At 39.7% G+C, this 56,032-nt stretch overlaps 2 protein-coding genes and 1 long non-coding RNA gene across 4 annotated transcripts in view; 2 read left to right on the top strand and 1 right to left on the bottom strand.

Moving 5' to 3' along the window:
- The window catches only part of RAB39A (RAB39A, member RAS oncogene family), a 16,692-nt gene extending 13,166 nt beyond the window's left edge, over nucleotides 1-3,526 (top strand). The window contains exon 2 of the mRNA XM_020803135.3: nucleotides 1,952-3,526. Within this exon, the coding sequence (XP_020658794.1) occupies nucleotides 1,952-2,378 (427 nt within the window). The 3' untranslated portion in view covers nucleotides 2,379-3,526. The remainder of the gene's footprint in view (nucleotides 1-1,951) is intronic.
- Nucleotides 3,527-10,000: 6,474 nt separating this feature from the next.
- On the top strand, nucleotides 10,001-55,798 carry CUL5 (cullin 5). Of its 2 annotated transcripts, XM_020803133.3 has the most exons (19): nucleotides 10,001-10,165; nucleotides 15,925-16,034; nucleotides 17,207-17,306; nucleotides 18,454-18,630; nucleotides 21,086-21,227; nucleotides 21,964-22,109; nucleotides 22,190-22,270; nucleotides 26,121-26,214; nucleotides 29,873-30,003; nucleotides 36,655-36,762; nucleotides 38,122-38,186; nucleotides 41,199-41,331; nucleotides 42,944-43,075; nucleotides 44,035-44,158; nucleotides 44,380-44,555; nucleotides 44,681-44,842; nucleotides 48,386-48,504; nucleotides 50,248-50,371; nucleotides 51,776-55,798. In XM_020803133.3, the coding sequence occupies exons 1-19, from the start codon at nucleotides 10,142-10,144 to the stop codon at nucleotides 51,968-51,970; spliced, it is 2,343 nt and encodes a 780-aa protein (XP_020658792.1). In that variant the 5' UTR covers nucleotides 10,001-10,141; the 3' UTR covers nucleotides 51,971-55,798. The 2 variants fall into 2 exon arrangements, with proteins under 2 accessions (XP_020658792.1, XP_020658793.1); XM_020803134.3 differs by lacking the exon at nucleotides 18,454-18,630.
- LOC144588068 (uncharacterized) lies at nucleotides 25,063-25,681 on the bottom strand. The gene is made up of 2 exons (XR_013543403.1): nucleotides 25,581-25,681; nucleotides 25,063-25,333 (listed from the first exon to the last, which is right to left on the bottom strand). It is a non-coding gene; the product is annotated as an uncharacterized LOC144588068 (long non-coding RNA).
- Nucleotides 55,799-56,032: the final 234 nt, after the last annotated feature.

Raw genomic sequence — 56,032 nt, 5'->3', positions numbered from 1 at the left:
TATAAGGGCTCTGAGGGCCCTTTGCTCAATATTGCTTAAAGTGAGGGTCTCATGGACCAGGAGAGCAAGGCTGACAGGAAAAGCATGCCTTCCGTCTCCCAGGGAGCACATCCAATGGACAGAGAAGAATTATAAAGAATTATGTAAGGAAATTCCTTTTTCCTGTCAGAAATAATATTTAGCTTCAACTACAGGTTTTTCTGAGTCTGCAGAACAGAAGCAAAAATACCTTGGTTCCTTTTTCCAGCATTCCTCTGAATCTAATGCATTCATGTGCCATCTGTTGTTCATATCAGGTTGTGTTTTTAATTCTCACTTAGAAGTATTTGTGCATGTTCCATAAAGTATGTATTTATTTACATATGTTTCTGAATGAGCACACAGTCTACATATTTCCCACAGTGAGTGTGTCAGTATGTATACTCCAGTTATACACATTTTTGGCCATTCATTCTTTTACAAAAGGTACTCATGGTTTTACATTTTATATTTCATTTCCTCAAAATGTACTGCAACCCTCACAAACGTGCACATTACTGAGGGAACGAGCACTTAGGGAAGAGTGAAGTACTGTATGTAATTTTGGTGATAATTGCGAAAACACCCAAATTCTCTTTCACCACTGCTACATGCTTTCAGGCAGGGTGAGAGGGTCAACCCAAGCAGGAGATACAGGGACCAGAAAGTACCCATTATATCGTTTGAGGCTTCCCTTCTCTCGGGAGACAACTCTGTGAACAACTCTGTGACCTGACATGCACACCCCTAACCTACCCTGCTACCTTTAGATATGGTGGAGGTTCACTTAAAATGATTTAACACAATTTCTATAAGCTGCAGTCTAGTGAAGGGGGCCTACATCTTGTCCTTAGGCTTCAAAATGGCTTAGGCTGGTCTGGTGAAGAGTTGAAGGGAAGCATGCTCTGGACAGAGGGAGTCATGAGCTCTTGGACTTCGTGAATTTAAGGTTTAAGTTTATGTGTGTTTGTATGAATTATTAGGACTTACGGGAAGCCATCTTAAGGATCATTTGATTGAAATATCAGATTAAAATAAGTATTTGCAATTTTGTATTGGCTGTAGCATACCACCCTAGGATTGTAGAGTTGGAAGGGTGCCCAGGGTTCATTTAGTCCAATTTCCTGCTAATGGCTTGTGATCTTTCCTTCCTGTGCGGTTACCTCCTTATAGATCAGGAGGCTAGAACTAAATAACACAAAGGTGTCAAGATTGACTTCAGGTAATAGAAGTCTACCCATGCTCTGGGTATTTTTTATTGAAAAAAAAAATAAAATCCCACCGACATTCTTTCAATTAGGGTATAACTATCTTGCTGGATAGTTCGGTAGCTTAGGCATTTGGCTGCAGAGCCAGAGGTTGACAGTTTGATTCCCCACTGTGCCTCCTGGGGAAAAGCCAACCTGTGTAGCCATGGGCAAGCTGCACAGTCCCAGGATGCCCCCAGAAGAAGGAGAAGGGAATGGTAAACCATTTTTGTGTATTCTCTACCTAGAAAACTCTGGGCACGGCTGCCGTAAGTCAGAATTGACTTGACAGCATGCAATTAATATTATTATTAGATTGCTCACCACTGAAGTTGGTCAATTTTTCCTCTAAAAAAAGGACTCAATGTTGTTCCAATGCAACCTCTATTCAATTCCCCATTCAGCCATGGAAACACATGGGCCTGCACAACTGGTAAAACCACTCCTTGAATATTGCCCTTACTTTTTAGGTTCACTGTAATTCAGTTCTGACTTGATGGCACATTTGGTTCCAAAGAGCTCTTCATTTTCTGGCATTGGGAGCAGTCATGGGAAATTACTAGTTTTGGACGATAGTTCCTAGAATTCTGGGAGCTGTGGTGCAGAGAAGTTAACTTTTTACAATCTGAAAAAAATGTAACAAACTCTATTCCTGTTGAGCTTCTCTTTCCTTTTTCAATTGGCAGGTCCATAACACGCTCCTATTACCGAAATTCAGTGGGAGGTTTGCTGGTATTTGACATCACCAACCGGTCTTCTTTTGAAAATGTGTACAATTGGCTGGATGAAGGCAAAATGCACGTAGAGCCCTTCCAAATCGTGTTCATCTTGGTGGGTCACAAGTGCGACTTGGAGGCAGAGCGTCAGGTGGGAAGAGAAGAAGCCGAAGAACTGGCCTCCAACTGTGGCATGAAATACATAGAAACCTCCGCCAAGGATGCCACCAATGTTGAAGAGACCTTTACCATCCTCACCAAAGATATCTACGAACTTGTGAAGAAAGGAGAGATTTCGATGCGGGATGGATGGGAAGGGGTGAAAAGTGGTTTCGTTCCAAATGTTGTCCATTCCTCAGAAGAGGCTGCCTCCCTTGGAGACCACTGCCCCTGCTAAACCGCTTGCAAAAAAGCCATGGAAGGTAACTGGGTGTTTGGAGATTAAGGCCAATACATACAAAAGGGTGTTTATGAAGGTGAATCATAGATCATGGATAAAGTGATGTATGACTTTTAAGCTGTCTGTTGCTCCTGTGTCGGCCACACAGCTCCTCGAAGGATCTTGAGAATCACAGCTTTCCATTTAAAAGCAAAGAAAGCTTCTACTGCTTAAACATGGGATGGCAAAGATAGTGAAAACAAGGAGGCAGATTCAAACAGAAGTCTGAATTCTTTGTTTCTCAACTTTTAAGGGATTTTTAAAATTACATTCAGATTTTGTAAAGGCTGACTCAGGTTTATTCAACCTTTGTTGTAAATAACTTTTGAGAATGCTGAAACTACGAATGTTATGTGACAAGCAGTGTGTCCACCACCTATGCTTTGCATGAAAATATTATGCAAATTACAGGAATTGCATGCAGCAGAGACCATGCAGTTCTGTGAAGATTCCCGGGCTTTGTTATATTTTCAGTGAGGTCCTCAGCACTAATCATGTTACATAGGCCTACATGGAACACTGACTATGAGATCATAATGATCCACTAATATCACAAAATGGTAACTAAATGTTGTATTTTGCTTATTTGTCCCACATTTTTATTGATTTAATTTAATTTAATTTCTCCAGTGTTCCAGTTAATCCCCTTGCTGTAAAAAGAATGTTCCCTTTCATTACTCCAAATGGAGTCTCACAGTGCTGTCCAAGTTTGGATGGTGAATAACTTTCAGGGTTGTTGACTGGAAAAAGAAAATTTTCCTCACACTGCTGCCCAGGGGACTTTTCTGTTGTACTATATAGCTCCAGCTACAAATCTAAGACTTTGATGGTAAATCTCTGAGTCCCAACAGGCAGAGATCTATTCAATCAGTGGGATGTTGTTAATCAACACTTATGTAAGATGCATTGATTCAAGAGGTCTACTGAATTTGGGACCAGCAATTTCATAAATTATAATTCTGGATGACTGGAAATGCATTCCACCTTAATTGTAAGTACAGGATCCCTAATATCAAGTCTGAATAATCAATCCTATCCTCCTCTGCCTTCTGTTTTCTCTCATTCTAAAGTTTTCCAAACAACTGATGAGTGTATTTCAAAACTGTTCCCCACAGACTTGACCAGTAAACTCCCAGTCTGCCTGATTTCTAGTTTTGGACAGACCAGATTTCTAGAACCTAGCCCCACTGGCTGGGGATGATGGGAGCTGAACTCCAGTACATCTGGAGCACACCAGCTTGGGAAGGCTGCTTTAGACACTCTCCCCTCTCCTCTGAGTTTGGAAATATTATTTTGTTGGATTGCAGCTCCCAGAACCCCCATCTAGCATAGCCAGTGGTAATGATGATGATAATAAGATGACAGAGGTATGAGGTTTAAAAAAAAAAGTAATATTTAAGAACTCTGCCTTTATCTTTATGGGATCTGATACCATCCACATTCTGTAAGCTCCCCATGTCCTTCAACATAGCTTTTGTTGTGTCAGTTTTTAAATATCTTTTTTTTTCAATTCACCAGTTTGCATACTTATAACTATATAGGCTACATACCCTCTAATTTGTTATTCCTCTCGCACGTGTTACTCTGCCCCCCGAGTGGCAATCCATCACAACCGGAACTGAACGGGCTGCGTGGCAGAGGAGGAAAGCTTTGCGGAGGGGGGTGGAGTCGCACCCATGCCTTAGAGGGAACCTTGTGTTCAGGAGATCTTCCAGTTTATTTATTTATTTATTTAATTTATACCCCGCCTATCTGGTCGGTGAGGACCACTCTAGGCAGCTATGTAAAACCACTTTCTTTTCTTTTTTGTTTGAGGAGGGGAGCCCTGTTTCACTTCTAAAACATCACATCCATTCACTGTTAGATGAAATTACATACACTATATGCGTATGCTGTGGTGGGTTGTGAACCACATGGAGGGAAATGCCTCATCCCAAAATGGTGGGAGAGATCTCTCTTGACCCACAATCCACTTATATGTCTATTATCAGCAAAAAAAAATGTTAAGCTGCAAGATATTTTCTGTACTGCTCCTATTACATTTTTTATTATATGCTTTTTAGACTTCACATGGGGGGAATTAAAACTATAGTACAGAATACGTACTCTGCATGATCCCCCACTTTGATACAGTTGACTTTGCTTCTGAGAAACTGGAACATGTTGGGATTGAGACCCCCATTGATTCAGTGGGCCTACGCTCATCCAGTTTAATATGCTAAGCAACAGGATTTTGGTCACTGAATTCAAGGATTCCCCTTTAAGCCAGACTCAGTCAGAATCCAACTCACTGAAGAGTACTGCCATGTTCCTTCATCTCTTGTGGGGATCGACAGCATGTGCAGAGATCTCCCATCTATAAAAGCCTTTTCCTACTTGTAGTGCAGAGGTGACTCCATACACGTATTGAAACACTCAGACATCCACACCGATGAGCCCTATTTACACTGTAGCATATATAGGACTCATAATCTGTGCCAAGTTCTCTTCTTACTCTTTTTCTCTCTCTCCTATTTTGCTCACTTTGAAATAAAGAATATTGCAAGCAAACGGGAAGCATTTGCTCCATTGGTAAATATTTTTGATATTTTCTGTATCAAGAAGCTTTATTAAAGATGAACAAAATGTGATAAACCTTATATTTCTGAATCTTTAAAAGTACATGGAAGAAACGCAGCTAGGAGAACGCTCCTGGGCTCAGTACTCTGTACACTGTTGATGGTTTCAATACAAAATAGATTTCCTTGTTGCCGGTGGTGTAAGTAAAGTATTTGATTTGTATAATAAGTAAAAATGTAAAGCCAAATCCTTCTTGGATGCACACTATAATGCAGTAAGGGCGTCTGAGTGTGTCAGACTGAAAGCAATGTCGTCAGGAGACTAAACTCCCATTATGATCCTGCACTCCTTCCAGGGTCACAGCTGAGGTAGCAGATTTAGTGGCATCCACCCTCTCCATGAGTAACAGCCACATCAGTAAAAGAGAATGAATTGTTCCGGCGGTGATGGGGTGGAGAGGTTTCTGGAGGACAGTTATTGGGCAACAGCAGTACCTGGCAGAGGATCTTTGATGGAAAATGGAAGTGTCACACTAACTTTTGTTAGTATTGCACAGAAGAAGGCAATGGCAAACCACCACTGAACCGTTCTTACCTTGAGAAATCTATGATGAGACAGTCCAAAATGAAACAATATTGCTGGAACATGAGACTCCCAGGTCAGAAAGCAGTAAACCAGCAACTAAGGAAGAGCAAAGGACAAGTACAAATAGCACTGTTGCTAATGATGCAACTAGATTAAAGCTGAAATTAAGTCTATTGGTTGATGCGCATAGGGGTGAAAGGAAAGTCCAGTGCTGCACAACACAACTGGAACATGGAATGTGAGAAGTATGAATCAAAGTAAAGTGTAAACTGTAAAGCAAGGAATGGAATGTTTAAATGTAGCAGTGTTTAGTGTCAGTAAACTAAAGTAGACTGGAACAGGATATTTTCAGTCAGACAACTACGAAGTCCTGCTCTGAAAATGACAAATTCAGAAGAAATGGAATGGCTCTAATATTGAGGCAAGATGTAGCACAGGTATTTAGGGACTATAAAGTAATGTCTGACTGAATGTCTGACTCATCAGACTCCTCCATCAACATAACAATCATTCAAGTCTATGCTCCAGCTACATATGCTGAAAGCTTTTATGTAGCATTCAGGAAGGAATTGATAACATCAAAGCAAGACATGCTTATAAACATAGGTGACTGGAGCACAAAAGTAGAAAAAATAGATCCAAAAGTCGCTGGAAAACTTGGCTTAGGGGACAGAAATGAAGCAGAAGAATGACTCAGAGTTCTGTGAAGCCAACAATCTGTTTATCATAAATGCATGTTTCAAGCAACCAAACAAATAACTGTATATGTGGACATCACCAGATGGCCAATATAGAAATCAAAGAGACTACATAATTGTAGTAGGTGGAAAAGCTGTATGCTCTCTGTCAAAACAAGACCAGGAGCAGATTGTGTTTCTGATCATGAACTGTTGATATCAAACATTAAAGTAATGCTGAAGAAGAGCACTAAAAGATTCTTAGTGCCAAAATATAACTCAACATTCCTGATAAAGTTAAAGTACACATAAAGAACAGATTTGTATTATTAAACTCAGTTGACTGAGAACCAGAAGAATTATGGATTGAAACCAGGTACTGTATATTATTATGGAAGAATGCTAAAAGATAATTCCTGAAGCAAAAAGAAAAAACCCTAGATGGATGACAGAAGAAACTTACATTATTAAGGGCAGGCAAGAAGCAAAAGTAAAAGGTGACAAAGGTAGAGTGAGAATCCTGAATGTTGTCAGTAATTGTCATCTAGAAACACACTGAACTATTATAATGGCCAGTGCAAAGAAATAGAAGAGAACAACAGAAGATGAAAAACAAGAAATTTCTTCTAGAAGATCCAAGTGAAATTTAAACCTAGATTAGCAATGCTGACAGACTAACAGGGAAGCACACTATCTGACTAGAGGAAAATAAAGAAAAGGTGGGAACAGTATACTGAAGACCTATACAGAATAGATAAAAGGTATGAAAGCTGGACAGTGAAGAAATCTGACAGGAAACAATGATTATTGGAAATATGGTGCTGGGGAAGAGATTTGTGGATACTCTGGAACACCAGGAAGACAAACAAGTGGATCCTACAACAACTCAAGCCTGAAATATCTCTAGAAGCACAAATGACTAAACTAAGGCTGTCATACTTTGGGCACATCATGAGAAGGTAAGACTCTCTGGAAAAAGCAATAAAGCTAGGAAAAGTTGAGGGCATGAGAAAGAGAGAAAGACCAAATAGTAGATGGACAGCCGCTGTATCCATGATGAGGAAGCAAATTCTGGTGTTCAGTTAAGCTTTATTGGACTTAGCATACAAAAGAAAGGAAAGAAAAACGGTGTCTCTGTAGCCCTTTGCAGGACGGGGCTTCTAGCTCCAAGCAGCAGGGATGGAATTGGTAGCTTTCAGTCCTTCCGGGAAATATTCTGTCTCTGCCCACAGCTCTGAGGGAGTTACTCCACTCCCGTGGCAGCTCGTCTTGGCTGAAAAGTCCTGGCTGTTAAACAGTCTGCTAACCAAGTCCCTCAGCACGGCGTCCAGCAAGCGGAGGAGGCTGTGCAGCACCGGCTGTCCCTGGGAGCTTCTTTCCTTCAGCCTTCAGTTGAGCCCACCATCCTCTGGAGATACCAGCCTCTTAAAAGCTTCTTTCTGCGTCTCCCCTGGCAGATTATTTTCTCTCTTCTCCAAAGGTGGCAGAAACTCCCAGGCATCCTCCCAAATGTCCGGCTCCCCCTCTCCTTGCTCACTCGCCTCTATATCTACAACAGCTACAGCTGTTTTCCTGGGGGAGGGTTGGGGCCTCCACCCTTCTCTGCATCAGGTGTTTCCTTCAAGGCCAACAACCCTTTTGCCATTGCTGAGGGGGCCTGCCCGTGCTGGCACTTAGCTCCTTTCCCCCCAGCCAGCTGTAGCTGGCTCATACACTCCATCAAGAAACTTGAGTTTACAGTGGACCCTCTACTTAAGGAATTAATCCGTATTGGAATGGTGGCTGCAAGTCGAAAAGTCTGTAAATCGAATCTCCATTGACCTACAATGCACTGAAAACCGATTAATCCCATAACCAGTGGTTTTTATTCTATTTTTATTCCATTTTGGTTTTTTTCTGGTCTGTAAGTCGATTCTCCGGCTGCAAGTCGAATCTAAATTTTGCATCCAGAGAAGTCTGTAACTTGAAAAGTCTGTAAGTCGAGCAGTCTGTAAGTCGAGGGTCCACTGTACAAAAGCTGAGCAGGGATGTTGAGGACAGAACATTTTAGAGATCTGTTCTCAAAGGCTTTCACGGCCGGGATCCAATGGTTGTTCTATGTTTTTCAGGCTGTTTGGCTGTGTTCTGGACGTTTTTCTTCCTAACAAGAAAACCAACCAACCAAAAAAAAAAACCCTGATCACAGGAAACATCAACTCTCCTGAGAAGAACAAAAACCCTGATCCCAGTTACAAATATTCAACAATCCCATACACGATACCAGAACACAGACAGAATTCTAGCTCCTGTCCTCTGAAGATGCCCGGCCACAGAGAATGGCGAAACGTTAGCAAGAAAAACCTGTAGAACACGGCCAAACAGCCCGGAAAACCGACAACAACCATTTTGGAGATACTTATTCATAGGGTCACCATAAGTCAAAAGGTCTACTTTAGATGTGGCAAACAACTGGATTTCATCTAATTTATATATATGTTTAAGGTAAAGGTTCCCCTTGACATTTAGTCGAGTCATGTGCGACTCTAGGGAACAGTGCTCATTTTCATTTCCAGACCGTAGAGCCAGCATTTGTCCATAGACAGTTTCCGTGGTCACACGGCCAATGTGACTAGGCACGGACCAACATTACCTTCCCACCCTGGTGGTACCTATTTATCTACATTGTTACATGCTTTTGAACTGCTAGGTTGGCAGGAGCTAGGACAAGCGACGGGATACAATCTTACAACTGCTGGTCTTCTCTCTCTCTCAAGAGAGAGAGAGAGAGAGAGAGAGAGAGCGAGAGAGAGAGAGCAACCTATATAGAGAGAGGGGTTGCAATGCAGTACAGTATGTCCAGGAGGGAGATCATGTAAAATGGCTTGAAAGGAGAAAGACCACAGGCAATACATACATGCTGTCCTAGCAGCAATCTTGACAAGTTTCATGAATACATAGCTCAATTGCAGCAGAGCAACTGGTATTTGGGAATAGGTCCTTATCCAGCACCAAGGTGTGTTATTTAACTGCTCTGGTTTCCCTTCCAAAGAAATTTGGAAACTGTAGTTCAACAAATGAACTAAGAGTCAAGAAATGCCCTTGTCTCCCCTTGCATCACAGCCCTCCGGGTTCCCTGAAAAAAAGGGGGGGATAAGAACAGTACTGTAGGATAGAGACTCCACCTGCCAGTCCCTCCTACCCTTGTGGTAGAATGCCAAGGGTGGCCCTTTATTTGTGGTGGACTACAATTCCCATGATCCCTCGCCCCACGGGTCCTGCGGGCTCGGCCTCATGGGGATTGTAGTCCTCCCCCACACCTGGAAAGCTACAATTGCCCATCCCTTGCCCCTGCACAGAAGGTTATCGGCCCATTGTTACAGTACCCTCTGGCCGGGTCGGGTGGCTAGGATGCTGCTGTGGGAGGACATGAGCAACGCGGCCTCCGCTCGGCAGAGGCCGCTGTAGGCTGAAGCCGCGCCGCTCTCTTCCTTCAGGCAGCGGGCCATCCGGCTCCTCGGCGCTGTATCATATGGGCTTGCCCAGCCCCCTCGCGCGGAGCCGGGCCGCCACTACTGGTGCCGCCGCCACGACCAGTGCCGGGAGTCTCCTCTGGTGGAGTTGGCGGTGCCATGAGGCGCTAAGAGCGGGGGGGGGGGCAGGAAGGCGAGGCGGAAGAGGCCCAAGGGAGCTGCCGACCGGCGGACGAAAAGACCGGAACGGAGGGTGTCGAGCCGAAGCCGAGCCGGACGGTTCCGTCCCGTGCGTCGCTCCTGAGACCATGTAAAAACGAGGCAGGCTCCATCCCGAGGAGGGGGAAAACAGGCGCCGTCGCCGGCCTGGGAGGGCCCCGCCGTGCCTGGGCTTGTGTGTCCGTGCGCGCCCCAGAGAGAGAGAGTGTGTTGAAGAGGGGAGGGGGGGAACATGGCGACGTCTAATCTGTTAAAGGTGAGAGAGGCCACCCCCACCCACCCCTGGCTGGGCCAGCCCGATTGCCCGAGGAAACCTTGGGGGGGGGGGTTGGGTGATCTGTGGGGAGGAGCTGCCGTGAGGAGGAGGAGGAGAAGCGGGTGGGGGGGAGGAGGGAGAACCGGAGCTAACCGATAGTAGGTGGGAATTATAAGGGGAGGTCGTGTACTGTGTGGTGAGGGAGGCAGGCTGGCTGGCTGGTCGGGTAGGATCTCCCTGCGTTAGGGTTAGGTTATAATAATAAAAAAATGGTTTAGGAAGAGAACTCGAGGTTTCCACACCGAAACCTTAAAGAGTGTTCGGAACTCTTAACAGACTGACTGACCAAAAACAGTTGGCAGTGAGAGAAGGTGTTGTATATGACAGGCAAGAAAAGCAGGGCGTCCTGTGGCAGTATTAGATAAGAAATGGAAAGGCTGGGGATGAGGAAAAATATCTTAAACTGTGCAAAGAGGTCAAAGGGGAGTAGGAACAAGAAATTTGTATTTTTCAGGGAATTGGACATGGTACTTAAACTGTTGGTGTGCATGAAGGAATGTGCATATGTAGCAGTGTGCTGAGGTTTGAGTTGGATAAATCTTTTGAGACAGAAATAAAGAAATCTGAAATTACTAGCAAATGCTATGGAAACATTAAGTTAATACGTTGTGTCTGGGTATTGTGATCTTTTTGTGTTTTAACCTTTCTTCTTTGTAATAGGTTATATATAAGAGGTTCATATCATTATATTAGGAATATTTTACAATGTAAAATGTGTAATAGAAGAAATAAAATTCCTGGACATTGAACTTATACTGAAAATAAACAGTGAGTTTTCATCCAAAAGCATAGAAAGCTGCCTTAAGTCCAACCTTTGAACCAGCTACCTCAATGCTGTCCACACTGGCAGTTCATTAGGGTCTGAAACAGTTGTCTTTCCTGCTACACCAGGGATCGCCTACATTCAAAGAATGTGTTCTACAAATACAACAGTTTTTACCCACCACTAAACAAATCAGTATTTTTTTCCATTTTTCTATGCTAATGAGGTCTGCATGTCTGCACAACAGAAAAAGCCTAAAATGTATAATTGTGTTCTCTCAATGTTGAGAGAAGATAATTTGCATTGTTGTCCACCTGCTTGTTCCTCATTGACTACATTTTTGAAAAGTGTGTCTGTCTTAAATCTAAAGACAAAGCATGTGCCTTGAAAAGCTGACCTGTAGAACATATTTACATTGATAAGGAATAAAGTTTGATAAAAGATCAGTAGGTGGGATGTTGCAGTGATTGGCCTAGTAATAGACAGTACAATATCAAATGATGTATGGTATTGTTTATTTGTTTTAATTTTGTTTTATATTCGGACTGTAAGCCACCCAGAGTAGATTCATTGAGTGGGGCAAAAGCAAGAAAATAAATAAATAAATAAATGGGAGCCTTTATAAATAAGGTTACACAGAAAGTCCTGTGGAGAACTTGATATAGAGAGATGTTGATACATAATCAGAATGGGTTGCCTTGTGTAGTTGACATTTAAATTTTTACTAATCTATCCATGAATTAGGTTCATATGAGAGTTTAAATGTCCTTGTGTGGTTTGAATTTATAGTTATGTATAATCAGAATAAAGCGGTACATCACAGTACATTTATGAATGTACATTTTATTCTTGAAATAATACTTTGAAAACCTTAAAGCTAAGCACAAACTTCCAATTAAGCAGGTTGAAGTAGTTTGTATACAGTTGCTTTTGGAAAGGAACATTTGTCTCGGAAGTATGCAAAGAAATATTTATCAGTGTGGTGGCACTAAACTAAAATGACAAAAGCATGTACATAGTCCTTGATGTCTGTTATCTAGTTATCAAAGTCTAGAAACCTTTTCTAAAATAGATTACTACTTTGTAGCCTATGGGCTTGATCTGCTGAAGTATTTTTATCTGGAGAGTGCTATCAAGATGTTTGATTAGGATATACTGTACCTGAAATATTTTCTCACTGCTTCTTTGCATTACAAGTAAAACTTTGTGTGCATTTCATATCTATCTTACTTTACTGCTATCTCAATCACATTCTTGTAAGCCAAAGACTTCTAGTAATCCAGTCCATGAGGATTTGTTTCCTGAAAGGGATCCTCAGTACTTTCACTGATTATGAAGACATGCCATCTGGGTGCATATGCTAGGTGATGCCAACTTGACCATGTGTAGAAGAGGTGTATGGTCAAGATTCTCAGTCTAACATGTGGAGAATAATATGGTCCCGATGGGTATAAACGATAGCTGCCCTGCTCAGTGGCATTCCTGTTTAGATTGTCTCACAAAAAGACCCAGTGAGTGACTGCCCCTACCTTCTGCTTCTACAGTATGTTAGTACTCATGTCCCAGTTTTAATACCATTGAAGGTAAACTCCAAGTATGGCATCGGGGATCTGTAAAAACCTCAGGAGTGCAGGAGGGAAAGAGACAGAAGTTCTGCTTATCCATAGACTGTCATTTGGAGGTTTCCTGTTGAGCACTGGGGATTTAGGCACTCAAAACGATTTGAGACTGAGCAGTTCTCCAATGCATTTATTTCATATAAAAAGGCCCAAGCCCCCCCCCCCCCCCGTTTTAAAGGTGCTTATGATCTTAGACAGGTGCCCTACTCCTCCTCTTTCTGCAAGTGCCATCTCTGGATTTGTTTTCCCATATGCTCAGCTCATTGTTTGTTTGCCGTTGCCAAACATCCAACTTTTGACAGGAGAGAAAAGGGAGTAAAATAAGATTTTTTAAAAGAGTTGATTTGAATTGCTTGGTAGATACAACTCTGTTTTTTTTTAATTTCTCCTCTTTTGCAACTATTGGGATTTCAGCATTAAAAACAACAGCTAATGTATTTAGATTGTAATGTATTTATGTTTATCTCTCATGTTACATATTTATGATCTAGGTTCCTTGAGCAATAGAATGGCAAAAAGAACACATGAAGCCTAATAAAAAATCCCAGCTTGTTTTTCTGAACATTAACCTTGTCAATGAACCTTGGTGACCTTTCTGAAATACTTTATTTTATCATTTATTGATCATTGCATTGTATTGTGGCAGACTGTATAGTATTCTGCTGGGTTTTACAGTTGTGAATTATTTTGAGTTTTAAATGAAAGAGTAGTTCAAAAAAATTCAAGTAAAAATAAGGAGCATCATTGAGTGTTCAGCATGCATGGCTCCTAAGGGTGACTGCAGCATAAAATCTGCTCTACTGTTTGACCATTTCTGCTGCCCTTGGTGTGCTTTTTTATTGATTCTACTCTTCTTATTTTTTAATTATTCCCTAACAGTATATTGTTCCCTAATGACTATATTTGCTTTATTGATGTCAACCACCTAGAGTAGTGCCTCACACTAATCAGATATCTATAAATTACCAACCATTTGCCTTCTTACCAGTGCCCTTCTTCCTGGCAAAGACTGTTTTTAGTAGGGAATTATAAGGAAGACTGAGGGTGGTAGAGATGGGGTGGAAACAAATGGCATTTGCAGAAAGTAGATGCCGTGATTAGATTCTGAAACTTGTCACAGGTAAGTAGCTGAAATTTGGCCTACCTGATAGGCTGCTTTCTAGAATTCTTCCTGGTATTGTTTTGCATTACTGTTGTGTGAAATGAGGCTCTGTGGGACTGTTAAGATGGGTGGGTAAGAAAGCATTTTACCATTATATGCCCTAAACGTTCTCAATATTAGTAAATGCCAGACAATCTGTTCAAACTGTCTGAAAATTTGTCAGAGATGTTAAATATGCCAAATTAATGTTTGGAGAGATGTGTTGAAAAAGCTGTGGTCAAATTATTTCTGCCTGGGACTGTTTTTTTTCCTCCTCAACAGTGTCCACATTTTCCCTTATCTGTTTAAGTGCATCTCAGAAAGTGAGGAATTGCAGAGCCCTTTCTTTTCTAATTTGTGAGGATTCATTGTCTCCATGAAAGTGCTGGTTTCTGAAGTCCCTGTGTAAGTTAGTCAGTTAAAGGCAGGACTTGCAAGACATAGTACATGTATAACTTGACTCTTCCAGTGTGGACAGCCCTAAATAAAAAAGGCTGCTGCCAAACTGAGCAAGATGAAGACAGATTGTAGTTTCTATGAAACAAATAAGTTGTGAGGGGACAGGATCTACTCTTTGTCTGTGCGTATGGCTTTCTTGAAGTAGTACTGTACTTGAGGAAGGGGATTGGAAGTGAAAGGCTAAAGAGAAAGTACAGTCCTTTATTTACAATTAAATGCATGATGCGGAAGTACTTTTGCAAGAGTACTTCCGCATCATGCATTTAATTGTAAATAAAGGACTGCTTGAATTGGTGCAATTGTGCAGTTTGGGGTTTGTTTTTAGTGCTTTCTGACTTGCATCTGACTCTGTTTGTACCATACTTCAGTACATGCTTCAGTATGCAGATACAGACAGATAGACTCTGCCTGATCTTGAAGTTGATGTGTGTTTCGTGTGCACCACCATTAGCCCTAATAAACAAGAGTGTTTTCTTATTTATAAGTGTCAAGTACATTTTCACCTCAGCATAAGTTTTAGCAACAAGGAGATTTCGTAGTGGAATCTAATAGACAGAAATCAAAGCAAATTTCCTTCAAGTTGTGTCACAATGGATTTAGACCTTTGTGAACAACTATTAGTGAATTGTCAGTCTGGAAGGCATATCAATATGTAGTCTGTATTGATTACAGAACATAGAGACCTTATTTGAATGTTATATATAACTGTTAAAGTTGGTACTTGTTGATTAGTTTCAAAAATACAAAATACTTAAAATGAATTGGCCTAGATTTTCACTATAAATAAGGAAAGTTGTGCAATAGCATTTATCTTTTTTTCATTGTCCACCTCTTTAGCAGCTTGATGGCCTAATAGTTCATTCATTCTTTAAACTAATTCTGGACCACAATTTAAATACAGCGGTGCCTCGCTAGACGATGATAATCCGTTCCACTAAAATCGCTGTTTAGCGAAATCATTGTCTAGTGAAAAGCATTTCCCTATTGGAATGCATTGAAACCTGTTTAATGTGTTCCAATGGGGAAGAATCGTCATTGTCTAATGAAGATCGGCCATAGGAAAACCGCTTTGTGAACCGCCAATCAGCTGTTTAAATAGCTGTCTTGTGAAGCTTAGGTCCCGAAAACACCCGTTTTGCGAGCGCGGAGGGAGCTATCAAAATCGTTGTCTAGCGAAAATTGGTTTGCAAAGCAGGGACCAAACATCGTCCAGCGAAATTCCTCCATTAGGAATCACTGTTTTGCAAAAGGAATCACTGTTTTGCAAATCGCTGTAGCAATCGCAAAAAGCCAATGTCTAGCGAAAAAACTCATCGTAAAGTGTTTTTGACATCATGCGGGGTAACTGTCTAGCGAGGCACCACTGTATTTAAGATATCATGAGCAGCTTATTCTAAGAAAGTGGGGAACAATTCTCATATTAGGAAGAAAATTTAATGGAGGGTTGGCTCATAATATTTTAAGTTGTGTAACCCAGGAAGAGCTCAAGGTATGCTGTGATTTCTGCTATGTATGCTCCTCCAAAATTTGCAAATTTTATTTAAAGATATTGGCTGTCCATCTGCTTTGTTTGAGTAAGGTTGCAGACCTATGCAAATTACCTGAAAGTAAGTCCCATTGGACAGGACTGACTTCAGAATAAATGTCTATAAGACTGACCTTTTAAAATTAAATGTTGATCTATATTTTTATTTTTGCTCTTTTTCTTTTTTAAAAGAATAAAGGTTCACTTCAGTTTGAAGACAAATGGGATTTCATGCGCCCCATTGTTCTGAAGCTTTTACGCCAGGAATCTGTCACAAAACAGCAGTGGTTTGATCTGTTTTCGTAAGTAACTCCTCTAACACACAGTTGTTGGGTAATGGAATAGAAATATAGCTAGTCTATTGTTCTATAATACATTGTCAGAACAATTGATCAAGGAAAGATCTTACAAACAGACTTCTCATGATTTTTTTTAAATTGGTAGGAATTGGACTTGAAATAGTAATAAAACTTCAGTTATTTATTTGTTTTTTCGCTATACATACATTGCCATGCATTGGTGTGCTGTACTTCTATCCTCATCCAAGTAATTTTACTCTGATAAACTTGTTGGGTTGTAAATATTTTATTGTGCAGACTGTTGTATGTCAACCAAATTTTAAATCGGCCAGAAATGTATACAAAGTTGAACATACTGTGAAAAGAATAATAAGAAGGGCTTTGGTTTTGCTTGCTTAAATCAAGGATGCAGCTTTGAATGGTGCTGCATTTACACAGCATGCAAAAAATGCATTTTAAGGGGTATTTGTGGAAAGCACACATACTTAATGTTCTTTACATGGTTAGCTGCCCACATTTATTGAAAGATATTGGCAAGAATTTATTTAAGGATAGATTTCTGGTGAAGGCGAGGAGTAAAAAAATGGCTATTAAGCTCTGAAGATAACTGAGTCACAGAGTTACTAATTACAAGAGGAATAATGTTTCTTTTTAACCTTCTAAAAAGGGAGTTGCTGCTGAAGAAGATATTCTTCTTGCTATCCATGCTGTTTTTGTCATATCCTAAAGCAAGAGATTAGGACAGGGAAAAGGATGTTGCGTTTGGCATATAAAACACCATACTTACTGTTCTGAAGGGTTGTTGCTGTTAGACAAGTGTGTGGACTTGCCTTCAGAAGTAAACGAAGCTTAGGGTCAAGCTGGATGACATATAAAGCATACTGTTAGAAGCAGAAAGCAAATTAGAGTCTCTTTGAGCATCAAGCCTGCATGCTTTGACTTGCAAAAAAAGCTTATGTTTGCCTCCTGATGACCAAATGCAAAATAAAGCAAACTAGTTAGGAAGCTGCAAGAGGTGAGAAATGTTATGACAACCCTCTCTGATAACATGCAATCTATATCATTTCCCTTGATCTTTAGTTAAGAATAGCATTAACATGACGTGTTTAACTTACGAGAAGAAAGGTAAAGTTTAGTATTTATTTTGGCCTGATTGGAATGTACATATTTTCTAGGGATGTGCATGGAGTTTGTTTGTGGGATGATAAAGGTCCAGCAAAAATACACCAGGCTTTGAAAGAAGACATCCTTGATTTTATTAAACAAGCCCAAGCAGTAAGTTTTCAACTGTCAACAGGCAGATGTTTTTTTCCTGATACTATGTTAAAGTGTGAACCATTTCTTCTGTTGTTAGCTTACAAAATAATTCCAATAGTTCTATGTTGCTTAAGGTGCAGCTTAGAACTAAGAATAGGAACACATGTGATGGGTCACTTCATCCATTTCTCTCCTAGCAGAGTGGTGTATACTATGTATGGAAAAAGCAATCAAAACTCTGACCTCTGTAAATGGTGGTTTGGATGCAGACCAAGTTAGTTACACTGAAATGAAATATTTTTCATGTGTTAATAAATTATGTTGATTTTAGTTTCACTTATGATAAAATTGGTCTAGATCCAACCCTCAGTGCCTCATTTGCAAATCTGGAAAATTACAGTAACTGTGAGAGATCTCAGTCTATCACAATAAATGCTTTGTGTAAACAACTTATGGGTTTCCAGTTGTGTCAATACATGTTTATTGTTTTAAAAAGTTCAAGCTTTTGATGGCAATATCCTGCGCCATCTTCATCAGGGAAGGCAAGATGTCAGCTAAAACAAAACTAATGTTAAATGCCTAAAAATACAATCAAAACCAGCTAGGTAAACATTCAGACAAACTCAGATTAACATTAAAGAGCCAGTCCCCCACACTGGCCAGTATCATATAAGGGCAACCTGCCAATTCTATCCAGCTTGCAAAACAAAGTAACACCTCTGTCTCTGTTGATGGAATGTGGCTCAAGTTTTATCAAGAGAGCCTCAACAATAACTCTGTCCCAGAATTGATATTCTCTCTGTAACAGATCTTCTAGTCTGACCAATGTAAGCTTGACCACAGGAACATGGTACTTGACAAATGCTCAGGACTCCGAGTTCCAGAGGATTTTTAACTAGATGGGCCATTTGTTTGGTTTTGTGAATAGGATGGAAAACAGTGTGCAGGGTTAGAGATTTAAAAAGTCTTGCTGCTAGCACAGTGTTGGATTGCGGAGGGGGGGGGATTCTCAGCATATGCATTAGACTTATGTTTAAGTTTTTTTCTAAAAAATTATCTATTTCAAAAATAAATTGATGGGAGGCATTGAATTAACATTCCTGCTTGTGTATGAGCACAAAGTGCTCAGAAATATATTTACGTTTGGGTCCATCTCTTCTTTCAGAGAGTGCTGAGCCACCAAGATGATACTGCACTACTGAAAGCATATATTGTGGAATGGCGTAAATTCTTCACGCAGTGTGATATCTTGCCCAAGCCATTTTGTCAGTTAGAGATTACTCTCATGGGTAAACAAGGCAGTAATAAGAAATCCAATGTAGAAGACAGTATTGTACGAAAGGTAAGCACAGTGCTTCTCATGCCACGATCACAGAGAGAGGGGTGCTACAGCATGTGGCAGTACACATGGTAAATAGAACAGGGAAATGGTCCAACACCCATGCAGTATTCATATTGACACTTGAGTAAAATGTGAATCAGAGCCAGAAACAGTCATTCCCCTTTTGTTTCCGTTGTGAAGGACAGCTCAGCTTTGTTATCCATCCAGTTTAGAGGTTGCTTTGACTGTCAAGGCTTGTCTTTATCTCAGAGTACATGCATGTATTTGAAACTGCTTGTTAGTAGTGAATAAATGTATGTGTTCCTTCCAGAGGAACATATAGGATGAGGAAGGGCATGGTCAAGAGCAAGGTTTCCTCTAAGCCGGGCACGCGTGCATCTCTGCCTCCCTCTGTACAGCTATCTTCCTCCTCCTTGCAGCAATCATGTTCAACCCCGTAGGTTCCAGTTGCAACAGAACCTGCACATGGGGGGGGGGAAATGGAGTTGCGTGCACACGCAGGGTCAAAGATGTGTGCGAGAGAGGTGGAGCCCCACCCAGCAGGACTGAAATTTAGAGGGTACATTGGTCAAGAGACAGTAAGCTTTACAGTAGACTTCCTGATAAGTTCAAATTCCTCAAATTTCTTGCTAAGAAGGTGATCATATACTTTCATGACCAAAAATATTGGCAACCTTGCAATTCTGTCAGATGATGCAACCCTTCTCTCAGAAAATTGTTGCAGTTGCAAATGTTTTGGTGCGCACATGTTTGTTTTTTTGGTTTGTGTTGGAACAACACAAAAACACAGAGAAGAAAAGTCAAATCTGATACAATCCCACACAGAAACCTCAAAATGCACTGGCCAAAATTATGGCACCCTTAATTTAATATTTGGTAGCACCACCTTTGGAAAAAAAACTGAAATCAATCGCTTCCTGTAACCATGAATGAGTTTCTTACACTTCTTCTCTACTGGAATTTTGGACCACTCTTCTTTTGCAAACTGCTCCAGGGCAGATTCAGATTTGAAGGATGCCTTCTCCCAACTGCTGTTTTGAGATCTCTCCACAGGTATTCTATGGGATTCAGATTGGACTAATTGCTGGACATTTCAGAACTCTCCAGTGCTTTGTTTGTAACCGTTTCTGAGTGCTCTTTGAAGTGTATTTCGGGTCATTGTCCTGATGGAAGACCCATGACTTCTGGTGGAGATGCAGCTTTCTGACACTGGCCACTATGTTGCACCCCAAAATTCTTTGGTAATCATCAGATTTCATGATACCGTTGACACAGTCAAGGAATCTAGTGCCAGAAGCAGCAAAGCAACCCCAAAACATCTTTGAACCTCCACCATGTTTGACTGTAGGGACTGTGTTCTTTTCTTTGAATGCCTCATTTCTTTTTCTGTAAACAGTGCCATCATGTCCTTTACCAGAAAGCTCTACTTTTGTCTCATCTGTCCACAGTACGTTCTCCCAGAAGGATTGTGGTTTTGTCACATAAGTTTTGGCATACTCCAGTCTTGCTTTTCTATGCCTTTTGTGTCAGCAGTGGTGTCCTCCTAGGTCTCCTTCCATAGTGTTCCTTTTCACTCAGATGGCGACAGATAGTGTGAGCTGACACTGTTGTACCCTGTGTCTGCAGATGAGCTTGAATTTGTCGGGAAGTTAATCTTGGTTCTGTATCCACCATTCAGTAATTTTGCTCTTCCGTCCACGTCCAGGGAGATTAGCTACAGTTCCATGGGGTGTAAACCTCTTGATGATACTGCACACAGTGGACACAGTAACATTAAGATCTCTGGGGGTGGACTTGTAGCCTTGAGGTTGTTGATGTTTTCCCACAGTTTTTTCTCTCAAATCCACAGACAACTCTTTACACTTTACACTTCATTCTTTTCTCCATGTTCAGTGTCACACACAACACAAAGGTTGTGTCAACTTTATCCATCTTAACTGGTTGCAAGTGTGATTACTATATTGCCCACACCTCTTACTTGCGACAGGTGAGTCTAAATACAAATTAAAGGAGCATCACATGCTTGAAAAACAATTATTTCTTACAAGTTAGACAGAGTGCCAATAATTTTGGCCAGTGCATTTTTGGGTTTCTGTGTGGGATTATATCAGATTTGACTTTTCTTCTCTTTTTTTGTGTTGTTCCAATGCAAGCCAAAGAAATGAACATATGAGTAACAAAACATTTGCAGCTGCAACAATTTTCTGAGAGAAGGGTTGCATCTTCAGACAGAATTGCAAGGGTGCCAATATTTTTGACCATAGACAGTTTTAATCTGTTCTTGTTAAAAAGTAAAAGTTTTCATGTGACCATTCTGTCACATTTGATGGCAATGTTAAGTTTTATTTTCTAACTGAAATCTCCCAGAGTCTTTGAGACTTAAAATTTAAACAGTTGCCATTTGGAAGTCTGTATATAGTTCTCCTAATATATTTTCTTGTTTTTGTCTTTGTAGCTCATGTTAGATACTTGGAACGAGTCCATATTTTCAAACATAAAGACTCGACTTCAAGACAGTGCAATGAAGCTGGTTCATGCGGAACGACTAGGGGAAGCCTTTGACTCCCAACTTGTCATTGGCGTTAGAGAATCTTATGGTATGTTTTATACATGGGCCAAGACTGCAGTCTCCCCTTTTATATAGCTTTCATCTAAGCTGAAAAGATAGCTACCAGATCATACTGGAAAATGGTAATATTTTAAATCCACCAACTAATATGTTTTTGGAAAATGTGTTAATAATATATATCTTTAGAAAATCATGGTTTTAGGGATACAGGATCCTTTCCATACAGTGCAATGCAAGGTTGTAGTCATAAATCTGCAGTTTAAAATATCTGTAAATTATGGATGTTTTATCTTGCTAGAAACTTGTTCCTTATTTTAACTGGTGAATAAGGAGTTGATTCAGATGCTTTTGGCAGTGATAATCTTCAGATTTGTATCACTACTGCTTTTACACAGTCCTTGGCCATAAGATTAGTACATGGGGGAAAAGATCTGAAATGTCATGGACTAGGTATGTAAGGGAAACTGAGATAAGTACGCACACTCCTGCAAATGATCCTAAAACATCCAGTTTACTACATGATGTTAAAAAAAAAGGTGTGAAATATTTTCTGGAAGCATTTTATTTGCTCAAAAGTTGGTTTTAGGAAAATGCCTAAGGAATAATAATTTTATCTCCATATCATTGTAATTTTATCTCCAGATCGTCATAATATTTTCATGGTTCTACCTCTGATATTTTCATTTTTTCTCATTCAGAAGATTAAGTGTATTTTTTCATACAAAAGAAGAAGAAAGAGCTCATCTTGTTATTTTTTGTTACAGTTAATTTGTGTTCCAATCCAGAAGATAAACTCCAGATATATCGGGATAATTTTGAAAAAGCATACCTTGATTCAACAGAGAGATTTTATAGAACTCAAGCCCCTTCATATTTGCAACAAAATGGTGTACAGAATTATATGAAATATGTAAGTGAAAAAGTCCATACAAGGCTAGCTGTGCTACAGATATTAATATTTTAAGTGACTGTTGTTCTGCTTCTGCACAGGCAGATGCTAAACTAAAGGAAGAAGAAAAAAGAGCACTACGGTATTTAGAAACTAGGCGGGAATGTAACTCTGTAGAGGCGGTAAGTATAAATTGTGGATATATTGTGTACAATATATCATTTATTGTCTTAGTTGTGCAACAGTTCATATGTTAGAAGGTATAGTAAATGAAGTAACGGCTCTCACAATTTGGAATACAGTGTCACTGCAAACTTATTCTTTTATCCACTTAAAATATTAGAGCTAATTGCACTCAAAGTAGCTCCACTGTCTCAGTAATGAGAAATTGAAATTACACAATATCAGAGATTGCTCTCTAGTCCACATCTTTGATATGTCAGTGCAGACAGATCTGTTGTACAAATTAAAAGTCAACAAACCTACCATATTTTTCAATGTATAAGACTATACTTTTGTCTGAAATCTTTAGACTAAAAATTGAGAGTCTTATACATGGAAGTAAGCTGAGGAGAGAACAAAAACAAGGGGAGGGGAAAGCAGGGATCAAAGCGATCCTGCAGCACTTTGATCCCTTTCCCCCTACACTTGCTAAGTCCCACTTTGATTTCTTAATTTTGGATTAGAAAAGGGGGGGTCTTATACATGGGGGCATCTTATACACGAAAAATACGGTAAATGCCAAATTCTGGTGAGTGAAGTATGCCAGTATGAGGCTTGTTGCTTGTGGTTAATGAGTTCTTTCTTTGATTCCAAAGCTTTTCATGGCTTGCGTGCAGTTAGTCTCATTGCACATAAGATGTGCAGGCCTTGAGTTGGAAGCAGAAACTCTTTAATTACCAACAATCTGCTGCTGCCCATAATGGAGGCTGCTAGTTGTAAAGAGTTTCTGCTTCCATGCCCAGGTTTCTTTGTCACATGCAATGAAATTAATTGTCCACAAACTGCATGAGCCTTGAGACTGAAGCAAGAACTCTTTAAGTACAGTGGTGCCTTGCATAGCGATCACTCCGTATAGTGATGAAATCGCTTAGCGACGCTGTTTTTGCGATTGCAAAAGAGATCGCTTTGCGATGATCCCTATGGGGAAATTTCGCTTTGCGATGATCGCAGGGAAGCGATCATCGCAAAGCTCCCATTTTCGGCCAGCTGATCGGCTGTTTCAAAATGGCCGCCCGCTGTTTTCAGGCATGGATTCCTCGCTTTGGAGGCACCGAAAATGGTGGCTCTATGGAGGATCTTGCTTAAAGGTGAGTTTTAAGCCCATAGGAATGCATTAATCGCGTTTTAATGCGTTTCTATGGGCTTTTTATTTTCGCTTATCGATGTTATCGCTTAGCAGCGATTTTTTCTGCACGAATTAACATCACTAAGCAAGGCACCACTGTACCAGCATGTCCTCAGCTGGATGACACTGCATCAGTTCATGCTGGTGTACTTTGCCCAGTAGTATTGTGGTTGTTACAACATAACTGTACACATAAATCAAGAGTTTCAGTATTTCTTCTCTGTGGTCTTTATTGAAAAATAAATAAAGCTTAGTCTGAAAGTAATAGGATGATGTCATCTATTGAATGATAAGATCTTATGCTGTATGCTGTTTTTTCTTGTTTTTATTTTACAAACTGTACAGCATAACATTAACAATGTTATACAAGTGTAAGGTGAGATAGAATATTAAAAACCAATTAAAAATAATCAACAGATATTATTAGACTGGGTTCAGATTCAGGTTTTCTTGGTTCTGGTGTGCAGTGTTGAACTGAGTTGCCTCGAATAGATGTGTGTTCTGGATGCTTAGGAATTCAGTCCTCTACATCTTTTACCAAAAGGTAAATAACACTGCATTGAATAGATCCTACATCTAAGTAGGCAGGGTTTCTACTGAAAAATATGTCTGTCAACTTTAAGCTTTATTTAATTCTGGTTGGAAGAGGACTATAGTAATTCTGTAGAGAAACTATTGAGTTAATTGTGGTGGGAGATATTTGAGCCTCATATTTTAAAGTTTCATGGTGTGCCCTTAGTTTAATATCTACAAAAGTATTTGAAAGATCTAGTGTAAAACTATATAGTTGTTTCATCTAAACTAGAGCTGAGCATTGTGCACCTCCCAGAGACATCTTTGTGTGTCCCAAAGGCAAATGTTTTATGCTTTAGGCCAAAAAAATTGCCTGTTCTGACCCTGGAAACCTCAGGAGCCTGATTACATGTGTGCCCTAATACAGTGGTGCCTCGACTTACAAATGCCCCTACTTACAACCATTTCAAGTTACGACCAGCTCCGGCCACAAAATTTTGCTTCGACTTACGAACAGAAAAAGGCAAGGAAAAAAGGCGGGAAATTCAAATTGCTAACTGTAGGTGCCGACGAGGCTGCTTCTTTGTAGCTCTTTTGCCCTAGCAGTTAAAGAGTGTGCGATCGGAGGAGGCTGCCTGGTAAGGTAATGTGCTGTTTTCTGCTTTTTAAAAACTGTTTGGGTGTTTTTGCAGCGTGGTTTTGGGCTGAGAGGGGTTATGTTTCTGTGCTGTGATGGGTCTTGGGGGTTTTTTTGTTCCCCCCAATTTCCACTGGGTCTTGGGGGGTTTGTTTGTTCTTTGGTTCCCCCCCCCATTTCCAGTGAGTCTTGGGAGGTTTGGTTGCTTTTTGTTTGGAGTGTTTTTTCCCATTTCCGATGGATCTTCGGGATTTGGTTGCTTTTTGTTTCCTCCCCTCATTTCTGATGGGTCTTGGGGGGTTGGTTGCTTTTTGGGTTTATTTCCCCATTTCCGATGGGTCTTTTTCCTTTGTTCTCTTTGCATTTCTGAACTGCCCCTTTGTTCTCTGTGCATTTCTGAACTGCTTTGTTTGTTTTCTGTGCATTTCTGAACTCCTCCCTTTGTTCTCTGTGCATTTCCAACCTGGTCCCTTTGTTTTCTGTGCATTTCCAATGGGTCTTGCATACTTGATTCCTTTTCTTCTCCCCTCCCCCCCCCCCCTTTGGCCAGAAAGGATCAATCACATTTCCAGTTAGTTTTGCTGTGATTTTTTTTGGTGATTTTTTCCCCTTTGGCTGGAACAGATTAATTGTATTTCAATGCATTTCAATGGAAAATAGTGCTTTGATTTTCGACCATTTCGACTTACGACCATCTTCCGGAACCAATTAAGTATATAAGTCGAGGCACCACTGTACCACCAACTCCTGAAATAGAATAAATGAAAGAGTTACCTGGGCACTTCCTGATTGTTTTTTTAAATTACAACATCAAACATTTTGTGAGCTACAGCAGCCTTTGACCCTGAGGTCTTCCACCCATTTCGTAGACCTTATATTGCAGTTATGTAACATTGTGTTTACTTTATAAAGTAGCTAATAGGATATTGCAGACCTGAAAATAGAACAAATATATTGATTTATGTGGTGTAATATAAGAAGGTACAGTACTCACTATGAGGTAGCTCCTGCAGGAAATAACCATTTTTCCTTTTGGGTTGTCTCTCTGCATGTTTTCTCAGAGCTAAATATTGAAATAGATATAGATTAGTTCTGAGCAAATATAAACAGGACTAAGGTACTCCCATCCATTTTTTAAAATTTAAATTCATCAAAAATATAGATAGAAATGCATCTAACATAAGAGAGGTGGCCAGAATGTGCTTCATACTTGGATTCTGAGTTGTACAGAGATGCAATTTTTGATGGATAATGTAAGTGTACAGATGTAAGTTGAATTCAAGAAATCTGTCAAACCATAGTTTTAGCAAGCTCCCCACACCAAAATTGCAAAGTAGTTCTGGGTTACAATCCTAATTTAGAAAAAATTCATTAGACCATAATTTTGGTAGCTCAGGTGAAGTAACTGATCAAAGATCTGTGGCTGAAAGGAGAAAGGAAGTGCAAGGAAGAGTCTTGTTCCTGATGTTTCAAACAATGGTTGTGGAATAATCTGAGTTAAGCAAATCTCAAGTGTTGCCTTCCTACCTTTCAGCTTATGGAGTGCTGTGTAAACGCTCTGGTGACATCTTTTAAGGAGACGATTTTAGCTGAATGCCAAGGCATGATCAAACGAAATGAAACGGAAAGTAAGTGAAAGTTGACCTGTTTTTTTCTGCATTAGATTGCCAACAGAACACAAAAATTGATTTAATGTAATACTGGGTGTAGTTGGTACAGAAAAAAAAGTGTGATGCACACTGTATTAATTCTTAGTAAGGAAGTTCACCAAAAATACATTTTGATGTTAAAAGTTAAAAACTATTGGCTCCCTTCTGTCATCATAATTTAATTAGTGTTACTGTATAAAGAGATTTTATAGCTATCTTTGTTGTCATTGTTGTTGTTACTTTTATCCTGCCCTTTCTCAAGAGATATCAAGGCACTGTTATTGTCAAAACAACCCTGTGACGTTGGTGAAGCTCACAAATGTTAGTTGGTGCAGTGTCACTTGTTGAACTTAAGGGCTCCCTGGCAATGGAACCCAGTTTTTCCCATTCCCACTCCCATGCTCTGAAGCAGAATGGAAAGCCTGTCACCCTTCTGTTGCTGATGGATTCAGGTTCCCATCAGCTCCTGCTATCTTGACCAATAATAAGGGTTGGTGGGAATAGTTATTCATCAATGCCTGGAGGGCCATGGTTTCCCTTTAACCACTTCATCCCATATTCATATATTTATTTACTTATACTGTATTACACTCTGTTCACTCAGTGTATCTCTTTTTCATTGATGACCAGAATGCTATTGTTAGTTTAATGCTTGTGTAAGGGAGATCAGGTAAGTCTTGATAGCAAATTGCTACTTGTTAACGAGGTGCTGGTTGTGTTCCTTGGCATGCAAGCACATGCCTGAGAACATAAGCAGTGCCTAATTAATAAACGCAAATTTGTCACCAAGGCTTATGGTATTTTACTTATGCAAGCATAAATCAGTGATAGCATTCTAGGCAGTAGTGCTGATGTTTCTCAGTTAGTGGTAGTCCAGTGTTACCTGGAAGTAAACACTATTTCAATATAATTTATTAATTGCATTCTAGAATTTTCTTTGTTTAATCACATTTGATCAGTGTTGCCATTTAGGTTGTAATAAGAATAATTTGAGCCAAATGTTGCCATTTAATTAAACAAGGAAACTTATGGAAGCAAATGAATCCTACTAATATAAATAGGATTAAATTTTTTATTGTCTGAAGAGGCATTCAGACACCCTTGTGGATCCATGAATTGGATGTTTCTCTTGATTTGCTGTTGACTTCTACTTCATCTTGTTTCTTGAACTATTGCTATTACTGTTTGGATCTCATTATTTATGTCTTTGTCAACTAGTGTAGGTGGTTGTGTCATCTTATTTGCTATTAGCTGCCCAGAGTAGTGCTTAGATGGGTGGGATAGAAATTCAGATAATTAATTAATTAATTAAATTTAAAATATATGCCTTATGGCTAAGAAAGATGATAAAATTCAATTTTACTATTTAAAAAATTACAATCCTAATTCAGTAAAAGCAAACAGATAATTTTATCATGCAGTTCAAGGTAAAGTAACATTACTGTACCACAAATAGAGAAAATAAATCAATTTTTAAAATTGCCGTTTGTTCAGTATTGATTTCAGTATATAAACATTTAGCTATGGTAGGCTCTGGGAGTTCAAGACCTTAAAACTATGCCTGGCTTCTTATCCTGGCAGCAGTTGTTTGGCACAGGTCCAGAGCTGAATATAGCAAAATACTAAACCTTATACAAGTATAACTTTCAACTCTCAAGGGAAACAAGGTTATATAGGAACATGTCGCTGAAATGAAATTGATCAGTGAATCTGATGTTTTGCAGTGAATTTCATTTCTCCGGTTCTATCGAATCTCAGAGAAATTAGTCCATAAAGCAGCTTTGTCTGTGTAGTTTCACTTCTGTCTGATGTGCACCTTATAAAATAAGCCAGTGGATATTCCTGTGAAGAAGCACTGGTGGTGTTTTTTAAGTAGATGCATAGTGAATACCCTGCTGCCTGGGGTTGGAGAAGCAGTTTGTTTGGTTTGAATTTCATCCTCCTTTCAGTAAAATGCAGCATCATGTCATTGCCTTCTCAAGGATATTTGTAGCCCCACTTTTCATCTGTCGATTGCTTTAAAATAGAGTGATGAAGTTGGTAGACCACATGGAGCCTCCTGAGCCTCTGTTGATGCGCTGACTTGCCAGACTACAATGCACCTTGAATAAAAGAATTGGCCCTCAGTATTTAAATCATTCTCCTCAGAGGCCACTGGAGGTGTTGATTTGTCCTATGAACACAATTCTTCTCCCCTTTCACACACCGCAGCTTTAATTTTAAAAAAACCTGGAAATTGTAGGTGTTCCCTTCCTGTTTATAAAAGGGAGCTTGAAGGGTGATGATATGTTTACAGATGCATGATCTGTATTTTGGGAGCAAAGTATTTTCCCCCAGGGTATTTTGGAAGGGAAAAATGTCAGTCGAGTGTCCAGCCCTCCAAAGCCGGGAGTGAGGGACAAAATGACACTTGGACTTGTCTTTGCTTTTAAAAGAAAACGAAAATGTTTATAATGCAGCACTTAGGCCAACTTGTAAAAATAATTATTTTTGTAAGAACAGAATCCAATGTAGAAACCTTTTTAGTGAATATGAGTGGAAACCAGATGGAATGGGTTTTGTTACTAAAATTTGCAGAGGTTGCAAAAACTGAAATTAGATTGATCTCTCTACCTAAGTTATCAAACTCTCTGTATGCAATCTGAATCTTCAAGTTGAAGGTCAGGATTCAGGGTGCAATCTCTTTTCCCTCCCAATTTTTCCCATCCAGAGCCATTTATGGCTTTTTTCAATTCTGGGAGTTAACCATGTTATCTTGTTCCATGAGCACTGTGATTTTCAGATCTGGTTTCAAGGATCTGAGTTTGGCTTCACTGTGGTTTTTCCCTGGTGTGTATGTAATGCATGACAATGGTTAATTCTGAAGAAGAAAGGGAAAAATTAGTTCAAGGAGAAGACAGTGTTTTCAAAGGGGAGAGAATGTGTACCTTTAAGAACATCTCTCAGTTTGGAAACTCTGGTTTGGAAGGATTGTATAATCATCTCAGATATGATGATAATAATGATAATGACAATCTTAGAACTACAGACCTGAAAGGGACCCTGTGGATCATTGGCTCCAGCCCCTGCCCAAGATAGTTTTTAATGTTCACTCACTTTTAATTATTTAATCATATTAGTTTAGTGTATAGTTTAATTAGTGTATAGTTTAATTGTTTCTTAATGTTTAACTTACTATGTTTTTAATTCTGTTCTTTTAATATTGCAAGCTGTCTTGGTTCCCCTTATAGGAGAAAGGCGGCCTATAAATAAAAGCAATTAAAAATTAAAGCAAAGAGTCACAGTAGAGAATTGGACACCTAACCTCTGGCTGCACAGCCAGATGCTTAAACCCTTGAGTTAATCAGTTTTCATATAATTTTTCAGTGCATGGTGGAGAATAGTTTTTTTAGAAGTTGAACTACTGAGTTAGCTCAGTGGTTTAGGTCCATGATTGTGGAGCCAGAGATTGGGAGTTTGGTTCCCCACAGTATCTCCTTGACACGGGCTGAACTCAGTAATTCATAGGGTGCCTTCCAACTCTGAAGTTCTAAGAAGAATGAACAGAACATCTTTACAAGTCTATATATATAAAGCTGCCAGAGTTCTACCTACTTATGAACTGACTGATGGCTTCGTCAACATTTTGTGTTTTCAGAGTTGCATTTAATGTTTTCATTGATGGATAAAGTTCCTAATGGAATTGAGCCTATGTTGAAAGATCTGGAAGAACATATTGTTAGTGCTGGATTAGCAGATATGGTAGCAGCAGCTGAAACTATTACTACTGTAAGTAGATCTTTCTTGTCTTTATTCCTTACATCTTCTTAGTGAGAGCTTTCTAGAAATATCAGAAAGAAGTGGTCGTAAGACCAAATGGGCAGGGTATTAAATAAATAAATAAATAAATAAATAAATAAATAAATAAATAAATAAATAAATAAATAAATAAATAAATAAATAAATAAATAAATATCAGTTGAATAAATTACTGAGCCTACCACTATAAAGTAGAGCATTGAGTTGGATTCGCTGGTCTTACAGGCCCTTTCAAAATAAGTTATTTTATGATTCTATGGTTCTATGATTCATTCCCTGCAGTAGCTATGGACACAGGTGACTGTAGCTAGGGCTTTTCCTTCCTCTTTATGGATTCAAAGCCAGCAGTTTGTGTGCTGCTGAGGATCAGTGTGAGTGTAACATGGACACAAGTAGCCCTGGGCTCACATACACCCTTTCTGTGCAGAAGGGAGTTACGGATGTTAATGCAAATTGAGAGGCAATCTGGCTAGTGTTAGCCATGTTTAGTGCCAGTGATTAAGGCTGACAAGAGGCTGGAGGAGGAGATATGCAGTGGAGAAGTCACAAGGGCATGTTCATAAAACTGACTTCAGCAAACTAAAAGAGGGTGGGTTTGGTTTGCAGCCTGTGTTTGATCTGTACCGGGCCACAGAGAATGCTCACAGTTTCTCATGTTCCTGAATGAAAAGTTTTTGTGCTCACAGGTGTTATGCTATCTGAATATAATGTAGAAACGCACTTGTGAAGGTGTGAAGGAGGAGAGTGTGCCATCCCCAGAAGATAAAGGAAAGGAGGGAGGGGAGAAAGCAGAGAGAGAGCAGGAACAGGAGGACCTGAGGGAGAACGTGGGGGCAACGGATAAAAGGGAAAGGAGGTGGAAATTTGAAGTGAGTTTAGTGAAAGAGCGTGAGGGTAAGAAAGGGGGGGCAAGAGCTGTCGGTTTGGGAGGAAAGTATAAGTAGCCAGGGAGAGCGTCAGTTTGAGGTAGAACTGGAGTTGTGGAAGAGGAAGAGAGAGCTGGAGAGGCTGAGAGAATATGAGAGAGTAAAGACTCAGGAGCTGTTGAGGGACTTCCCTAACCTGAAGCTTGGAGGGTTGCTACCGGACCCAGTCCTGAAGGAGAGTGGAGAGGTGAAGTATGAGCCTCTAGAGTAGTCGGTAGTAGTCTTTCCCAAGAATAAGGGGCGCAGGCAGCCGGTAATAAGACCCGATTTGTGTTAAAACACTCCCCTTATTGAAGGTGAGTGGGCAAGGCACCCATGCTGCGGCACCATTTGCGCAGTACGGAGTGCACCCCTTTGGAAGCCAACAGATACCGAGAGGTTTGGCCTAACACCCCTCTAAGTGCAATGGAAGGAGGACAAGACTACATGTTGGACAGTTATGGCTGTTGCCTGAATTAAGCTTTTTCGACCCCATCATGAATAATGTTGATTTATGTATGTATGTATGTATGTATGTATGTATGTATGTATGTATGTATGTATGTATGTATGTATATATGTATTTATTTATTTATTTATTTATTTATTTATTTATTTATTTATTTATTTATTCCATTTATACCCCGCCTATCTGTTTGTCGCGATTTACCAGTTGTTAATAAAGATGAAGCTGTTAAAGCTAAGAAGACGTCTCCAGTGGTATTTCCCGCGCAAAGTGAGTTGTCAAAATTTGAAACCGAATGCATTCACACTGGCGCCCAACGTGGGGCAACACCTGACACGGGAAATAGGGATTTTGCAAAGCTGCAGCAAATGATTGAGAAGCAAGAGAAACTGATTGAAAACCTAACGGAGCAACAGACTTTGTTGACTAGGCACTTGCTGGCTAGGAAGGATGAAGAGGGGAAGTCTAGCCGAGCCCAGGAGGGACTGAAGAACCCCTGGGTTGCGGGGCCAGCGCCAATAAGAATACAAAAGATGGGAGTGTCAAATGACCCAGAGGCTTACTTACACACTTTCGAGGGAGTGGTGGTCGCAGCGGGCTGGCTGAAGGAGCAGTGGACATTGATATTAATTCCTTGTCTGACAGGCGTGCTCCAAGAAGTGGTTGACACATTATCGGCGGGAGAAGCCTCCCAGTATGAGGTAGTGAATACAGCTATACTAAGGACATTGAACTTGACAGAGGAATCGTATTGGAAAAGGTTTAGAGAATTAAAGCTGAAAAACAGCGCACATCCTCGGACGTTGGTACAGAGGATGAAAGCAAACCTAGTGAGGTGGCTGAAACCCGAAGAGAAGACGAAGTAGGAGATCTTAGAGATATTAGTGATGGAGCGGTTGGTTACAACACTCGGGAGCAGTTTGAAGAATTGGGTACTAAGGAATCGTCCAACAAAGCTAGAGGAGGCGGTCCAACTGCTAGAGGATTTTTGCCTGGCCAAAGAGAGCACCAGAGACAACTTTTCGACCTGGGAAAAGGTGCGACCTTGTGAGAAGATGGCGACCTGAGGTAATGGAGCTACGCCACGAGGAGCTCCCAGCCCACATGATCTCACTAAAGGGCGCCCCTTTGAGCCGATGTGGCCAAAGCCGGTACGCCCTATGATGATCGACCATCGGCTATTTGAGAGCACTGCTGGAACCGGGACAATCAAGAGTGGATGGCCCATTTGTTTCGATTGTGGGCACCTGGGACACGTCTGTCGCGAGTGCCCTGGCTTGGACTGTTCTTGGGTAGGAGCAGAGTCAGGACCAATACAAGTATGGGGATCTGAGAGGGATGGTTGGTAGGTGATGGCCTGGATAAACGGAGAGAAGAAAAGAGCGCTTATAGATACCGGTTGTGGGAAGACTTTGGTGCGAGACTTGGGGTGGGGGCGAAGCCAGAAGAGGAGTTTACGATCCAGTGCATTCATGGAGACTCTAAAACATATTGGGCTGTGTGGGCGGATGTGCAAGTAGAAACTGAAAGCAAGAGAATCAAAGTGGGGGTCGTTCCAGATTTGTCTCGGGAAATGTTGTTGGGGCATGATTGGGTGGGAAGGTGAAAGTTTGTACCATTCAAGGAGGGTTTACAAGGGGAAGAGACTGAAAAAGCGATTGAAAATGACTTTCTGCAGGAAACATCGAGAGAACAGACCAGGATGTGGCAGCAGGATGATGAGACGCTGCAGGAGGCTTTACAAGAAGCAGGAGAGGTAGGGAGTGTTCAAGCTGGAGAGATGAGGTTAGAACTAATAGAAGGACTTCTGTATCATGTGGACTGTGAGGGAAACAAACAGCTAGTGGTGCCCTCTAATTGGAGAAAAGAGGTAATGCGACTAGCCTATGATATCCCTATGGCAGGCCACCTTGCTCTAGAAAAGATGAAGTCAAGAATTTTACATAGATTTTGGTGGCCAGGCATGGGAAAGGAGATAGAGGATTATTGTATCACTTGCCAACCATGTCAAATTACACAAAGGAAGCCACGGCCAGGGGCTTCGCTCATTCCCATGCCATTGGTAGATCATTCCTTTGATAGAATAGGAATTGACATTGTGGGGCCCTTATTAAAACTGGGAGGGGGCACACCCACATTCTTGTATTGATAGACTATGCTACCAGGTACCCTGAAGCAATCCCCCTGCGGTCAACCACAGCCACTGCCATAGCCAAGGAATTGATGCAAGTTTTCACCAGACTAGGTTTCCCTAGGGAGGTACTGATGGACAAAGGGACAAATTTCATGAGCCAAACCTTAAAGGAGATGTGGAAATTATTGGAGGTTCGACCTTTGCGTACAGCAGTATATCATCCTCAAACTAACAGTTTAGTTGAAAGTTTTAATAAAACCTTAAAGGGGATGCTAAGGAAGCTAGTCATGGACAAACCAAAAAGATGGCACCTACTGGTGGCCCCACTTATGTTTGTTATAAGAGAAGTCCCGCAAGTGTCCACAGGGTTCTCCCCATTTGAGATGATGTATGGTTAGAACCCTAGGGGGATATTAGATTTAGTAAAGGAGAAATGGAAAAGCAGTAAAGATGAGGCTCATACAGTGGTGAAACGTGGTAGAGATGAGAGAACATCTGAACAAGGTGGCACAGTTATCCAAGGTAAATTTGGCAACTGCGCAACAGGGACAAAAGAGAAGGTATGATCAAAACTTCAGACCCAGACAATTCCAGCCAGAGCAAAAGGTCCTCCTTCTCTTGCTGGCAGAAGCTCTGAATTACTCTCAAGGAAGGTCTGACCTAGTGCTTGGACAAGGGCTGACGGAAGAGCAAGTAACCCAAGTCAGAGAATTAGAAGCAAATTATCAAGATGTGTTCTCAGATCATCCAGGCTACACAACTCTGATTGAACACCAGATCCATACCAAGCCCAATGTAGTAGCAAGATCCAGGGAACACAGTTGGCCTTACCATATGAAAGAAACTATAAATAGGGAAGTGGAGGAGGTGTTGGAGATGGGAGTTATAGAACCTTCTAGAAGTCCATGGAGAAGTTACCCGGTGATAGTGCCTAAAGCTGATGGGAAGGTCCTGTTGTGCATTGATTTCCATAAGCTGAATGAAGTGTCCAAGTTCGATGCCTACCCTATGCCAAAGGTGGATGATTTGTTAGAACGACTGAGTCAGTCTAAATTCCTGACTTTGTAGGACCTCACTAAGGGGTATTGGCAAATTCCCCTCAGGGCTGAAGGAGAAGACGGCCTTCGTGACCCCAAAGGGGTTGTTCCACTTCTCCCGCATTCCTTTTGGACTGCATGGCGCAGCAGCCACTTTTCAGAGGTTGATGGACCAAGTGTTAGAGCCGGTCCAACAATTTGCTGGCGTCTACATAGATGACATCTTTATATTTAGCAGGAGCTCAGAAGAGCATTTGAGGCACCTTGAAGCAGTATGGGAGGAGCTAAGGAAGGCAGGCTTTAAGGTAAAACCCCAAAAATGTAGGGTAGCTAGGAAGGGAGTAACTTACTTAGGGTATCAGATTGATCAAGGAAGAATACAACCTGTGCCAGAGAAGGTGGAGAAGATCACTGATTGGAGAGTGCCACAGAGTAAGAAGGAGGTACAATAGTTCTTAGGCCTGGCCGGATACTGTAGGCAGTTTGTCTCCAATTTTGTTGAAATTGCAGCCCCTTTGACAGTTTTGACTAAAAACAACACCCTTAGGTGGGTACGGTGGGGCACATCAGAACATCAGGCTTTTGAACAGTTACAATCCATACTAAGTGAATTACCTAGTCGATACACTCCCGATTTCAACAGACCTTTCTTGGTGCAGATCGATGCCTCAGAATGCGGATAGGAGCTGTACTAGCTCAAGAACAAGAAGGGGTGGAATATCCAGTGATGTATTTGAGTAAAAAACTATCCCCAAGAGAACAGAAGTACTCCACCATAGAGAAAGAAGTGTTTGGAGCAAAGTGGGCGGTACAGACACTACGATATTACCTCTTGGGGGCACCATTTATTTTAGTCACTGCTCATGCCTCCCTCCAATGGTTAAATCGGATGAAAGATTGTAATCCCTGTCTTACCAGCTGGTACTTGAGTCTACAACCCTATGCCTTTGAAGTCAGGTACAAGAAAGGGATGGCACATGCTAATGCGGACTGTTTTTCCCGACAGGGAAAGTGGGAAGAAGTGACCACCATGGAGGAGACGGCAAACTCGTTGGGGGTGTGTGTGAAGGTGTGAAGGAGGAGAGTGTGCCGTCCCCAGAAGATAAAGGAAAGGAGGGAAGGGAGAAAGCAGAGAGAGAGCAGGGAGGGCCTGAGGGAGAACGTGGGGGCAATGGATAAATGGGAAAGGAGGGGGAAATTTGAAGTGAGTTTAGTGAAAGAGCGTGAGGGTAAGAAAGGGGTGGAGCAAGAGCTGTTGGTTTGGGAGGAAGGTATAAGTAGCCAGGGAGAGCGTCAGTTTGAGGTAGAACTGGAGTTGTGGAAGAGGAAGAGAGAGCTGGAGAGGCTGAGAGAATATGAGAGAGTAAAGACTCAGGAGCTGTTGAGGGACTTCCCTAACCTGAAGCTTGGAGGGTTGCTACCGGACCCAGTCCTGAAGGAGAGTGGAGAGGTGAAGTATGAGCCTCTAGAGTTGTTGGTAGTAGTCTTTCCCAAGAATAAGGGGCGCAGGCGGCAGGTGATAAGATCCGATTCGCGTTACAACACTCCTCTTATTGATGGTGACTGGGCAAGGCACCCATGCTGCGGTACCATTTGCGCAGTACAGAGTGCACCCCTTTGGAAGCCAACAGATGGCGAGAGGTTTGGCCCAGCGCCCCTCTAAGTCCAATGGAAGGACAAGACTACATGTTGGACAGTTATGGCTTGTTGCCTGAATTAAGCTTTTTCGACCGCATGATGAATAATGTTGGTTTACCAGTTGTTAATAAAGATGAAGCTGTTAAAGTTAAGAAGACGTCTCCTGTGGTATTTCCCGCGCAAAGTGAGTTGTCGAAATTTGAAACCAAACCTATTCACAGCACTTTATCACAAATAATAAGCTCCTTAATTCAAATCATATTCCACAAAAACCTAGTGAAGGTTTTATACTCAGTACCTCTGCTGAAGCTTTACATTAAGCTTAAAAGTATTAGAGTAAGTAGTTTATTAGTGCTACTTATTATTAATGTTCACATGCTATTTTTCCCTCACAGATTTGGCTTTTCATTTTTGTTGTTGCTTTGCTTCTTCAATTTTCAGGATTCTGAAAAGTATGTAGAACAATTGCTTACGTTATTTAATCGGTTTAGCAAGCTTGTTAAAGAAGCTTTCCAAGATGACCCAAGATTTCTTACTGCCAGAGATAAGGTATTTTTAGTGTTTTTAATATATTGAACGTTTTAATAAACAATACCAATTCAAGAACCCATTGTTAATCTGCATGGAATTTAAATGGTATAAGTAAAAAGTACCATAATAATAAAACCAGATGTGTGTTGGAACTATAACATAAAGCACATGAAACGTGCCATACATCACTTTAGGGTTTTGTTTTCTCGATAGATTTTAAAATCACCCCAAAAATTAAGTAATTAGAACATGCCCATGTGTTTGAAGCTGGGGACAGAATTAATAGAGCTGAAACTCACTCTTGCTGTCGGTTAGTAATTCTCCAAGGAAAGAAGTAGCCAAACCCTCCCCTTGTAAATATGTAAGGAAGCATCATAGCAGAAACTATGCTATGCCACTGGTAGAGGTTTCACTCACACATTATGGGCATAAAATGTCTAAATCTGGCACCAGTGTAACTTGTGCTTGAAGGCTTTGGCATGCTAAACTACCGTATTTTTCGCTCCATAAGACGCACCTTTCCATAAGACGCACCAATTTTTTAGGAGAAGAAAACAGGAAAATATAATCTGTTTTCTTCGCTCCATAAGACGCACAGACTTTCCACACCCCTGTTTTGTGGGAAAAAAGTGAGTCTTATGGTGCAAAAAATACAGTAAATTCTAGCTGAATCAAAGCTGGATACTTTTGCTAACAGTTAAGAACCAGGCATTTGGCTGTTATCTTAAGAGTTTTATGTATTTAAGTAATTCTGTGTATGATTCTAATCATATAATTGTACTGAAGTGTGTAGTTATAGTCACCGCTATAAATGCCTAGTTCAACAAAATATGTCAATTTATGCAAAAGTATAACTACTTTCCTCAACTGAAGATTTTTCAGAGAATCACAGAATAACGAATTGAAGATTGTAATAAGAAAAATCCATAAAAGAGTGAGAAATTATCATCACCAGATATGGAATATTATTCAGTTATTAAAGGCAGATGACAAAACCATTTTGCTTCTAAATAATCTGAGAACTCTACCCACAATTTGGCAGGTTCACATCTCATGCTGTGTTGATTTGGTGATTGGAAGTGATTATGGAGGCTTATGCACCCTCCCTTGCTCGCCTCCACCTTTGCCTTGGATAGATTTCCTTCTTTCCCAGTGCAGTCAGTTCTTGTTGATTCTCATTAGCTTTTAAGCCTAACACTGAAGTGTAGGTGGAAGGACCACATTAGCACAGAGCATTCCCACTATCCAAACTGTGGTTTGGCAATTAGCCCAGCATGATGTCTGAAGTGGGTCTTTCTATAAAACCTTTATTTTGCTTATGCTAGAACATGCTGCCGTGTTAACAACCTTGACCTGGATGGTTTCATTTTCTTTTAGGCATATAAAGCAGTTGTTAATGACGCTACAATTTTTAAACTTGAATTACCGCTGAAGCAAAAGGGGTAAGTTATTTGAATACTTATTGGAAGTAAATGAGATTCAGTTTGATAGTGTAGCTAGTTCATTAATTAGCTCTGATTTTATAGAGTTGAAAAGGTTGCCAACTCCTGTTCTGAATGCTTAGAGCAGAATCCTGCTGTGTCAAATTCCTTCCACAATGAACCATTGTGTCATTTGTTTGACACTTGCAGAAGGAGCTATCTAGGATCCTGTTTTACAAGTGGAAACTGGGTAGCTCTTCTTTAGCTGTTCACAAGTCTTCTTTCTTAATAGAGATTGTGGTTAGCTTTAGCCCTGACAAGGACCCTTTTCAGTATTGGTGGCCACTTGCAGGCCGTTGTCAAAGTCGTATAGTTGTTCATCCAGTGGTGCTTCTGGAGTTTTATTTTTGCAGGTGATTGCATTTGCTTAATCAGACAGTTCTCAGATGGTCAAATATCTTTTAGCCAATGCAGCAGAAGAATGTGAGACATGTTATGATAGAAGCCAACTTAAATCCAGCCCTACTAAAACTCAAATATGTGCTTTTTATCTAAGACATACACAGACATCTCAGAAACCAGGTTATCTGGAAGGGTGTCCAACCAGATCATTGTTCTGCCCCAAATTGTTTTAGTTGTCAAGCTGCAGAGTTGGAAGGGACACTGTGGATCATTGAATCCAGTGCCTGTCAAGAAGACAGAAAGACTCCCAACTTCTGGTTCTGCATCCAGAAACCTAAAGCACTGAGCTAGATGTATCCTTGAATCATATACTGACCTACAAGAAACACTCCCAGAACACAAAGCAACAGGTTTGTGCAAAGAACATTATTCTTTGAAAGCTATCAGGAACCAGTTAAATCACATAACAGATAAAACAGTGGCTTAAATCCTGTTGGCAGAGGTTTATCCTGCACAATCTGGTTTGTGTCATCATCTGATGATAAAAATCTTTATTTTAAATTAATTTCAAGTTTTCTATTCCCCTATTCAGCTTTTAAGACTCCCTAAGGTTCTCTTTTGCTCTTAGAACATTTTTTCAGAGCCTTGGTGGGAGAAGCCTTTAATATCAGAAAACTGCTGTCAGATGACCAGTGGTGGTCTTGATCTGGTGGCAGGGCCACCTTTGCCAATTTTCTGATATTAAAAGACTTCATCCTTACCCCAGGTTTCCCAGTGACTTCCCAAGGGCAAAAATGATCCCTAGGAAGCCTTGGAACCTGAAAGGGGGGTGGGAGAGGAAGTTATAAATGATATTAAAGATTTCTTTTGATGGATGATGATATCATACAAGTTTATGGTTGTACACCATAAACTTGTGCCAACAGGATTCAGCCACTGAGAAATGCAGACTTGGCCCAATGCTACTCTGCGGGTGAATATGCCAGACTGCTCTGGTATAGTTCATTCCCTACAAAACATACAGATGTAGCACTCGGTGAAACCTGTATCACCACTATAAAACCAAAACCTGGCAAACATTGCACTCAGTGAGAGGTAACAGGTAATAATGACTCAAAGCATCTACATCAAATGTGTATCCAGTGTTTGGCTACCATCCTACCCTTCCCAGATTAGTCACTATCTTAATAACGATCTTTAGAACTGCAGAGCTGGAAGGGACCCTATGGATCATTGAGTCCAGCCCTTGTCAAGGAGGCAAAATGGGGAATCAAACTCCCAACCTTTGGCTCTGCAGCTGGATATCTCCACTGAGTTAAGATCATTGAAAGTTTTTTTCCCCAAATGTCTGTGAATCCTGAAGAAACAGCAAAAATGCCCTGACTGTAATGTGGAAAGAAAGAACTACCTACCTCTTAAAATGGGTGAAAAGTGTAGCCTCCAGTCACACAGAAAACTGGATTACTTGGAAGTCATGTAACAGGCTACAGACTGAAGTTGGTAGAACCAAGGTGAACTTCAAAAAGTGGAGCTTTTGCCTGACACAGTTCTTTGCAAGTGTAGAGACAAACAGGCAACTTCATACCAATATCACTGTGCTTTATGAGCCTTAGACATGCACTATGGACATGCACTAGCTGCCCCAAATGCACATGATATATTGCCCATTATCAGCAACATCAAGAGCATTTGCAGTAGCTGGCATCACAGTTTCCATACTGGATGTTTGAGGGGTGCTTCTGAACAAAAAAAATCTAAATACATTAATTATGATGAAAATAGTATTGTTCCAGTTAAGAATTAATGAAAACCTTTTAAAATAAAAAGAGTTTGAAAATTCTATCAAAATTCTTCTAGCATAAGCCAGTCTGGCAAAAGCCAGCACTAGTTAGGTCAGTCACAAGTCTTCATAGTTCCAGGTTTTAGGACTTGCCATTGATGTAGTTTCTTCTGAGGATTTTGCTTCAGTCGTTTTGTCTATATAAAATTGCCCTGCATCACCCATGGTACAGTAATTCCCATTGTGGTGTGGTGGATAGAGTGATGGATCTAGGACTCTGGAGAACTGGTTTCGAATCCCTGCTCTGCCAAGGAAACACACAACCCATGGTTGATAAGTCATATCATATTTGTATTCTTGAAAGGATTAAAAAGAAAATCCAGGTGCTTTGCCACAATATAGATGGAAGATGAAAGAGATTTCCTTCAGAGGAGTTTCATTCCTTTTCTTCCACACAATCTCTCTGTTGGTGACCTCTGTTTCCCCACTTAACGTTTTGCTAGGAATTTCAAGCACATGCAGCTGATAATTCTTTTCAGACTCTTATGCAAACACCCATCTCTTATACATGTTGGAGTGCTTTTCTATGGATTTCTGAGTAGAGTTTTTTTAATTCATGTATGCAAATTACTATGTTCAGTTTTAATCGCATCTGTGAAAAATGTGAATGTATTGGAAGAAAAGAAAAGGCCAGCGGGGCTTTCAGATGTGTGAAAATGTTTGCTCTTACACTGTGGGAACCCACCTTCCATTAAGTAATTTGCAATAGCCTGTACTTCTGTAATGGTGTGCAGCCTGGTGATAGAGGTTGTAGGGTCGTATTATAACAACTCCTTCTCACCTTCTTCTAGTGTTGGATTGAAAACACAGCCAGAATCCAAGTGCCCAGAGCTACTTGCTAATTATTGTGATATGTTATTGAGAAAAACGCCGCTAAGCAAAAAACTAACCTCTGAAGAAATTGAAGCAAAGCTTAAAGAAGTGGTATGTTGTTGTGTTCTTTCTACCTTTTTATTGGAGAGGGGGGGAAATTACAGTTGAGGTTTCTTTCTCACCACCCTGCCTTCAGAAACAGCAGCTTACTACTGTGTAAGTTTTAAGTGAGGATTAATGGGAAAAGGTGGCCAACAGGTTTAGAGTTCATTGCTACATTGGTTCAGTCCTTGACACAGTTGCTGAAATGGGGAGATTGTGGCTGTGTCGGTTGCAATCAGTTTAGCTGATTGGTTTATTATATATGCATAATAGTGCAGCCCTATACATGTCTACTAAGAAATAAGTCCCAATGAATTCAGTGATATTTGCATGGAATAAAGGAAGTATCAAATTGGCACCCTTATTAGTATTTTTCATTTAATTTGAGGAACTCATAACTATCAAGTTTTTTTTTTCATATTGCTAGGATTTAATTTATTCTAAACCAATTAAATTGCTTTTGTTCCTAACAACTGTTAGCTGTAGTCAGATATAGTAGAAAGCAGTTTTATGGCTGCTGACCTAAGACTTTATGGCTGCCATGACAGGATTGTGAGTTCCATTGTATCCCAATAGTTTTTCTTTTATCCTATGTTTTTGGACCGTAATACCAATAAAGTCTATTTTTATGTTAGATTATATTCATTTTAAACAACTGTTACATTTTTATTTCTATTCCAGACTTTAAAGGGCTCTCTTGTTCACTAGTAGCAGTTTGCCAAAAGAAGTGATAAATTAGGCTACCTTGAATGTCAAATCTTTTCCTATTGTTGACAAGATTCCCATGTCTCAAGGATTAGGGGACAGGATTTATTATATTTGGCACCTTTTATTTTATAGGAATGATTAGTTCATATTATATGCTATCATATTTTACAGTACTAATGTACAGTATTACCTCGACTTAAGAACTTAATCCGTATTGGGACTGCGTTCTTAAGTCGAAACGTTCTTAAGTTGAAGCACCATTTCCCATAGAAATGCATTGAAAACCGATCGCATTTCGAGGGAAGAGAAAATCCATAAAGGCAAGGGGAAAGGGCTGCAAATTTGAATTTCTTGCCCTTTTCCCCTGCCTTTTTGCCTCTGGAGGTCTCCAAGGGCTTTCCCCCCGACATCAGAGGAAGCCCTTTGAGACCTCTGAAAGCAAAAAGGCAGGGGAAAAGGGCAGGAAATTTGAATTTCCCACCCTTTTACCCCTCCCTTTTGTTTGTAGGTCGAGGCTCCGTTTGCAAGTCGATGCCAATTTTTGCGAATGGAGCCATTCATAAGTCGAAATGTTCATAGATAGGGACGTTCATAAGTTGAGGTCACACTGTACTGCAAAATATGCAGTACTTTTGCTAACTAAGTACTTTTGCTAACTAAGATGTAGTCGTGTTCAAAATGGGAAGACACAAAAGTTTTTAAGTTAAAAGTGAAGTGGTATGTTATTAAAATTGTTTGTTCCTCGGTGATACTTAGACAAGAAATTCATTGAAATGCTTAGCAGTTTCCTAGAGTATGTCATTCCCCAACGAGATGCATTTTAGAACATAAGCTATCCACTTCCTGGCGCTTTTATGCGATAACAGTTGAGATTCACGACAGTCACCAAAACTTATATGTTTTTAAAAAACAGTTATTGGTACTCAAGTACGTGCAAAACAAAGATGTCTTCATGAGATACCACAAAGCTCATTTAACAAGACGTCTTATACTGGATATATCAGCAGATAGTGAAATAGAAGAAAACATGGTGGAATGGTTGAGGGTAAGTACACTGTGTTTTCACTACCTTGGAAAGCAAATGCTTGAATCAAACATCAAACTGTTCTAATTATAAATTTATCTTGTAGGACCTTTTCACCAGTCTGCAAATAGAGGTTTTGTTTTCAAAAAGACTATTTTTAAAAGTGACTGTTTGAGTTTATATAGTAAAAAATTTATTATGGTCCTGTTTCATAATACATTTGCATTGGATATTTAGTAGGGATCAGATTTTGGCCTGAATCCCGTGTAATGCTAGAAGGCTGAAAATACCACTGGATTGCATTGTTGTACAGGCAGCTGCACAAATTAGTGGGTGCTACACCCTTGTGCTAACTCTGAAAGTGTACATCTTTTACTGTAGCGAACCTTTTACAAAACATTACTAAATGACATTACTGGACGAAGGCCTGAGCCATGGAACTCATGATTTTACTTAGATTAAATAAAATCTATAGTACGGTATGATAATGATTTGTATAGAGGTTAAATAACTGGTGGCACTTTGCTTTGGCCTCAGTCCCTGCCACTCCACCCCATACCACACTGTATATGAGGAAATGGTTCTGGATCCTGCTCCCAGCCTTCAGCCAGACTCTCTTCAGGCTTTGTTGATAATGCATAATGGGGTAGAGATACGCCCAGCCCCAAGTGCTTCAGACAGGAAACGTTTATCATCAGTTGGTATAATTGTGCATAACTGAATTTCTCGGACTTGGTGTATTGGATTTGCAGAATTAATCACTGGGATGTTTACTATATTGAAGATTGTGTATGTCTATTCCACTCCACTTGAAGACCTAGTTTTCCATAGCCACTGCTTGTAAGGTCATTAAGTGTAGTTTTTAACTGCTATTAGACCTTTTGTTCCAATTATAACTGGGGATGGAATGAGGGGAGAGAAGATGCTAGTTGCTGTAAAGATCCTGTTATCTAGATTTAATTTGTCTTGTCTTTATGCAGGAAGTAGGTATGCCAGCTGATTATGTAAATAAGTTGGCAAGAATGTTCCAGGATATTAAAGTTTCTGAAGATTTGAACCAAGCCTTTAAGGAAATGCACAAAAATAATAAGTTGGCCCTACCAGGTATTTTTCCTTTTTTCATGTATATTCTATGTCTTTTCGTTAACTCCAGCATGAAAATACACTGTCAGTTTCTTTCTTTCTTTCTTTCTTTCTTTCTTTCTTTCTTTCTTTCTTTCTTTCTGTTTGGCTTAACATTTCAAATTTGTTTCTGCTGTCATCTTGTACTGACTTACTTGGCTTCAGTATCATTTGGTTGTTCTTGTTTTTTCCTCTTTATACAGCCGATTCTGTGAATATTAAAATTTTAAATGCTGGAGCTTGGTCCAGAAGTTCTGAAAAAGTTTTTGTATCACTGCCCACGGAATTAGAAGACCTCATCCCTGAGGTAGAGGAGTTCTACAAAAAGAATCACAGTGGCAGGAAGCTTCACTGGCATCACCTTATGTCCAATGGCATTGTATGTATGCATATGCTACTCACTTCAGCTTTGTAATTTTTTTAACTATATACTCAGTCTCATTGACTTGGAAATAAGTTTTTGCACAGGTAAAGGTCATGGATAATTTTTGGTCCCATTGACAGATAACTTTTAAGAATGAAGTTGGCCAATACGACTTGGAAGTAACAACGTTTCAGCTGGCTGTGCTTTTTGCATGGAACCAAAGACCCCGTGAGAAGATCAGCTTTGAAAATCTTAAATTGGCAACAGAACTCCCTGATGCTGAACTTAGGAGAACTTTGTGGGTATGTCTCCAGCTTTCAAAAAATGTTTGTTATAGAATCATGAAAATAACATTTTGAAACTTTGATACTTTTGTAGGAAAGCACAATTTTAATTCTATTGTCTTTTTTTAAATGAAAGTTGTAATCATTGAAATACAATATGCAGAGTGAAAAAGAGGAGAGTAAAAGTTATCTGTTCTTGAAAATTAGTATGTTAGTCTTAAAGTGAAAACATTTAAAGTTGGGTTATGTTTTACATAAATGTAAGTATCTGTGAAGATTCTCAGTCCTTCAGATGAGGTTATCTGGAAGTTGAGTCATGACAACTGGACTTCTTGTTAGGTTGAAACCTTTCACTACTTATCCAAGACACTTCTTTCAAGTAGCGAAATGTTTCAACCTAGTAAGAAGTCGAGTTGCTATGACCCAACTTCCAAATAAATGTTACTGTATTTTTCGCTCCATAAGATGCACTCCCCCCCCAAAAAAAAACTGGGGAGGAGTGTGTGCATCTTATGGACTGAATACTGTAAAAAATGGTGCAATTTGTGGACATTAACAGACCTCCCCAGAGCCCATGCCACTGTCATACGTGACTGAGTTCTGTACTCCTCCCCCCAAGTCTTTTTTTACCCTCCCGACCCCAACAGCAAGCCCAACAGCATGCCCCAGGAATCTTCTTTGGCTTCCCACCGCCAGCAACAAAAGCTCGACTCCGCAGGGAAAGAGGTGAGCTCCGCCTCCTGTCTTCCATGCTGCCACCTCCGGCTTCCCCTTCTCACACCTGCCGCCGATATTGGTTTGTTCAGCACCAGGCCGAGCCCCTGCCATCACCATCATGCCACCCTTCTCCTCCCCTTCTGCGGCAGGGCCTAGGAGCGCTTCTGGACCACAAGCGGTGAACTGACAAGTCTCATAGAGATGATGAGCTGGCTGGGGCGGTAAGGGAGCTGGTGGCTCCCTACCCCTGATGCCTTAGCAGTTGTAGGTGCATGCATGAAGACAGAACGTACCATTCTCTGAAAGGGGAGTGGAGTTTTACTTCCAGCACTCTTCGTGGGAACCATTCCTTGTACTGGAGGGGAGAGGAGGGAGATCGCAGGTAGTTACCGTAACTGCGTCTTATGGTCAGGTGTGTCTTATAGAGGGGAAAAATACAGTAAGTAATTTGTGCTCTCCCTTGGCCCACATTTTGCAGGAAGATGACAAGCCATACTTATTTACTTGGTAAAACCACCACTTTTTACTTTTTTTCCAATCCTACCCCCCTCCAACCCACCCCAAATGAAATGCGGAAGAAACATTTTGGTTGTGGAGAATCCGTCTCCAACCTAGTGACCAGGAGATGTGATAAAATAGGTCAGGCCCTAAAAGGTTTTTGACTGGGGAATTACAGTTTATGTGCAGAGCAGGCAAAAGCACTGATACAGACTTGATTGATTTTAAGAATTTAAGGTTTATTATATCAAGAAAGAATACAAGACAGTGTAGGAATCAGGCTATGAGCAGAACAGGACTCTTTTCCTGCTACTGTAAACAAAATCACATGAGTTGCAGACATGGCTCTAAAATAAAAACAAATAAGGCTAAAATCCCTCACATGTCCAGCTTATGTGGGTTCTTAAATTACTCATGATTATAAAGCCCTCTTCTTGGTTCTTCATGATCTGCCATTACAGTGTAGTGGGAATCCAGCTGTCCAGACATTTTCTCTAGAACAAAAATTTTCCCCATGATGCTGTTTTAAAGATCCCAGATGAACTTAATTGGCTAATGCTACTGAGTCATCACTTAACATTACTGTCTAGCTCACCCCATTGCATTAGCCCTTTTCTAACGGTGAGTCAACTTGTAACTGAAGAACAGGTGAGTTTGTAATGCTGCAGAATGATAAGGCTGCATCTCTAGTGTGCACTTGAGATATTTTGTACCCACCTTTAAGAATACAGTCCTCACAAGACAGTTTGGGGGTTAAATATAAAAATATGTGGATTGTGTTTATCCTTATAACTTATTATAGCTTATTCTGTCTGGCGGAACCTCCTTGGGGTTTGAGGCAGTGATGTTTCTCATCACCTTTTGCCTGGTGCTTCATCTTTCTGTAATGGATTTTAAAATAACATGATTATAATTACAGAATGTTGAAGCAGTCTCTAGTAACCAGAATTACAACAGTTGTTCCACTCTTGCATTGCACAGCTATTCCTCTTAATTATACTGGTGTAGCACAATTGACATAACTTTAGAAGATAATTGGTCCATTAATATTAGATTAATAATCTGATTAATATTAACTATGGTCTGTTTCAAAAAGTCAGCATCATACATGGTTTATGAGTTATTTCATTTAAACAGACCATTGTATTAACTACATTTCTGTCAGTTTGGACAAAATGCTAAAGTATGCATACTAAATCAGCTTTCCTAACCTTCAAGCTATACTGGCTTAGATATTCTAATAGCTGTAGTCTGTATGTGGTAGAGCACCAGTTTGGGGAAGGCTGCAGTAATATCTAGTGCAGGGATTGGATGCCCCACAGGCTGCTTCTGACTTCTCAAGGCTGTTTTTTTGCAGCCTCCAACACCCAATGTCACCCTCATTGGAAAAAAGGGGGAGTCAGGCCCCCAGAGAATACAATTCTGCCAAGTTTCCATCCCCAGATAATTTTTTCGAAACTAGAAGTGACCTCTGCTGCTCACCTATGTTTTTCTAGAAAGGGCTGGTGCAACCCAGGTGGAAGAGGCTGCTGGGCTCTCTAAATTCTCCTAGCATGGTTTAGCGTGATGTGAATACAGTGGTGCCCCGCAAGACTATGTTAATTCGTGCCATTGAAATCACTGTCTTGTGAAAACATCATCTTGCTAAAAGCGTTTCCCCATTGGAATGCATTGAAACCCGTTTAATGCCTTCCAATGGGGAAAAATTGTCGTTGTCCAGCGAAAATTGCCCATGGGAAGCTGCTTGCAAAGCGCCGATCAGCTGTTTTAAATCACTGTCTTGCAAAAAATGGGCCCGAAAACACCCGTTTTGCGAAGATCGCCCCTAGGGAAGCCATTTTGCGAAGCCGATGATCAGCTGTAAAAATCATCGTCTTACGAAAAAACGGTCCTCAAAGCACGAACCAAATCGTAGTCCAGCGAAATTCCCCCATAGGAACCACTGTTTTCCGAAGCAAAATGGCGGTTGCAAAACCTCATCATTGTGCAGATTTGTCGTTTTGAGGGGTAATCGTCTTGTGAGGTACCACTGTACAGCCTTTTTTGTGTATCATTTTTTGTTTGATAAGCCTGTTAAAAATAATTGGGGGCAGGTGAAACCATAGGGTTTGGAGGTTTTTTTAACTTAAAGTTTTCCAAAACTAATGTTGGTTTATATTTTACAGAAGTATGTAATTAGGGGGTTACTGTTTTAATAACTAACTGGTTAAAACAAAGCACCCCAAATTAAAAGGAATACATTGAATTATAGACTGCTTTGTGAATATAAATGTGATTGAAAACTGCCATCCTAATTTCTATCTGACAACTTAATTTCGTGGTTCTTTCATCTTTTCTTCTTATTAGTCTCTTGTAGCATTTCCAAAGTTGAAACGTCAGGTTTTGTTATATGAACCTCAAGTCAATTCACCCAAAGACTTCACTGAAGGAACCCTCTTCTCAGTGAACCAGGAGTTCAGCTTAATGTAAGATGTAACATTGATTTATTCTGTGAACATTTTATAGAGCACAAAAGACACATTTCTATATTTAGTGGCTTAGCTGTTCTAAAGTTCATTTTTGAAAATACATCAGACTGGAATTTTAACATACAGATCAATTTTTTTGTATTCAACTTCATTTCTAAGTTGTTCTGAGTTGTTTGTTTTCAACATATAAGTTGTTGTCAAGTATAACTGATAGTAAATATTCAGCACTTGGCCTTTTATGTTCAAATGTTCTCCCTTAGTATATATTCCATTTATAGTTTGAGAAAACCACAGATGTTTTCATTCTTGAAGGTTTCCATTATTGTTTTGTGAAAAATACTTCACTGTATCCCTTTTAGAGGTCCAGAAAGTAATTTTGAATTTGTCTTTAAACTGAGAAGTTTCCCAAATTCTTACACTATAGCTTCCTTTGAGGCAAGTTGGAACTGATTTTATTTGTAGCAAAGAAAATGGGATGGGCCAGGATTGTCTGAATTATAATTTTTTGTTAGGAGATAGAAGATGCCTAGGTGAGATTCCCAAGGTGTGTCCAGGTAGATCCTATCCTTTACATATTTAGGAAATATTTTCATAAGTTTGAAATTCTTTAGGAAATTCTTTCATTAGGTTGAAATTCTTTCTTCAGGCATGTCTTTACAGTAAGAATGGTGAAGCATAGGAAAGTGGTGGTAGGCGAGTGCAAACAACTTGAATAAGGCTGATATGAGCTAGCAAAAGTGAGGAGGGATACAGTGGCTTTGATATGACTGCTTGATGGTTGTTAAGGTAAAAGCAGCAGCAGTAGGACAAACTGGGTTAGTTGTGTTGATATGAAGGAGAGACTGTAAGGCCTAATCTAGTTTAAAGTTAGTGATGGAAAACTGTGTGCTTATGAAATTCCACCGGTTCCCTAGTTATGCAGGTGACAGTATGTTTATTCTTGTGGTCCCTGTTCAAGCAGTTCTGCAGTGGATTTCACTGCTCCTTCTCTGTGCATAGTCCATTACTCAAGACCAAAAGGTTTTTCTATGAATTTCTTTTCCATCTCATTAAGATGATGAAATTGCGTCTCAGTAACTCACCTTGTAGTGTGAAGGATAGGGACGTGCAGAATAGTTCGAGGTGTAACATATTATTCCTCCTCAAACTCTTCCTCTGGGGGATCTCCCTCTTTTTGTAACAGGCCAGAGTGTTGGCTTGTTGGATTTGCTTCCAAATGCCACATTTTTTCAGCAACAATCCTTTTTTTAAAAAAAATCTCCCTGTTACTGTTACACAATTACCATGTGTGTTTTGGTGTGGCAGATGAAGAAGAGCAAGTTCTCTCTTTGTCTGAATTTCACTTTTGCAGTGAAGGAATTAGACAGCCATAGGCAAGCCACACAACCCATTTATTTACATGAGTATCTTATAACAAAAGATCTCTGCTTTTGTTATAGGGTACTACCCTATAACAAAAGATCTGCTGCCCTATAACAAAAGATCTCTGGTCATCTTATCATTTGAAGAAAATTATATCAGTATGTGTTACAAGGTGGTTTATGAGAACTCTTGGCTAGCTATCTAAAAACATCAACAACTTGAATTTAAAAGGTAAAAATTCAGTCCTGTGTATTGGCATTCAGAAGCATCTTCATCTGAGTTCCTTGAAAGCTACGTGCCAGTGAGGGCTAGGAAGTATAAGGGTAATTTCCCCCCTTTTCTCTCTCTTTTGCTTCATCTCTTGTTTGATTCTTTCAGAAAAAATGCTAAAGTTCAAAAGAGAGGAAAAATAAACCTAATTGGTAGACTACAACTAACAACGGAGAGAATGCGGGAAGAAGAGAATGAAGGGATAGTCCAGCTAAGAATATTACGAACCCAGGTATGTTAACAATTGACAATAATATGCTGGTTTGAAACATTTTCCCAATTGCATCAATTAAGTGATCTGTTTTTAAATGATTATGGCTTAACAGATGTCATCTGTGGGTAGCTTCTTAAAAGATTTGGAGTGTCTTGTTGCCTGACAATTCCCCTTGTTGCTTCACAGTGTATCTAATTACAGTATATGACACAGAGACTGACATTGTAGGATGTGAGGATTCTATTTAATTGACTTTTGTGACCAAAGAGCTCCATAGTGTAGGCTGGTGAAGTCTGGTTTGACTACTGAATTAGCAAGGTACAATTCTGCAAAGGGGAAGATCAGCAGAGAACCATTAGGGGATTTGAGGAGATTTTAATACATTCAGTATTGGATTGGGAGCGAATTTCAAACTGTTGTAGACTGATCACCAGAGATTTGGGCAGTTCAGTGGGATCATGAATTGTGATGTTTTTGTGCAGAATTAATCCTCTTGATTGCCACTACTGCAATAGGCTAATAGTAATAGTAATGAAATAAAAACAGCTTGCCTTTATTTCTTGTTCAAAATTAGCAAAAATCTCTGTCTGTTATGGCATAAATCCTAGCCTTGTCAGTTTGTCTACAGCTACCCAAAGATATGTTTTATTTCCTTCCATTTCTCTAGTCCTGTCCCATATGGTTATATATAGATGTTTGTGAACTTCTATTTCACACATGTTATCCATATGATGTTGAACCCCTCATCCCAAAACTCATAAGAGTCCACTATTCTGAGGGAATGATTGAACAAACTCAGCGGTGATAAGATTGATCCCTCTTCCTTCAACTGAAAATTCATATATTGTGCTTTCTTTTGTGTTCATAATGTATGAAACAGATAGTTTATGTTTCAAGTTTCTAGCTGATTGTATCAAGCAAATCAAAAAACAAAAGCCCCCTGCCTTTGCTCACATCACTGTAGCTTCCAAAATATAGTAGGCTTGTATTATGGAAGAATGAAACAAGAACCCCATTGACCATGATTTGCCTCTGCAATTGCTACTTTTCATACAGTTCTGTTTGCATAAATTAAAAGATGCCATTCAGTGTAGGCGGCTGTTATTAAGGATGCAATTTTCAGATTTATTGGCTACATCTCAATTCTCCACTCTGGGATTTCTACTCAATCAGATAGACATCTAAATATGGCTTACCTGGGAGAAAGGCTTCCACTGGAAAGCTGAGACTTTATATTTCTAGTTGCTAAAACATATGATTCCAGTTTACAAAATACTTGAGTCCTGACATGTAATACAAACTGTTGCTTATGAAGTTGGCTGTATGGTTTCTTTGTCAATCATTGTTTAAAATTTGCTTTGCTAGTTTTCAACAATATATATTTAAAAGTACTTTGTCCTTCCTTCTTTTCCCCTTGCTTAGGAGGCTATCATCCAAATAATGAAAATGAGAAAGAAAATCACTAACGCTCAACTTCAGACTGAACTAGTAGAGATATTGAAAAACATGTTTTTGCCACAGAAGAAAATGATAAAAGAGCAGATTGAATGGCTTATAGAACACAAATATATCAGAAGAGATGAATCAGATATCAACACATTTATATACATGGCATAGCATGAAGACTGTTATAGGATGATGTCAAGAAATGTGCAGTGAAGGTGATGTGGGCAGACAAAAAGACAAGAAAGGGGAACTGTGCCGAAGAAGGACTTGTTTGACTTGCATTACGTATTTGAATCCTTGCCTTACCTTACAGAGGACTTTTGTTTTGCCAACCTTTTTTTTCAGCTAGCATGATGACATTCCCTTCATGTTGCACACTTTTAATGGCATGCTGTTTTTGTGCGGAAACTTGCATTCTTGGAGAGCCTATAGTGAGATGTTTTAGGTTTGATTTGCACCCACCTGGAGGAGAACAGATTTGAAATTTTTAGATGAACTGTACTTGCACAAGGAAAAATATCTTCAAATATCCATGCACTGAGGATCTACTGTTAGTTTTCATATTTTTAAAAAAGCAAATAGGACTAGATGTAGCACTTCACATTTTGTGTTTTGAATCAACAGCTTAAATGTGCTGTCCTCATTCTGATCCCTTTTTATGTATAATATCTGAGTGAGACACAAACACATCGCAGCTGAAGATATATATTTATCTGTTGGCTCAAACAATTGTTTCAATATAATGACTGGTTTTGAATACTGAAACATAAGTGATATTAAGTAGGATTATTGACTTTGTTACTTTTCTTTACAAATTTGGGCAAACATTTGTTAATTTAACAGGTTTGTTTCAATCCTCTGCTTTTTCAAGAAAAGGTGTTGCTTCACCTTTCAGAACTGTTTTTCATGGGTGGGTTGCTGAAACAAAATGAAATATTTGGTGAAACAAAATGAAATATTAAGTGTATTTCTTTGTACATTTAATATTTGTATTCACTGTCTTGGTATGCTTGCATTAAATATTGCCAGTGTACAAATCTTCGAGAATAGAAATCAACATTTTGACAATCCCTATATTTTCTTTTGATTATTTATTTGAAAATATCTAATGTTACATTTTTAAATACAGTTCGACTCTGGAAAAACAAATCTGACTGTGTGGAAAAAGACCATTCTTTAGCCTACTTTAGATCATCTTGCTGTTGCATACTTTTGAGAGGTTGACACAAATCTTAACAGCCTGTTCAACCCAAAACTGCTACAGCCAACCTCCACGTTCTCAACTGGAATGTGTAGGAATCCTTGTTAGAATGTGCCCATCCCGTCTCCCCTTTAGAAGACTGTGGCTCAAGACTTTAAAAAGCAAAGGAAGAGATACAAAGACATAACATCTGCCATTACTGAGGGGGAGGAAACTGACACATTACTTATTTTTAAAATGTTAATGGCCATGTCTTTCATCTGTTCCTAAATAACTGTGAAGTTGGTATGATATCCAGCTGCTTGGAAATACCCATCACAAGCTGGATTCCTGTAGCCTCAGTGCTTCCCAGGTTTAACCTTAATTAAGAAAAATTAGCTCAAGTTTTATTGCCTGATTACCACTGCTGTGCAAGAGAAAGACTTCATAAAGCTAGTTTTGACATTTTAGCAGCCAGATCAATTGCCTTTCCTTTTGGTAATTAGTTCTCATGCATACTAATTGTATCCATTGCTCCTTATTGGTTGAAAAGTGAGATTAAGAGAGATTGTTATGTGAGTAAATGAATTTGGTAGGTGTCTCTATTCTACAGCAGACATTTAGCATCTTTGCACACACATAGTTTGGTAATGTGTTAACATGCTAGCTTCAAAATACATGTATGGGAGTAACACAGGGCGTGCTCTAATATGCCAGAGAACAAGAAGTCTCCACAGATATGAAAACAGCCATTTAAAATTCTCAGTTTCTGTTATCGTGTGCATTTTCTATTACATGTAGAAGAAAGGGTATTTTTTAAAAAAATATTCACTTCATGTTTAACACAGAATTGCAGATTTTCAGCCTGAAATATTTGTCGATAAGAGTTTTTAAAAATTCTACATGCATATTAAACATTCACTGTATGTGAAAGGAAAGAAAACTACAGTTGGTTTCAAAAAGTCATTTGTACATGCTTCAGGATTTCTAGAATTCTGCATTTGATTTGGGAAGGTCATTTAGAAATTAATATTAAAACAGATTTTTTTCCATAAATGTATGGACACATACATTTTAAATATCCTGATTGATTGTGCTTTCAGATGGTATGCTTCCTGTTAAAGGTGTTGTGGAGGGAAACAGCATGACATATTGGCTGATACCCAGCAGTAAGTAGCGAGTAGAGTAGGCCCACTGAATCAACAGAATTTATAGAAGAGTTCACTGATCAGATCCCCACCACTACTCTAGACTGAAACAACCTGACCACTAGATTTTAGCCATAAATATAAAATGGGCTCTACTCTTCATATTTAACTTCTTAGTATTGCCACTTAGTATTGCCAAATGTTAGCCACTTACTGTACTTTCACAAACATTTCTTTTTCATTTCTTAATGGTGCATATAGTAGTAAGTGGAAAGGATTCAAACATGGCTATCCATGAACTTCCATTTCTGACTATTCAGGACTACAGCATCCCCCCACCCAAACAGCTCCTTTTGTCTTACAACAAGAGAGGCAGAAGTGGGCTCAAATTTGAAGGAAAAAATGCCAAAAAGAGAAAAATTCGCCCAAAATAAACATGCATTTATGGAAGCACTTTAAGAATACACATGGGGCTGTCTAGATCTTGCCAATGAGAGCATGTCTTGTTCAGTCACATAGAACATACAGTGCTCATTGTGTGTCCTATCAAGGTTATTTCATTACATAAGTTACCTAAATGTGCTTAGAGCCAGAGGAATTATAATGGACAATGTGCCTATAACAGGGTTCGGTTCTCTTTTCTTTTTGTGTGTGTACATATGTTGGAATGGTAAACCACTGAAATCTGAAATCACACCAGCAATTTCCTTACAGCTGCAGAATCACATTTAGCATTCTTTGTCAGGACACTTTCACCAAGATGCCCTTAAGGCTATCAGGAACGGAAAAATATATTAAAAAGGAGGCAGAAATAGGAAAACATCCAAATTGAGGATGAATAGTCATTGCAATATGGTAACATGGCACTTTGGATCTTTTCCTCCAGAGAGCTAGCATAAAGAGGTGCTGCTTCTTTAAAAAAGAAAGGATGTTGCCACAATAATTTATTGTGGTCTGTATTATGGAATACTCTGGATGTGAAAATAATGTAGGTTGCATTGATTTTAAACAGTTATAAAAATGCTTTGCCACCACAAATGAGACTCACATTTAATTTTTGAAGTCTTCCATTTCTTCCCACTTGTTTTCTATCTATTTGTTTAAAACTCTCCTCAGAGTATAGTGTAATGAAACTTAATTTTTAGTGGTGGCTTTCCCCCCTCGTTTTTAAAAAAGTAATGTGACTTAAGTAGTCAAACACTTTGGATTTATTTGCATTGCTCTATTGTAAAAGGTACAATTTTCCAAATACAGTTGAGAGAAATATTTGATAGCTTCATGGAAAGATTTAGAATCTTTAATGCAAACCTATTTTCTATCTTCATGGAACTGGTGGGGATGCTAACTTTGTAAATTCAAGGTCCTCTTTGTGAAATAAATCCGTATTGAGAGCTTTCCTGTTAATAGACTATATGTACCCTGGAGTGCAGCGCAAACTTGAGTTTCCTAGGTTGTAATATCTGTCAACATATGGTTATTTACAGTTTTGAATGTGTGCCACTACATACTGAGATAATGCTGTACAATTTGACTGGTAGCAGTTTTTTTCTTGTATGGCAGTCTGGCTGAACTATTTTGATGTACTGCTTAATTTTTGGATTTTATTTTTTAAGTTGTATAATTTATTTTCTTGCAAAATAAAAATGTAATATAAAATATTATTTAAAAAAACATTTTGGTGTTCTCTACAGAGCCCTTCATAAATTATTATAAAGTGATTTATAACAATTGAGGAATCTCAATGTTTGTAAAATCCAAGACCCAAGGTAACCCCAGATAAGAGGGCATAGCCTTATCTACATAAGAAGTTACATCGTCTGAGCATCATGATGGAAATGTATACAAAACCTGCTTATCCAACTGTGTTTAATTTTTCAACTAATTTGACCAGATGGCTACATTTCA

Source organism: Pogona vitticeps, chromosome 3, assembly GCF_051106095.1.
Source record: "Pogona vitticeps strain Pit_001003342236 chromosome 3, PviZW2.1, whole genome shotgun sequence".
NCBI classification, from domain to species: domain Eukaryota; kingdom Metazoa; phylum Chordata; class Lepidosauria; order Squamata; family Agamidae; genus Pogona; species Pogona vitticeps.
Note: the sequence above shows the minus strand (reverse complement) of the source record. Positions and strands in the feature narration are given on the sequence as shown.

What these genes read in the sequence shown, in the direction of transcription:
- CUL5 (XM_020803133.3), top strand. Translation starts at nt 10,142, where the DNA reads ATGGCGACGTCTAATCTGTTAAAG. An exon ending in ACCTTATGTCCAATGGCATT is followed by an intron (nt 44,556 to 44,680) that starts GTATGTATGCAT and finishes TCCCATTGACAG; the next exon opens with ATAACTTTTAAGAATGAAGT. An exon ending in TAAGAATATTACGAACCCAG is followed by an intron (nt 50,372 to 51,775) that starts GTATGTTAACAA and finishes CCCCTTGCTTAG; the next exon opens with GAGGCTATCATCCAAATAAT.